Source organism: Periplaneta americana, chromosome 4 (genome assembly GCF_040183065.1).
Source record: "Periplaneta americana isolate PAMFEO1 chromosome 4, P.americana_PAMFEO1_priV1, whole genome shotgun sequence".
NCBI lineage: Eukaryota > Metazoa > Arthropoda > Insecta > Blattodea > Blattidae > Periplaneta > Periplaneta americana.
The window spans coordinates 38,472,426-38,544,514 of record NC_091120.1 but is presented as its reverse complement, the minus strand read 5'-3'; the positions used below and the strand labels follow the sequence as shown (position 1 = coordinate 38,544,514).

At 34.8% G+C, this 72,089-nt stretch overlaps 2 protein-coding genes across 2 annotated transcripts; one reads left to right on the top strand and one right to left on the bottom strand.

Annotated features, from left to right (window-relative positions):
* The first annotated feature begins 12,872 nt into the window (after positions 1-12,872).
* On the top strand, positions 12,873-36,075 carry LOC138697721 (uncharacterized). The gene is made up of 2 exons (XM_069823202.1): positions 12,873-13,394; positions 30,613-36,075. The coding sequence occupies exons 1-2, from the start codon at positions 12,941-12,943 to the stop codon at positions 30,933-30,935; spliced, it is 777 nt and encodes a 258-aa protein (XP_069679303.1). The 5' UTR covers positions 12,873-12,940; the 3' UTR covers positions 30,936-36,075.
* A 12,185-nt stretch (positions 36,076-48,260) lies between these two features.
* LOC138697720 (uncharacterized) lies at positions 48,261-60,469 on the bottom strand. Its single transcript, XM_069823201.1, has 2 exons — positions 59,804-60,469; positions 48,261-52,338 (listed from the first exon to the last, which is right to left on the bottom strand). Exons 1-2 carry the CDS (start codon positions 60,315-60,317, stop codon positions 51,959-51,961), a joined length of 894 nt encoding a protein of 297 aa, XP_069679302.1. The 5' UTR covers positions 60,318-60,469; the 3' UTR covers positions 48,261-51,958.
* Positions 60,470-72,089: the final 11,620 nt, after the last annotated feature.

The following is a 72,089-nucleotide window of genomic DNA, read 5'->3' as shown; positions in this document are numbered from 1 at the left end:
TTCGATCATTATTAATATTACATCAATAGTATTAAAGCACGATTATTAGCAGATTAATCACCGAAGTAGGTATAAATTACTTTTATTTACTATTGTTAATAAAATTAGTCATTGTTCCAAATATTTAAATTTCATACACATTACATTACAATTAATTATAAAATTGCAAATAAAAAAGAAATATTGCTTTAAAATGACTAAAAAAGACATTTATTAGAAAGGCAAAATAGGCAAAATAAAAATTGGCCCTATCACTTTGATTTACTCCAAATCACATTTAGGTCTATATCTATGCAAATAATGGTTTACTTCCACCCAGTAAAAAAGGCATTTTGTAAAAACATAAGGTTCACCCAATATGTCTGTATTTGGTCTTATTATACAAATTCTCTTTGTTCAGTACATGTCTCAGCGCTCGAACTCCGGTCACTTGTGATGAAAAACAGCCAAGTAAATGAGCTACGATTGGATTTTCATATACTCGGATTTACGTACAGTGGAAGCTCTTAAGTTCGACGGAAATCAAGTTTGACATCCTATAGTTCGACTGCTTTCGTAGGAGAATTAGACACGCCCCTGTATGGGCACTAAGAAATGAGTTTGCCATTTGAATGGGAATTGGTTCTGTGTCTTGTAGTGATACTTTTGTTAAAGGAAAACAGAATATTTTATTGATTAGGGCATCCGTATTGATCACTGATTTTAAATTAATGAAGTCTTCTTTTTCTATTTGAGAATTGTGCCGTTTGTGAGACGGAACTGTCGAAACCCACTGTGGTACTAGAAACGCATACACAAGTCTCGGGGCGGGCAGGAAAAGCAAGTACAGTACTGTATTCGTTGATGGATAACCAATAAGAATTTGTATTCATTTCACCTGCCACACCCACTACACTTATTGGACTGAACTTTCAATTCTGTTCTGTCGAGAGGCCACTGTATTACGATCAGCATGACGTCTAGCTTACAGCTCAGGCGTACCAAGACACAAATAAAATATTTACCCATCTTTGTCATAGGTGGAATTTGAACTAGGGTTATAGATTCTGTATTGTTTGACTACCGCACCTAGCACTGTGGGAGGTAGTTTACACTTCTTAAAACATTTATGTCCAGTAACCCAAATTCAGAAATGAGGTACCAGGAAGTCTTGATATGTGAAGGGTGGAAGCACTCCGTAATTGCTTCGTTAATTACTCATTGTGCGAGATTCCCTGCGTGTGTTGCATGCCCCATAATTTGAAGCTAGAAACCGATGCGCTTTCGAATGTAACAGCCTTAAAACTTGCTCATTGATTGCTACAGTAGTAAGTCAAGTAGGTTATAGAAGCACTGGTTTAAATTAATACATGAGAACCATCAATTTTGCCTTATGTTCAAATTATACTGTCAATTTTAAATATGTGTTATTCAGCCAAAGTGGACCAGAAGTACCGATAAACTGAAACTTGGCGAAAGTGATTTCTTTGGTAGCCTAAATAGTTTATGGGAATTGTTAGATACTGGCATTTGAGAAACACTTCTTCAGTTTTTAATCCTCTTTAACGACTCTGTATCAATTACGAAGTTATCTAGCGTCGATGGAATTTTATGATAGCGAGATGAGGCCGTGCTTTTTTTTTACCCGACATTCGCCTTACGCCTCAAAATTAGAAAAATCCTGGAGAAATATAGACTACAATCAGATAATCAGCCCAAACGAATTAGAACCAACGTTCGAGAACAGCCTCGGAACAGGAAACTATGATATGATATATGATATGATATGATATGATATGATATGATATGATATGATATGATATGATATGATATGATATGATATGATATGATATGATATGATATGATATGATATGATATGACATGATATGACATGACATGACATGATATATGATATGATATGACATGGCATGATAGGCCTATGACATGATTTTAAGTTTATTTTTCCACAGCATCTATATCTGTTATGGTATACCTTCACATTACTGCACTTAGGTTACACCACACAAGTTCATATGATATGATATGATATGATATGATATGATATGATATGATATGATATGATATGATATGATATGATATGATATATGATATGATATGACATGATATATGATATGATATGATATGACATGGCATGATAGGCCTATGACATGACTTTATTTTTCCACAGCATCTATATCAGTTATGGTATACCTTCACATTACTGCACTTAGGTTACACCACACAAGTTCATATGATATGATATGATATGATATGATATGATATGATATGATATGATATGATATGATATGATATGATATGATGTGACATGACATGATATGACATGATATGTGATATGACATGACATTAAATTTATTTTTCCACAGCATCTATATCTGTTATGGTATACCTTCACATTACTGCACTTAGGTTACACCACACAAGTTCATATGATATATGATATGATATGATATGATATGATATGATATGATATGATATGATATGATATGATATGATATGATATGATATGATATATGATATGATATGATATGATATGATATGATATGATATGATATGATATGATATGATATGATATGATATGATATGACATGGCATGATATGATATATGATATGATATGACATGACATTAAATTTATTTTTCCACAGCATCTATATCTGTTATGGTATACCTTGACATTACTGTACTTAGGTTACACCACACAAGTTCATATGATATGATATGATATGATATGATATGATATGATATGATATGATATGATATGATATGATATGATATGATATGATATGATATGATATGATATGACATGGCATGATATGATATGACATGACATTAAATTTATTTTTCCACAGCATCTATATCTGTTATGGTATACCTTGACATTACTGTACTTAGGTTACACCACACAAGTTCATATGATATGATATGATATGATATGATATGATATGATATGATATGATATGATATGATATGATATATCATTATTTTACACTTTGCGTCTTGTCAAGGATGGTAACCAGAATTAAACATTAGCAAATAGGCTCAATTTATGTCTATTTCATCAGAAATGCGTAATACTGACACTTAACACTGGCGGGACAAAATTCCGGCACACCGGCGACGCTGATATAATCTCTACAGTTGCGAGTGTCGTTAAATAAGCCATAATTTAATTTTCCTCCCAAATCGATCCGAATAATTCGGGATCCGGATGATTGGGGTCCGGATAATTGGACTTCTACTATACTTGTTTATAAGGAATAGAATCCTAATCATTAAATCTGTAGGTAGAAGTGCTACCACTTGAGTTATTCAGGCCATAGTTATTTTTAAAAGATTATAGTTTATTCCATAACCTAACCAAGTCTTACATGAGCGACATACTTTTGTAAATCTGAGGCAATCCATATTTTAAATAAACCACATAGAATCATGTTGAGTGAATGGATAGCGTAACGTGAACAGCCTTAGAACAGCGAATTTAACCGCTACGCATCACTAAATCCGACAATACTGTGAATCCCACAAACAATAGAACGCAACGTGTAGAAAATAGAACTTCCAATTCCGAGCTTCTAATAAAAAAAAAAATCTCCGTACTGAATTCTTCAGAACTGCTACAGTCGACGAAATCACTTTCAAGTGTTCCATACGCCTGTCGTTTATTCGATGTAGGTGACATATAATTCAGAAGAATCCATTTTATTTTCTCAAACGTGCCTATAATTATTCAAATAATTTAAATTATTAACAGCTTTAGAAGGCGATAAGATGACTATGAAGTTGGAATGGAGTAATTGTATAAAAAGCACTGGGTAGTACTGTTTACAGTAGTTTCACTTATAAATTAATATGAATATATAAATTTTTTTTTCGTCTGTTTCTTTCAAATACAGACTAATTTCCTTTGCTCCGTGTGATAAATATTAGTGAGTTGTGAACTAGCCATAGAAACAAATTTTATCATTCATTGTTTTCATAAAGGAATGACAGAAATAAAGACTATTGGAAAATAAGATAGTTTTTATTGTTCTAAATTCAGGAACCATTTACTTAGAAACTACTGAAGATAAAGAGCTGAATTTTTGTATGCTAATGTAAACTGTATCATTCCTATTTTAAAATATTTAATTCAAGTAGTACAAATGTGGACAGACATGCCATATTTTTATAGGACAAAAAGTATTGGGATTTGTCACATTGTTCCTGTGTAATTGAAAAATTGAAAAGTGTCGGATTAAAACTTTTTGTTATAAGTGTGCCTAATTGTTGACAATCGTAAATTATTTCTTTTTCAATAGACTTTTCCTTCTGCCTTGCCTATACTAAAACAATGAAAGATAATTTATTTCTATGGCCAGCTCACAATTCACCAAAATTTGTTTATCACACGGTGTAAAGGATATTAGTCTGTGTTTGATAGAAACATAGAAAAAATATTTTATATAGGCCTATTTATATTTATACGCGAAAATACTCTAAACAGAACTATCCAGTACCCTTAAGTAAACTAAGTAGATATTAAAGTGCTAGGAGTTGATTCTTAACAGAACAAATAAGTCTCCAAATCTTACAGATAAAACGCAAAGGTTCCTCTTTATTGCTTGAGGTCAAAGTTTAGTTGCAATTTTAAACTACAATAGGGTAAACTAGGGTCTGTTGGACAGTCGGGCATGTTGGACACTCTGTACTTTAAGGTGTTACCTCGCCACTTGTGGGCACCACATTCTGCTAGAAGTCAATGACGGAAGTAGCCACGAGTGGGGTTACTTCCGTCATTGACTTCTAGCAGAATGTGGTGCCCACAAGAGGTTAAGTAACACGTTAAAGTACAGAGTGTCCAACATGCCCGACTGTCCAACAGACCCTAGTTTACCCTATGTCTTATGAACAATAATATTTATGTGGCGAAGATAATATGAACACAATTCTGAAAACAATATTTCAATCAGTTATTAATAACGGTGTATTAAATTATAGGTCTTTAATATCGGTTAAATACTTTTCTAATTCCTTATTTGGTGACACTATATCAACTGTTAAGGAAGTGGGCAGTACACGTTATGAGATAGACCCAAACAGATGAACGATACAGCCAATGGCTTAGAATGAAGTTTAATATATTTCAGTATACAACATACAACTTCTAATGAATCCTGTTTAGCTACACATTCATCTCATGCGAACACACATTGCTAATAATATTGTATCTAATATAATATTATGTGTAAAATATATAACTAAGTTGCTGTACAGTGTAATCTAAGCAGCTTTATTAAAGGGCACTATAGGATGGTTAGAAACACATATCATAATGCCTGCACTGTCACAGTATTGTATTTACAATGAACTTTAAATTATTTAAAACACAGAATTTTAATCATCACTTGTTAAAACCAGTAAATGTTATACCTACATTTTAAATTTTAGAAATTCGGTTGAGATGAGGTTAGGTTTAGTTGGTTAGATCATTATTCCACTCAACTATTGTGCTATTCTTCTCATGGAACAAATACCCCTTTCAACTTTTATAAGGTTCCCCAACATTCTTCCGTATTTCAGCCTTATCTTTCATTCAGATATATTCATTTTCCTTCTGCTTAAAAAATCGGAAAGTTAGAATTTATAAAACAGTTATATTACCGGTTGTTCTGCATGGTTGTCAAGCTTGGACTCTTACTCTGAGAGAGGAACAGAGATTAAGGGTGTTCGAGAATAAGGTGCTTAAAATATTTGGGGCTAAGGGGGATGACGTTATAGGAGATGGAGAAAGTTACACTACGCAGAACTGCACGCATTGTATTCTTCATCTAACATAATTAAGAATAATAATCCAGAAGTTTTTGATGGTCAAGGCATGTAGTATGGGTGAATCCATAAATACGCATGTAGAGTGTTAGTTGGAAGACCCGATGGAAAAAGATCTTTGGGAAGGTCGAGACGTAGATGGGAGGATAATAATAAAATGGATTTGAGGGAGGTGGAATATGATGGTAGAGACTGGATTAATCTTGCACAGGTTAAGGACCGATGACGAGCTTTTGTGAGGGCGGTAATGAATCTCTGGGTTCTCTATAAATCATTTGTAAGTAAATAAGCAATTATAAATAAACATCACTAGTACTGGAGACTTTCCCATGTGTTAAAGAGTGTCGCTAACCAGGTGTCTTCGGCTGGCGTGGGTGCACGGTAGAGAGCATTTCTCAGATAAGCAGTAATCTGGTTGCGCATCTCCGCCATATTACCATGAATTTTGATGACATGAAATGATATTAAATAAGGAGAAAGGGAAGACGAAATGGAGAGTGTTGATAGAATGGAATTTGAACAGTTTAGAATTCGGAAAAAGTACTGACATCAGCATTCTGTTCATCAAAGCTATCCAGTCAACGTCAGCGATCGATTTCGAGTCTGTGGTATTACCACAGTCTAATATAGTACAGTCACGAAGCTTGAGTTTATGAGGGTACTAGAAACAATAGACTGTGCAGGTACTGCAGAGTGTAACAAAAGTTTCTGAACAGTATGTTAAAATTATTCTCTTGTTTAGTTTCCATTTTCTCAGGAACCATGACCAAATTTTATGGTGTAGAGTTGGTACTACTTGATTGTAGTGTGATGCAATCCTTTATTAATAATTTGGCTGAAAATGTGATATTTACCATCAAATATTTGAAAAAAAAATCTAACATTTTCACTGTATCAGAAACTTTTGTTATACTCTGTATTTCGTATTGTCTGTAATAAGGCGATAGTAGCGATCCTAGTGGTTAGCAACTATTTATAGATACATATTTACAACGTATTGAGTTTCATGACTGTATATGCTAGATCAGGGATGTCGAACAGCGCTCTCAAGCTGTGAAACGATTAATACTGTTTCCTACCGTAGCTGAGCTGAAACGACAGTCGGTCAGCTCGCTGTAGCAGTGTTCTGTACGCAGTGTGTTTATCAACTCTGGCGGCTGGTATGGATATGGAACGACGATTCAATAGTGAGTGGACAGATAAATATTTATTTATCTTAAAGGACGGAAAGGCACATTGCTTAATATGTACAAAAGAACTTGGATGCATTAGCCGTCATAATATTAAAAGGCATTTCAATTCTACACGTCATGCTGAAGCTTATGGACCAGAAAAGTTATCAGGTTTCACTCGTGAAAAGGCTGTAGAAGAGTTAAAATTAAGATTGAATTCAGAAAATCTTCCATCTTCATCGGGTGTTAATAGAATAAGCTTGGTTCGTTCTAGCTACAAAATTTGTGAAATTATTGCAACGGCTTCAAAGCTATTTACTAACGGAGAATTTGTGAAAGGCTGTCTCACAGCTGTTGCAAAAGGGATATATCCGGAATACGTCAATGATTTTAAATCTATATTTTTGTCTCGTAATATTTTTGCAGACCACGTATCATAAATGGGAGATAACTTGGAGGAACAACTGATAGCAAGAATGAAAACTTTCACTAATTATTACTCACTATAGCTCTTGATGAAAGTACCGACCGGAAAGATACGGCGCAGCTAGCTACAGTATATTCATAAGGAGTGTCGATTTAGGTTTCAATGTTCATGGGGATCTTGTAGATGTCATTTCACTAAAGGATCGAACTCGAGGAGGAGATATTTTTTAATATGTAACAAAAACTATGAACAAATTTCAAGTCACGCTAAAAGTAATTAATTTTATACATCAAAACAGTTTACGTTTCTGAACTTGAAGTTGCACTGCTACAACACATACACACAAAGCTGATATTTTAAACATGATATTGACAACATTATTATTATTATTATGATTTACCCTTTTACGTCACTAACGAACAACATTCATGGAATGACCCAGTAGATGAAACATTATTATTATTGTTATTATTATTATTATTATTATTATTATTATTATTATTATCATTATCATTATCATTATCATCATAATTCATCCTCATGTAGGCTACATTACTTGTTTATCAGAGTTCGTCAAGTGCAAATCTAAACTGAGTTCCTAATCAATTAGTAAGATGTATAAAAGTTATCCAAGTACCAGCTGCCGCAGTTTCGCTTTTGTTTACGATCATTCGGCCGGACTGCCTGCTACCTGTGTTCAACCGTTGCACGGTAAGGGAGGAGTGAAGGCTCTGCAGTTCACAGCTCGAGAGCGCTGTTCGACATCCCTGTACTAGACTGTGGTATTACCCCACGGTCAGTAGTGATCCAATGGAAGGATCAGAATTATCTGTGAGCCTCTTCTCTAACATACTGAGTTTTCAGGTTTTGGCAGAAGTAACACCCCATATAGTGGTATATCTCAAACAATAACCCCTTAAATTTAATTAATACTACTTACGATTCAACCCGTATGATTGTACAAGTTTATATCTTTAAGAAAAATGAGGATAACCATGCTGTTGTCTGTGGTCTTCTTACTTGTGCCAATGATGACGTGCTGATGGTTAATCTACAGTGGCATTCTTCACATATGGGAGGTTCTTGTTTCATGCAATTTTACTCGTTTTTGCTTCTTTTCCGAGATAATAATTGTTTTATAAGAAATATTTCATGGCGTGTTTCGGGAAGATCATTAATTTAGTTCTTAACATGCTCAGCCGGTTTAAAAGAGCAATGTATTATGATAATAAATGATTGAAACAATTTCAATTTTGTCCATTAAATGTGCAGAAATAATCCGAACAAATGTAACTTTTAGTTTTGTAAATGAATTTTACAATGTTACATTTGTTCGGATCAAATTTCTGCACACTTAAGGGGAGAGGATGGTATTTTTTATGAAAAATAACTAAATTTAAAAAAAAAATCTTTAAAATACCCTATGATACGTGTGGATCGCCATTTTTAAACTTCCTGCATTATGGATTTTTAAATCACTCGCCCACTTTCATTGTTGTTTCCGGTAAATTAAATTTTCAATTTTTTTTCTTTAAAATACCCTATGATATGTCTGAAATGCATTGCATAACATTTTGTGAGTATTTGTGCCCTTATCGGATATTGAGACGTCATTTTTAAACTTCCTGCGCTATGGATTTTTAAATCACACGCCCGCTTTTATCGGTTTCCAGTAACTTCATTGTTTTTGCTACATTGCCAGACAAAATGAATATAATTTTTGAACTATTAAAGATAGATGCATGAAATTTAGAACACACATTCTTTAGACTATTAGGAAACTTTTCTCTGTAACAGAATTGTTTTAATTGATTTCATTTTTAAAATATCTCCGTTTGTTTGCAAGAAAGGAAATCAGAAAATTGTTACTAAATTTTAATTGTTTATTTTACAAACGCAGGGACTAATATCAAAATTCTGTTACAGACAGTTTGTATAACATACTTTTGCAAATACATTGCAAAAACTGTTTGAATCTATCTTTAAAAACGGTTTAGATATATCGGTTTTAGTACAATCCTGCATTGGGTATATTTTTTTTTTCAAATTTGGGCCCCCAAATAATTTTTTTTTTTTATATTTTTATTTGGTTGAGTTGCCACAGCTATGAGCTCTCTACATAGAAAAAATTAATATTTTACACGAAATAGGAAAAAAGTTTAAAAAATACCATCCTCTTCCCTTAAGGATCAAAACTAAAATTATTTTAATCACATTTATTATCACAATGCACTGTTCTATTAAATTGACTGAGCATATTGAGAATTCAACCATTGGCTTTCCCAAAATACGCTATGTAATGTTTCATATATTAAAACAATTCTTATTTCAAAAAGATAACATAAACGAGCAAAAGTATGAAACATTTTTGTTTGAAATATCTGAAAGAAATTAATGGCATTGCTTACGGTTTAACCTGTGTAATGTATAATAATTTCTCTTATATGTAATAATATATAATTTGAGCCATTCTATTATATTCATAGCCACCTCTTGTAATGTTATTCAGTATAACGATCATGCACACTACATACTATTGTAATCTGTCAGTTGTAAAATATATATAAATTCTGATGTAGCGATAAAACGAAATGATTAAGAGACGGAAAATAACCTCATTAAATATTACAAATTTAACTAGTATCAATGCATCATAATAGTTTTTCCCCGCAAAATATTTACTGAAAATTATTTTAGGTATAAATTTATATGCATTTCTAGGAATTATCTTCATTATAACATGTGGCCCGCGACCGATCATCCCTGTAGTTACATGCCTTTCAAGAAAAAAAGTTTGGGTGCCTCTTGTTTAGCCTATATCACTAAGAAAATTTCATGATCTTACCGGAGATCGAACCGCGACTTACCGACTTGCAGCGCAACGCCATAACCGCGAAGCTACTATTCGTCACTGTTTTCTTCACTTGTTATTTAACGACGCTGTATCAACTACTGAGTTATTTAACGTCGATGGAATTGATGATAGCGTGGTGGTATTTGGCGAGATGAATAATAATATTAAAATAATAATAATAATAATAATAATAATAATAATAATAATAATAATAATGTATTTATTTAATCTGGCAGAGCTAAGGCCAGTAGGCCTTCTCTTCCGCCCAGCCAGACTCTAACTAATAGAATACAATTGGTTATATAGTTATTACATTAATATCTAGACCATAAGACAACATGAAAGTAAATAATGAAAGTTGGATAAGTAATGTTAGTGTGACAACACTAAACATTGGTAAGAAATAGTGATGATGATGATAATAATAATAATAATAATAATAATAATAATAATATTAATAATAATAATGAGATAATTTAAATATATATTCTGTGATATATATATATATATATATATATATATATATATATATATATATATATATATATATATATATATAAAACCATTAAACATTGAGAAAACTTGAAAGAGCTATTATTGTTAATAAGAATTATTAGGAAAATATTTTGTTAGTCTATTCTTAAATTGGTTTGATGTCAGACAGTCCCTGACATTACTCGGTAGGGAATTCCAAAGTCGAGGAACAGCCACAGTGAAAGAAGATGAATATGAGGATGTTCGGTGGGAGGGAATGGATAATATTGAGGAGTATTGTGATCATGTGTCTAGGTTATTATGGGTGGATACATTTTGAAAACGAGACGCAAGACAGGAGTGGAGAAACGCAATATGTGAAAGAGAAGGGAAAGACAGTGGATTTTTCTACGATCTACTAGACGGAGCCAGGACAACATTTCGAGGGATGGTGTTACGTGATCGGACCGGCGAATATTGCAGACGAAACGGACGCACATATTTTGAACACGAGGCTGAGGATTCGCCATATATTACCCGAAATTTGCCTTACCGTTGGGGAAAACCACTGAAAAATCCCAACCAGCCCAAGCGGGAATCGAACTCACGCCCGAATACAGCTCCGGATCAGAAGGCAAACGTGCTATCGCCTGAGCTACGCCGGTGGCTTCGCTTCTGTTATTGAAAGGTTTTAGGAAACTAAAAAAGTAGAATATAGGGGAGACTGTTGTACCTTTAACATAGTGTACCTTTGAACATTTTTTGTTTTTTTAATTTTTGCTGCTACCTAGAGGACTCAAAATGAAGTAGATTGTAGAGAAAGCCGCTAAGTAGCTCTGGTCGTAGTTTCAGTTTGCTTTACTGCAAAATGTGAGTTCCGTGGACAAAATAAGTTTTTTTTAGTGCCAAAAGTAAACATTCGTTCATTGATATATGTTTTCTAACACAAAACCAGATTGCATTTGTTAATATCTTTCAAGTACGGTGTGTTCCCTATCATCTGGTGAGTAATAACATATTTTAATTTCCATGATCTATTTGACTGTCTTAGTTTTCGGAGCCATATTTGTTTAAACGTGCACCCTCTTGCACCTTTGAACACAAAACATCTTGTACCATGGAACATGTTTCAAATTACACGATACTATCGGTTTTTGTTTTTTTTTATTTTAAGGTCATGTCAAGAAGTAAGTCTGGAATTAAAGAGGTCCCCAATTGATTCCGATGTCTTGAAGAAAGCTGTTGAAGCAGTTATTGCTCCTCCAGGAAATATAATCTCAATCAGAGAAGCCTGCTCTGGTTTATGATTGAAAATACATTTTAAATATGATTGTCAGTTTTTACAGCTATATTCCCACCAATATTCCATGTGTTACAACTTACAAGAGTGTATGTTCCAAGGTACATGATCCTATTGTGCCTTTGAACACATTACATATCCCTTCATTTTATTTTTTCCATCCTTAATAGATCTGCAAAACAGGAAAATACATACAGGAAGGTGTAAAGGAATCTTCAATAATTATTTCAAGCATTTTTTCATTTTAAAAATTTCATTTCCCAAAATTAAAAAAAATAAAATGTGAAAAGTGTTTAAAGGTACAACAGTCTCCCCTACTTTAGATAAAGAACGGAATGCCTATAAAGGTAATTTATCTTCTGTTAGGCGAAGAATGGTGATTCTACACTTTGTTAACAAGTAGAGTTTTGTTGTTGTTGACTCGTGAATTAAATTTTCCACCACAGCAGCATAATCATAATAACGAGAGGTGGAACTGCAATGTATGTAATTACCACCTTAGCGTTTATAGACTGAGAAATGCTGTTTCCAGTCTCGGACCGACAAACGCTTTAATCCCAACGGCTTAAACATTAAGAGATGCTCGTGTCCAATTAATGAGCCTCGCGGTTTCTCCAGCTGCTTTTAGTCCATCAAGACTGCGAGTATAATAGCAACACTTCATTTTTTTTTGTCACTAGCAAACGTAGGCTGCTTAATAAAATTACGACCCATACTGCTATGCTCTGGATACCAAAAGCTAGGCAAGCGTATCGGCGAGGTGTATAGAATTCTCTCCCCTCCACGTCTTCGTATATATACAAGATACAAAAGCTGTAGTCAATTATTTAATCCCACAACATTGCAAGGTGAGGACATCAGCTCTCATTACAGACACTTCAGACGTGTTGATAACAAGATTAACAACAAAATGGCGTTGTTGCATTTCTTTCTCGTGGCTTTATTCTGTGCAATTCTTGGACATTCTCGAGTTCTCGCTCAAGACCAGACGCAAAACGAAGTTGAAGATGAAGGAAACTGGAAAGTGCTTTATAGGTTGATTACGGACTGTGCTCAGAAATCGGACATGAGTGTTTGTTTGAAGATGAAAGCGGTGACGTTTCTGGACCGGGCGATAACCATGAAGAATCCACTGCTAGTAAACGATTACTTGTCCCTTGCGAGGGATCCGTCGTACAAGGACGAGACCGTAGGACCTCAGGGACGGTCCTTGAAGCCCTTATCGGAGGCTCAGCTTGAGCAGTCACTACCTGAGTCCTTGGAGGAGAGGAGCGAGCGACTTGACGACATGCTGCAGGACAAAGTGGATAAGTTCTTGCAGTCCAGGACCGTCCAGCTCAACTTTCCAGCTGATGTGTTTGAAGGTCAGTTATATTATAATTTTTACAGTGAATGATAATGATAATTGCAGTTATTATTATTATTATTATTATTATTATTATTATTATTACTACACATTAGTGAGATCGAAACTCGAATATGCAGCTGTAGTTTGGAACTCTATTACTAGTTCTGATTCGGCAAAACTGGAAAATATTCGAAGGAAATTTATTTCATTATGTTCGTACAGATTTCTGCCTAATAACTCTGGGTATAACTATGATAAAAATGCGAGCGCTTTAAATGTCGAAGCCTGTATGCCAGACGTCATGATCTCGATTACTTATTCTTATGTAAGGTCCTTAAAGGTGACATTAATTGTCAATCTTTGTTAAACAGTGTCAGCCTTCGTATTCCTATGAAGGACATGAGACCACAAACTCTTCTATATTAGAAATTCTAAATCTTCCTCGTCGGTCTCCAGATGTATTAAACATGCTAACTTACATGTAGGCGATTTCGATCCATTCAATGTATGCAATGTCTTTACTAATATTATTTGCATAATGCTTTTACAAAAATTGGTAGTATGAATCAACTCCTTTCCCTAATATTTTATAGTTTTAATTCTTGTAAATTAATTATTGTAATCGGTGTTATTCATTTTGTTGTTAACTCAAGTATTTAATTTGTACCATAGTTGTTCATTTTAATGTATTAATTGTATCACTGTGCTGGACTTTTATTGGCCAATGGCTGTTGTCCAGCACATAAATATCAATAAACAAATAAATAAATAAATAATAAATAAATAAACAAACAAATAAATAAATAAATAAATATTATTATTAGTCCACCGATTTGGACTAACGGTTAGCTTGTCTGACTGTGAAACGAGCGGGCCCGGGTTCACATCCTGGTTAAGACAAGTTACCTGGTTGAGATTTTTCCGGAGGTTTTCACTCGAGCCATTAAGATCAAATGCTGGGTAACTTTCGGCGCTGGAATCTGGACTCGCTTCGCCGATATTATCATCTTCACATCACTCAGATACTAGATAACCACAACAGTTGATAAAGCGTCGTAAAATAGCCCACAGAAATTATTATTATTATCATTATTATTATTATTATTATTATTATTATTATTATTATTATTATTGCTTTGGAGTAACGGTTAGCATAACTGACGGTGAAACGAGCGGGCTCGGGTTGAAATCCTGGTTAGGACAAGTTACCTGGTTGAGGTTTTTCCGGGGTTTTCCCTCAAACCAGTAAGATCAAATGCTGGATAACTCTCGGCGCTGGACCCTGGACTCACTTCGCCGGCATTATCACCTTCATATCATTCAGATGCTAGATAACCATAACATTTGATAAAACATTGTAAAATAATCTACAAAACTATTATCATTATTATTATCATTATTATTATTATTATTATTATTATTATTATTATTATTATTATTATTATTATTTGTTGTTGTTTAGTCAACTGTCCGAAGACAGGTTTGAACCTCATAAGTGATACCAATAAGACATCATTCATGAAGCAACTAGGCCAGGAGATAATGAGGTAGGGTGACTAGTTCCTTTCCCCCTCCATTGCATACAATTGCCGACTAACTACATATTACACTAGTCAGACTTCAGATGCATGCAAACAATTGAGGGGTTTGCCGGAAAAGGGCGTATACGTCAATATGACGAATTGAGATACACGCAGTCTAAGATTTTAAAACGCGTCTGAATAAAATGTTATACACGCACGCAGCTCTGTCCTGCAGGTATGTACAGTACAATCAAACAAAATTTCGCTGTTATAATTTAGTGAATTATTCACTACATTTTAAACCGTTTTTCCGAAGAAGGGCGGCGAATCCAGAAATGCATATAGAGTGTTAGTTGGGAGGCCGGAGGGAAAAAGACCTTTGGGGAGGCCGAGAAGTAGATGGGAAGATAATATTAAAATGGATTTGAGGGAGGTGGGATATGATGGTAGAGACTGGATTAATCTGGCTCAGGATAGGGACCAATGGCGGGCTTATGTGAGGGCGGCAATGAACCTACGGGTTCCTTAAAAGCCAGTAAGTAAGTAAGTTTCCGAAGAAGGGCGTATAGGTCTATCCGCCCTTCTTCCGGCAAAGCCCTCAATTGTTCTTCCTCTGACACATACGTCAAGTGAGATGTACTGCGTGATAATAGATGTAGGACTACATATCAGCGAGAACCTCAATCAGAGATTATTATTATTATTATTATTATTATTATTATTATTATTATTATTACTATTATTATTATTATTATTATTATTATTATTATTATTATTATTATTATTATTATTATTTTCTTTCTCAAAACTCAATGCTGCCTCTTGACAAAGCTTACAAATCAATTTGATTTACAAACGTTTCAATTCGCATTATGTCCAAGACACATTATTTTTTACCGGAGTCCACATCTGTGGAGTAACGGTCAGCGCGTCTGGCCGCGAAACCAAGTGGTTCGGGTTCGAATCCTGGTCGGGGCAAGTTACCTGGTTGAGATTTTTTCCGGGGTTTTCCCTCAACCCGATACGAGCAAATGCTGGGTAACTTTCGGTGTTGGACCCCGGACTCATTTCACTGCCATTACCACCTTAATATCATTCAGACGCTAAATAACCTCAGATGTTGATACAGCGTCGTAAAATAACCCAATAACTCACTTTTTACTGGAATGACGGAAAACTGAATTAACGTAAACCGGATAAGTTTCAGTAGGCCTACACTACACAGCCACTTTTAAGCACTTGTTTCAAGATTTGCAAATACGACAGCTTGAAAAGATCACACTTCACAAGAGGAAATCTGGCGACTTCTGATATGTACAGTGTCCAGAATATAGTCGGTGAGTTCTCTTATTCCTACGTCATTACGTTGTAATGCCATTATATCTACGAAGCATTCATCAATAACTTCGGGTTGCAGGAAAGAAAGCCCAAAAATAGCTTAATAAATTCACTCTTCTCTCCTTCTTCTCGATATACACATCTTAGCCTCAGAGTATTAATTTTTCGATAGAAACTCTGCTCTAAATGAACTCGACATACTTTTTTTTGTCTATTTCGGACCACACTGTTTTCGCAGATTTGTGAATTGCAACTTCGTCGCCTACGTATAGACGTTTTCTCAGGAAGAGTGTAAAATACTTTAGGATAATGTAGTTTGGATTAATCTACATCGATTTAACCCTTAAATCCGCAAAGTATCCTATAAGATACAACAGATTAATAGAATATATGCAATAATTATAATAGAACAATAGTAAAAAATTGGTAGGAAAATTAAAATTTCGCAATACTATAATAATAAAAATAATATTTAACTTGAGGGTAGCCCTTACGGACTCAGTATATACTGGAAAAAATAATATACATATGTAAACATAGATATTAAATTAAAAAAAAATGGAAACAAAGAAAAGGGCATGAAAAATTACAACTGCTGTTTTATGTATGTATGTATTTATTCACACTGCAGTGGCTATATACCCGGTGGCAGTGGTAACTAATTACACTCAATAATGACAATAATAAACTTATTAATTAAAATACAATTAATAATAATACTAATAATAATAATAATAATAATAATAAAAACAACAACAACAACAGGGAATATACTAAATTAAATGAAACGATCACTTAAAATAACATTTGAAATAAATCTAATTTGTATCTTAAAACTAAGATCGAACTAAAACCCACGAGTATGATATGTTCATATCTGCACAAGTACCTTTCAAATTACACTCATTTCGCTGTCAACTCACTCACTGCAATGGAACTACGACACATTTCACTGATTCTATCCTGATTTCACTAACACTAAAAAAACATTTCACTGTTCAAATACTATGCACTGCCACTATAAACTATAAAGCTTCACTGACAGGAACACGTTTCACTTACACAGCACACTTCACTGACACGACATACTTCTTCACTGATACAACAGACTTCGCTGACACAACATAATTCTTCACTGATGCAACACTTCAATAACAACATATCATTTACACCCTTTAAATACTGTGTATAATTACCGTCTATTAGTAAGGTCCTTAAGCCTATTTTTAAATACATTTTTGGTTGTTGGTAAAGCCTTTAATAAGTCTGCAGGTAAAGCATTCCAGTCCCTGATAGTACGATTGAGAAAAGAAAACTTTCCAGTGTCCGTCCTCTGTCCTCTTTCCCTCAATTTATATGAGTGGTCGTTCCTTGAAGAGTAATTTGGCGGCTGCAACCTATTTTTTATTTCTCTCCAGGCAGGCTCACCTCTGTATGTTTTGAACAGTGCGCACCTGTGATTAATTAGGATTTGGCAGGATTTTTTTAACACAATTATTACAATGTCTTCCCTCAGGGACGTTGGCAGAGCAAACTGCCGTCGAAATTCTTCAAAAAAAGCTGGTGTAGTCCCTAGGCTATATATGTACATCTTCTTCTTCGTATTGTAGGATTAAATCCTGTCTTTTCCAACGTTGCCTATTCTGATAATGGTGACCAGCTTTCTTTCCATCGTTTAGGAGGTAGTCCCAAAGGTCTTGGGGTGTCTAGTTTTCCTACCATCGCGATTTTTGGAAGTCGTTCATCTGTCATTCTTGAAACGTGATCTCTCCATCCTTTTCTTATCCGTTTAGGTCCGAGGCATCGTTGATTCTTCGAGCAATTCTTGTATGTCCACTCAAGTAGGTTGCTAGCCTCGCTCAAGTGTATTTTTCTGTAGGGGTCTGCTCCCTTAGTCGAATGTCCCGGTTTTAAGGCGTCGAGAACTCGCCTTCACCCTCTCCCGTCTGCTACAACTAGGTTGCATTGCCCAGGGATCACGAGGCCTTAGCCTTCTTGGACGTGGGAGTAGGATTTGCTGGCAGAGCTGACAGATGTTGTGTCAGTAGGCTTTTCACAAGATTGTCGAATACCACCTAATATATGTATATAAACATATAAAATATGGACATTGCGATAGTTGTTTTCTTTACAGTCCGACACGGTTTAATAAACTAGTGCGAGAAATGAAGTTTTTCCAATTTAAGGGTTAACGTTTTCTGTTCAGATTCCTTTTGTGCAGGAGTCTTTAGTTCGATGGGGTGAGGTTTCCAATAACTCTGATCCTCCGTCTTTTCCAGCAGCGGTTCAAAAGAATTGGGATGAAATACTAATCTCTCTTGTTAAGGAGTCCCTTAAGTCATCTTTTTCTTTAGATACAGATCGTGCTCGTTGTTTGGCTCTCCAACAAAATGTTTCAGGATCTTGGCTTCATGAAATTCCTTCCCCTAACATTGGTACACTTATGGATCCCAAATCCTTTAAAGTTTCCGTGGCTTTACGCCTCGGTTGCAAAATCTGTCACATTCATAAATGTATCTGTGGCAATATTATAGATTTTTATGGCCACCATGCCTTAAGTTGTGTCATGAGTAAGGGGCGTCTCTCTCGTCATTCATCGCTCAATGACATCATTAAAAGAGCGTTAACATCCTCAGGGGTTCCATCCATCTTAGAACCTTCCGGGATAAGCCGTTCAGATGGCAAGAGACCCGATGGTCTGACTCTAGTCCCGTGGCGTGTAGGCAAATCCTTAGTTTGGGATTCCACATGTGTGGATACACTGGCCCCTTCTCATCTGTCTTCAACCTCTAAGACACCAGAATCTGCAGCTGAAAGTGCCGCTGTCAGAAAACACCATAAATATAAACATCTTGCGGATAATTATATTTTTGTCCCTTTCGCGGTTGAAACGTTTGGATCATAGTGTAGTGAAGCCAAAGCTCTCATCTCCACCATAGGCAGAAGTTTAGTGCAGCTTTCTGGGGACCCTCGAAGCAGTCAATATCTACGTCAGCGCATTGGCATCGCCATTCAGCGCGGTAATGCTATAAGTATTCTTGCATCCTTCCCCGAGTCCTCTTATTTAGATGAAATTTTCTTCCTTTAATTATTCAATTTATTTGTATTTTATTATAGTATACATATCAATGTGAATACAACTTCTTAACGTGTCTTTCTTATTATTATTATCTACGTCAGAGATGTAATGGTTCTGAAGTTACGGATGAGCGAACTTTTAAATGGAGCGAGGGAGTATAGACTTATTTCTACGTTTCATAACATTGTGATATGATAGGCTACATTGTTGAAAATACTGCATTTAAAATAATTACACAAGACAGATTACTAAGGTTGTCCTTCTTAGAAATTCCATGAACTATAAGTTCATATCAGGTACCGACCTCAATGAAACACTACTGGGTGTTCAGTTCAAAGTGTGTCATGGCTCGCTGTATGCCGTCATGTGGCTAGCCGATGAGCCTAGAGAATTCAATCTTCCTACACTTCCGCAGAGGCGTATTACCTAAATGCGAGAGAAGTTGCCTAGCAAGTACGGCGTTCATTCTGAAGAGTACGTGCCGATACGTACGATAACGCCGGTAGTGGCAGGAATGTGAACTGTTTAGAAATACGTACTGTCGGGATATGTGGAGAGTGTTAAGACTATTACTTACGTATTTGTTGACATTAACTTCGACGGTCAACATGGACACGGAGCATTTGATTTGCGTTGTGAAATGTTGTGGTACGCAACCGATGATAACAAATACCCTGCGTACGACTTGCCGGCGCAAAACACAGTTCGAAAGAGGTTATGGTAGCACACAGGCCGTACAGACCGCCATCTGTTGCTACGACGTTCAAGTTATACCGTACACGTTCTCAAGTTCAGATTGAAGAACGCCTTAAATAATAGGCAACTTCTCTAACATATAAGCTGAAACTCGCTTGAAATCGGTGACCCAACAACAGTGACGTCATGACACACTTTGAAATGAATACCCAGTAGTAGCTTGCCAGTTTCAGATAACATCCGATTCACAAGGGAAAACATACAGCTTAATGGAACCCTTCGATTGGGAAAACATCTGTATTCCTCAACAGCAGCCAATACATTGCCATAAAAATACACAAACAGAAAGTATATTAGGTTAAATCGATGTACAGGGACATCATTTTATTTTTACTAACATTTTTAATATTAACCTGTCTATATCTTTGGATTAAAGGTCTAGAACCGGAAACACCGCTTGCTCTCCCTTCCAAGACTGGAGTTCGATGATACTGGTGTAAAATACAAACAAATCACTTTACTAGGTATAGGCGGGAAGAAAAGTAGTTCATCCATTTATGTAAACTAGGAAATATCGCAATTTTGAGTTTGATAATTTTCATTAGGATTTTGTTTAATCAATATATAGTACTGCATTAACACTTAGTGTATTTACTCACTAATTGAGCTATCCATTCAGACGTATTCATTATGCAGTGTATATTGTAGTGTTACAGCACATTAGCGTACAATATAGAGAATGAAGTTAAATTGAAAAATAATCATAATATGGATATTTAAACACATTTTTGAAAATGATGGCCGTTCATTTCGATACAGGGTTCAGTTCTTTTGTGCATATTATCGCACTATAGACTACTGTACCTAATTCAAATTACCAGTTTCGTCCTTCGTACAAGTAACTCATGGTGAAATAATTCTATATCTACTCTATAAAAGAGTACCTTACGTAATGTAAGTTCAATCTTCACTTCTGCCCGACCCGAAAAGATAAAATTGCTTAGAAATGCTATCTACTGTCCGTTCAAATGGCTATGTCGCAGGGTCGTAGAAAGGGGGAGGGGAAATCACGTGACAGTTAATTACTTAACGAGGCCCTTCTATTTAAGTTATTTTAAACAGTTGTAGGCCTATAATATTACGTAGACGTCCAATTCCTAATAGAAATTAATGTTTTCAGAAAAGAGCTAAGACAGCCCAGCTACTAGACTTTACAGAGGGGCGAACAGAAGCAGGTGGGGGAAACCGGGATGCGACGTAGGCAAACGTACGACAGTACCTGTGCGAAAATATGATTCAATATTGAAAGCTCTTTCGTCACTGGAAAACACGAACATATTTCTGGAACGTACTATACTCACTAACTCAGTACTGCATACGCGGCCTTGGTTCTGTGTGTAGAAGGGTTGGCAGTTTACTAGTAGAGGGGGTGGGAGTGAAGTACATTCAAAAACTCAGGTACAATAAAAATTGAAGTACGGTAAAAATAAAATGATGTCCCTGTAGATTAATCCAAACTACATTATTCTTCAGTATTTTACACTGCTCTTGAGACACCCAGTACAGACATCCCTTGATCCGTTTGACTCCCTATATATGTGAGCATTGTTTCAAGTCCGACGGATGCCAATGATAGCATTCGTCAATCCTATACTGAGAGGCGAGTCATTCTGCTTCATCCCGGACAGAGCCAGCTCTCATTTCCAGATGAAAGACTTTACCCCTCTCCATTTTAACTATTGCAAGCATTAGATGAAGTAAGGAAGAGTTGGAGATAATCACATAGCACACTGTTCTTCGTTTTCCTAGATGCCATTATGTCATCGTACTCAGTATTAAAAGATATCATATGCATTTTCTTGCATTAGTTTCTGATTTCCAAGGTAATTGAGTATAAATTGCTTTTATCTTATGCAGCTGCTAAATCTGTTTAGGAATCGCTATGGATGCAAGTATTGTTTCTATAGTCATTACACCATTTGATTGCTTTCCTTAGTGCAAGCAGTTCAGCATGGAATTAATATTAAGCAGTATAGGGAAAGTTTGAACAAGACTGAAGCTATTTCAGACGAGCCTCTATGCGCTACAAGTGGACATATCACTTCAGGAAAGTTCTTCCGAGCGTGAACCATTTGTAAACACGGAGATCTGACCCATATTTGAACCTTAATTCCAACTAAATCGTATTCCGGGTTAACGTAACACTTATTCTATTCGACTGCTTTGTCTTCACTTTAATATCGCCCCAAATATTGATATTAGCTTGATTATCATTTTAAATATCATCATTATGCGCCCTCTATGATGGCTTAAAGCTAGCGAGCTGATTTTCCATTCAGGCGATCTTGATCCGATAATCTATCTTGTCGTGAAGGAATATGTGGTCGAAAAAGAAGATGATGTAGAGCAGCGGTCATTAGCACACTGCACCCTTGGGCTAGCGTCTCTTACCCGCGGAGAAGACACTGCACTATGGTGCATTCGTAGCTGCTGGCGGGCATGCTCTCTACCTCTTCCTGCTGTACGACGGGGCAAAACACGTTGCTCCGCTTACCCTTTACCCATTTCAGCGAGTACTGACGACCACTGATGTAGAGAGTTTTGAGGTAGAACTACGACTTTCGCTTCACTAGATATGGGATTGTAACTTAGGAATTTGAAGGAGTTCCCTACAAAAGGGGAGTGGTTTCACTTTTTTATGAAATTAATGTTTTGCTTGTTTCATACGTTAGAAATATGCCCGACCTTTTAGTGCAAGAACTCGAACGATGTGATTCCGAGCCTTTGGTAGTAAGTTACAGTGGAATGAGCTCCCAATCGTTTCATTTGCAAAAATAAGGCAGCTCCTGGAGCTATACAAAGTATACCGTAACTAGTGTCATTCATTTCAGGGGATTATTCTTTGAGATATTTCAAACAAAAATGTCTAATGCACTTTTGCTCGTTTGTGATTTATCCTTTAAATGTGCAGAAATTTTATCCGAACAAATGTAACTTTTCGCTCTGCAATGGAATATTACAATGTTATATTTGTTCGGATCAGATTTCTGCACATTTAAAGGAAAAAAAAAGTTGAAATTATGTCAATGATTTATTATCATAATACACTGCTCTCTTAAAACGAGGATACTGGCGATTAAGTCAATGGCTTTCCCAAAACACACTATGAAATGTTTCATATAAAACTATTTCTATCTCGAAAAGGAAGCAAAACCGAACAAAATCGTACTAAATTTTTCTTGTTTGAAATATCTCAAAGAATAACTCCCTGAAATTAATTGCATTACTTATGGATATATATACAGGGTGTTCCTACGTGGTGTTACAAACTTTCAGGGATGATGGCGAGGAGCACATGTATCAATTTGAGATATGGAACCCTGGTCCGAAAATTACCGAGTCGAAATTTGCAAGCAAAAATAGTTCTATGGAAATAAAATAATTTTATTCCTCTATACACCTTATTTATGTCTATTTATCTGTGCATCTTACACATACTGTATTCATCTGACGTTGTTTACGTTGTCTACTTACAGTATTCCATTCAGTGGGCTGTCTGAGGGGTGGAGACAGGAAACTACACTAAAGCAATGCAGATAGCGTAATATGTAACGGACATTGTCGGTCCTGATATGCACGTCTGTAGACAGCAGTGTATGTGTACAAGTTGCAGTGTCCAGTCGATCAGTCTTAGTGAAATGGAGGAGTACACGACAGCGGAATAAGCAGACCTGATTTTCGAATACGGATGAGCCAAAGGGAACAGTAGACAAGCTCACAGATTGTATCGTCACAAGTACCCACGTAGGAGACATCCGGCCCATGCCATTTTTCCACAACTGTTCCAAAAGTTAAGGGAAGGAGGGCACGTGGTGCGAAATTACAATTCCATTTCCACACAACTATTTTTGCTTATAACTTTCGACTCAGTCATTTCCGGACCAGGGTTCCGTATCACAAATTGATACATGTGCCCTTCGCCATCATCCCTGAAAGTTTGTAACACCACCTCGGAAACACCCTGTATATATATATAACCTGCTATGTCTTGTGTTGTTGTTTATGATATTCACACAGTAATTCTGTGTTCAGTTCAAACTGTAGCAAATTACCCTATATCCTATTTTTATTGCAGAAAGAAGGTAGCTCCATTATTTTGCCCCCCCCCCTTAAATTGCTGATTACAATAAATGATTGAATGATAAAATGAAACTCCCAGGTCTCTAGGACATAGTTGAACAAAGGAAAGAAGCTCAGAATTTTATATTTTTATAATGCTTTTTGTAGTTTTCCACAACTATATAGCCTACCTCCTTAAATACGTTTTTAAATTGCCTGACTTCAAATCTGAGTTTCTAGTGTGGAAAGTATATGTTCTAGCTGTTACGACTGATGACACGGCCTATGCCATAATATAAAGAAGATAACAATAATGCACTTAAAATATACAAAAATAAGAAGAAGGAGTTTTTATGCAGTACATCTCGTGGACAAAACTCTTCGTGCCTCTTCACCGTGAAGAAGTGAAGAAAGGCTCTGTGGTCAGGCTGTTAGGTTGGCCAGCCATCTGCATAGAGTTCTGCATCCATGCCTTCATTTGACCACCTGGTGATGTGCAGACACCGAATAAAGCCTCATTATTTCGCTCCTACATCCACGAGTGTACATGCTCGCATCTAATATATTTACATGTTTTCAAACTACTTCAATCTTTGTGACGAACAACTGGAAATTTTAAACAGCTGTTGATATTTTATATCTGCAGTCAGTTGTTTGAGTTAGCCAGACGTTACACTTTCAGGTCTAAGATGATACAATCCTGATAAAGTGAACTATAAGTAGTCCCGAAATGTAAGATATATTTAATTTCAATTGACATTTGAAAATTTAAATTTCTTTTTATAATGAAATCATCGTAAAAGCCTAACTTCTCAAGCTTATTACACAGGCTTCGGTCCTGGGCACAGAAACGTATGAAGTTCAGAACGCACGGCCAATAGTGTTGTTGGTCGAATGAAGTAGGAGATGGAGAGCGCCGTTACTTTGTGTGTCAATATGTAAACAGTCCGTCACAGTACGCACAAAATATATTTCACCCTGTACAGATGCAGTATATACAGTACATTCCTAGTGTAGACAATAAATGTCTATCATTAAAGTATTAACGTGAGTTGTAACCTTCAATCAGGTGTCTCTACGCCGAAGCCTGTTACACGTACCGCAGCCAAGCAGCAATACACACAACGGTAATGCACATTACGGACCCACCTGTGCTGTTGCAGTCACCCGTCAACACGGGCCATGACGTCATTTATACTCCGTGTACTCTAAACCTCATACTGGTTACTCTGTGTCCCTAGGTCGAAGCCTACTTATTACATTTCCAATATTGTGCCAGCTGTAAATTTTCTTCCAATTATTTAATTCACCATTGCTGCATTTAATTAAATAATAATCTCTTCCTCTCTATATAGTCTCTGCAGTTGATGAAAAAGGCTATTTTTATCTAATGCACCTAATACTGAATTGCTTATTTTCCGGAGGATCTTTCAAAATATCTTCTAATTTTTGGTTTCAATATTAAAATTTATTTATGTGTTCTTACCGGTTATTCTGTATGGTTGTGAGACTTGGACTCTCACTTTGAGAGAGGAACAGAGATTAAGTGTGTTTGAGAATAAGGTTCTTAGGAAAATATCTGGGGCTAAGAGGGATGAAGTTACAGGAGAAAGGAGAAAGTTACACGACGCAGAACTGCACGCATTGTAAGTTATTCTTCACCTGGCACAATTAGGAACATTAAATCCAGACGTTTGAGATGGGCAGGGCATGTAGCACGTCCAGAGACCGGAGTTGGGAGACCAGAAAGGAAAAGACCTTTGGGGAGGCCGAGACGTAGGTGGGAGGATAAAATTAAAATGGATTTGAGGGAGGTGGGATATGATGGTAGAGACTGGATTGAACTTGCACAGGATAGGGGCCGATAGAGGGCTTATGTGAGGGCGGCAATGAACCTGCGGGTTCCTTAAAAGCCATTTGTAAGTTGTAAGTTCTTGAACTTCTCCAGCTTTCCACATGTTATTTCCCATTTTCTCTCTTGTAACGTAATTTCTGTTTCACATTGATAACATTAGCTAGAGTTCCTTTGTTTTCATTTACTGTTTTAATTGTTATATTTGTATACCCCTTTTTAGAAAGTCCATTTTGCTTGTTTTAAGCCTTCTTTTGTTACTTGTACTATCAAATTTTCAGAGACATGCACTGTGACTTTCTTGGAAATACTCAAGTTGCTATGTGACAGTTAATTCCCAAATTACTATCACCCAAATCTAGTTAGGAGAAAAAAGTAGCTCTACGTCAAAACCCTCACAAACTTCGCTTTGTCCGTCATAAGTACAACGTCGAGATTTCAACTCGGGCTCTCAGTCGTTATAAGTCAGAGCTCTGCCAACTGAGGCTTTCCTAAACTGTGAGACAGTCACTAATCTCATAGAGAACTTGCGGAATTTCTCGCCATCACCAATCCCTTAGACGCTAGATAATCCCGTGGATTACAGAGCGTAGTTAATAACCTATTAAAAGGAATTAACAGCTAAAACTCATCGCTACTTGTCATACCTGATAGTTCCAAGTTATAAAACAAAGAAGGAAACTGCAGATTAATTAAGTTCCGAAAGATTGAACACATCTGCGGGTTTGGTTATTAAACTAAGTGTTGTCAGCTATGACTAGCAATCAATATAGATGGAATTAGTACATGATTGAACTCTGTGAGGCCCGTCACAATACCGATTTCTCCACCATAAATCACTCATTTATCTTCCGTGTTTTATACTTGTACCGATTCCTGATGTCTACAACTACAACACTTTTGAAAAGACTACAAATTTTGTCTTCATCCATATGCTAACTGAAGACTACAATCGTGAGAAAATTATGAAACTAAGCGTTTATCCTAACACCACCTTTTCTATGTATAAGAAAGACATGCTGTAGATGTAGACTACACGTAAAACAGACAGTTTCAGCTCACAAGTAGGGGAGAGGTGGGTAGTATCGGACTCGGGTAATACCGGACAGTGCTTTTCTTTCATCTACCAGAGATGGTAGTACTTGAATGATGTGGTTACGTAACTGTATGCGACATCACAGAAACGTAACCATGTCATTCAGGTATTATCATCTGGTTGTAGATGAAAGAAACTCACTGTCCGATATTAACCGATGTCCGATACTACCCAACTCTCCCCTAAATATTTTCATGGAGGCAAATAAAAAGTTTTTTTTTTCCTTGCATATGTTAATAATGTAAAAACAAGTGCTTATACAAATGTTGGCCACTCTAGCGCTTTTACAAAGGCCGTCTAAAAAGTAAGCTTCCCTGGGGCAGTTTACAAAAAGAAAACACAATTTCGTGGAAAGATTTATTGGAACAGGTATAGAAATTAAGCTATTTTTCAACATATTCCTCACTGGTTGTTTTGTATGGTTGTGAAACTTGGACTCTCACTTTGAGAGAGGAACAGAGGCTAAGGTTGTTTGAGAATAAGGTGCTTAGGAAATATTTGGGGCTAAGAGGAATGAAGTTACAGGAGAATGGAGAAAGTTACACAACGCAGACGCGCGCTTTTTATTCTTCACTGACAATTAGGAACATTAAATCCAGAAGTTTGAGATGGACAGGGCATGTAGCACGCATGGGCTATGCATATAGAGTGTTAGTTGGGCGGCAGGAGGGAAAAAGACCTTCGGGCGATCGAAACGTAGATGAGAGGATAATATAAAAAAGGATTTGATGGAGGTAGAAAATGATGGTACATACTGAATTAATCTTGCTCAGGATAGGGACCGATGCACAGTGTACAAAAACGCAAATCTAGATGGACAAAATTAATAACTTCCCTGGATTTCAACGGATTCTTATGAAACTTCGTACAGATCTTACAGGTAGCACATTTGTTTTGTGTACAAAGTCTGATTACATTTGAGTAAGAGGAACTACCCCTTTATAGGGGGTGATTTTAGACAAAATTAATAACTTCTCTCCAAACAGATTTTTATGAAACATAATAATAATAATAATAATAATAATAATAATAATAATAATAATAATAATAATGATAACGGCTTTATTTAACCTGGCAGAGTTAAGGCCATAAGGCCTTCTCTTACACTCAACCAGGATTAAAACTTGCTTACACAGTTGAACATAAAACTGGATCGGAATTAAGTAATTACATGCTGATACAATTTAGGTACATAATGAGATTAAAAGAGGTAGTTACATAACATTTACCTCATAAAATAAAAATAAACATAGTGAAATACAGTACATGTTAATGTTGTTAGAATCAAATACTAATCACATAAAAACAGAAGCCGGTAATTCAATAAAAAAATATACATGGTAAAAATAAATATAAGCACATTAGTATACATATTAGTATTAGATACAATTAAGTAGGATTTACATAATTAAACCAGAAACCGACAATTGAATAAAATGTACACAAAAAATAGATTAATAAAAAAAACAACTACACAGTGGGATTCATATTGGCGTTAAGTGATAAATAAACACGATTTAGATAATAAAAATAAGAAAAAAATATAGATAAATACAGTGGAACACATTCCATTAAATATTTGCAACGCGTTAGATCTGGCAACTCATCATAAGATATTTTTCTAATTTACATTTAAAGGAAATTAAAGTTCGGCAGTCCTTGACTTCAGGCGGCAGAGAATTCCAGTGACGAGAAGTAGCAACAGTGAAAGATGAAGAATAAAGAGATGATGTGTGCAGTAGTATTTCTAGTGTGTTACAATATTGTTGTTGTTGTTGTTGTTGTTTTCTAATGCCAGGCGTTTGACAATAAAGTCATTTGACCTCTTGCACTCCAATATTTTTCAAAGATATTATCATGGCCAGCCACTGAAGCACAGATTTTGAGGTGTTCCGAATCCATTTCTTGGTTTGAGTTGCACAATGGGCAGTTAGGGGACTGATATATTCCAATTCTATGCAGGTGTTTGGCCAAACAGTCATGTTACCATATTGTGACCGAGTATTTAAGTTGTGATACCGAGAAAGACTGTGGAATCGGACAGATAAGTAAGAGGGAGTAGAGGTGTGCAAAATTCGGTATAAGAGAGAAAGGGAATGTAACTTTCTCCTTTCATTTAACCTGAGCCACGTACGAGGCGTGTTCTTAAAGTAAGTTCCAAAAGGGTGTAGTAAGTAAACGGGAAGATATTTACAAACTATTTTTGTTGCATTGTATTCCCAACACTTCAATTACTTTTCAACATAATCTCCACCATTATTGAGGCATTTCGTGGCACTAGTCTTTCTATCCCCTCATTGTAGAATTCGCCCGCCTGCAATGCGAACCACTCCCGCACTGCTGTTTTCACTTCGTCGCCATCAAAACGTTGACCACAGAGGAACTTCTTGAGGTACAGGAAGAGATGAAAGTCACTCGGAGCCAAATCCGGGCTGTAGGGGGGATGGTCAATTTGTTCCCAGCCAAATTTCGAGATGAGATTTTGGGTGTCGTCGTCATCAAAACGTTGACCACCGAGGAACTTCTTGAGGTGCAGGAAGAGATGAAAGTCACTCGGAGCCAAATGCGGGCTGTAGGAGGGATGGTCAATTTGTTCCGAGCCAAATTTCGAGATGATATTTTGGGTGTCGTCGCCATCAAAACGTTGACCACCGAGGAATTCTTGAGGTGCTGGAAGAGATGAAAGTCACTCGGAGCCAAATCCGGGCTGTAGGGGGGATGGTCAATTTGTTCCCAGCCAAATTTCGAGATGAGATTTTGGGTGTCGTCACCATCAAAACGTTGACCACCGAGGAACTTCTTGAGGTGCTGGAAGAGATGAAAGTCACTCGGAACCAAATCCGGGCTGTAGGAGGGATGGTCAATTTGTTCCTGTCCTCATGATTTTTTTCATCGACAGCACGCACCAAATTGTCATTGACCAAAGATGGCCGACCGGTATGCTGCTCGTCATGCACAGAGACGCGGCCCTCTTTGAACTTCCTAACCCATCTCCTGACCATTCCATCACTAATGGCATCATCACCATACACCTCACAAAGTTGACCATGAATGTCAGCTGGTTTGATGTTTCTCGCATTCAAGAAATGGATAACAGAGCGCGTCTCACAGTCGGCGGGGTGCTCGATCACTTTAAACATTTCAACTGATCATAACTAACCCCACACACGGACTGAAGCTCTGAAACTGCATGCACAGCTTGTCTGAAGATTGAAGAAGAAAATATGCATGCGCAAAATAACGATTGCAGCGATGTGACGGCTATAATTGAAAACGGAACTTACTTTAAGAATACGCCTCGTACATGGTACGGAAGTTACAGATAACGTATATTTTTGTGTACAAACTATATCTACGGTTTCATAAGACGAATTATCCCTTTATATGGGGTGCATTTACTCAAAATTAACTTCTCTTCTAGAAACTCTGCTTAAATCTGTATGCTACCAAAATGCCATAAGTAAGTAAGTAATATTATTACAAGCAGTCTGAAGTGATATTGGCGAATACAATTTTCACTTTTGTTTTCAGGAAGAAGAAGAAAGAAGGGACACGGCCTCCTGATGGCTGGTGGACTGGCCGCAGCAGGAATGATGGCTCAGCTTTTCATGGGCAAGATCGCACTCATTGCTGGTAAAGCCCTGCTCGTCGCAAAGATCGCTCTGGTCCTCTCAGCTATCGTCGGACTGAAGAAACTCCTCGGTGGAGGAGGCGGCGGCGGCGGCGGTGAGTCCCACCAAGTGGTGTACGCCTCAGGGGGACACGAGCACGGCGGCTGGCAGCGACGCAGTCTGTCATCCGATCCCTTGCAGGCCCACGACATGGCTTACAGGGCGCACAAGAATGAAGACTGACGACCCTGAACTACTCGACCACGACGACGCTATGTACCTGCGACTGAAATGGATGTTTGCGTGTAAATGCGGATTTGTATGACTCAATATTGCGATTTGATGACGAAAACGAAGATTTATATGCGTCATCGAACTGTAATTTATTTAAAGAATGCACTTATTTATATTTTTTCTTAAAATACAATAAAATATATTTATATCTCACATATCTCTTTCTTGAAACCGAGGCGCTTGCATTTATTTTATGGCAACATAAGATTTCATTGTATCTGTATGCGTTTCTATTAAATGTACAGACGTGGACAAATTATTAAACTAAATTAATTATATGTGCAACGAAGCTGTATTTATCGGTAGAAATAATGAACGAAAATGTATTTCGCACAGATATAAGGAACAGAAAATTGAGTCTTGAGATTAGTAATATTTTGTGAACATTTCCTTATTCTTTATTAACACGTTGATTTTGTCAGGGATGCTGGAAACCAAAGTTTGACACTTTCTTTGAGTAGCAATATAATTTAGCCAGATACCAGACAATGCTTAAATCAGTCCATGTTTTGTTGTAAGCCTCTTTTTGTTCACTTTCTTCTTCAGTATAGATCACAGATTTTCAATTTCTTTCATGTCCGGTCTTCTTGCAGGCCAAGGGAGAATATCTTCTGCAGTAAATAATTAAAACACCAGTAGTACCAACACAGCCAGACAAAATATACTTGACCATTGGAAAAATATACCGGAAGATGTAAACAATCATATTTACAACAATAGAAACTCTGTGAATTACACTAATAGTTGATATGACGAATTATATTATGTTTCCAGGAAAATGTTTTAGTCTAATAATTTGTCCACGTCTGTATATATATCGCGTAGAGGAGACTAAATAGGATCCTTTTGGCATAAGAATCAGTAACAATGAGTTAAACATGAAAGTCTAAGTACCGTAAGCAGTGGCGGCTTGTGATGAAATATTGCGTGTGTTCACAATTTTGTGTTCCAAAATCGAAGAGAGTTAGAAATCGTACGTTTAGCCTAATATGAAATGTCATGATTCCAATATTTCACTACCGAAAAAACCGTATATAAATTCAAAACAATATGTAATAATAATAATAATAATAATAATAATAATAATAATAATAATAATAATAATAATAATAATAATGAAACCCAGACTTTTTATTTCCAACTTTTCCTGGTAAGCCAGTTTACCCAGTTCTTTCCTGTTCAAAATTGCTTGAACGGAGTTTCATTGTTTACGTTTGTTAAAAATTAATACATATTACAGTGCCGTTATTTACAAAAGCGTGTGTTCAGTAATATATTTTGATTCACAACACACTGATACACTATAGCCTATAGCAGTACTGTAATCCCATTCGCATATATTGATTACTGTGAATACATGCCAGTAAATATTATTCTTAAATAATATACACCACCATACAGATATTTAAATTCATACCACCATGACATTCAGCCAGCACGTGTTTGAAACACAAACTATGCTATAGTGTAGTAATTCACAAACTACACTCTCGTAGCAGCACTGTACACACACCCATATAAAGTAAACGTTCTGACAGTAAAATGCTGACACCTATATGCTATTAAATTTCCTCCTCGAGATATAGCACGTGAACGATAGGCATCGATGCACCTGACACCTGTAGGATAGATTCACTGTTCACTTAACGCTTTGTGCTCTTGACGAGTCATAAACGGCCAGCGAAAGACAATTTTCTCCCGCGCATGCGTGAAATTCCTATAACCTTCTTGAAAAGAGCACGGCTTGTACGTGAACGGATGTTGCCAAATTTACATAAGAAGTTTATGCAAGATGCCGGAAGTTTAAAATACTCGATTCTGATATTATACTTCCCCACTACGTCAATACGGTGTTAAATAATAAAACTAGTCTGCATTAATGGAAATAAGGTGTTCACGTGCTCTTGTGCTCTTATTGACGCACCGCCACTACCCGTAAGATATTCATAGTCGGTGACTTATTTATGTAATAAAACGTACTTTGTTAAGTTTAATTTAGTAAGTCTTACTTATATGACTCTCTACAATAAAGCCGAACTTCACTATATGAAAAACTGCAAGGCCATTCAATAATATAAATCAGTTAGTCGTTTTTCTTTTGTTCCTAAATTTGTATGCAAAGCTTCTGTACGATAAAATTATTGAAATAGAAGCAAAGAAGAAAAACAAGCTTAGTTTTCCATTACTTTTATTAATGCTTAATATTTTTGGGTATTCTTTATACTATTTCCCACTACTGCAGTTATGCCGTTTTTGCACATAATTGTATACAATCAATGTAGCCAACATAAGAAACAACTCGTCAAAAGTAATGCTAATTATGTAATAATCCTCTAAATACTAAATTCGGTAGGAAACGTTTGTTAATATGACGAAGGTTAGATTTGGTTTGTTAAGGTTTTTAGAGCGTGTTCTCATTTAAATAATCTGGTGACCTTGGAGGCCATAAATCTTTAGATATATCATGATCCTCGAAGAAACTGCTGATGTATGCCATAAATTCATTAGAAATGTGGCACGATGACGTAGAAAATAGCTATCCCTGCGCAATTTCGATGTCGTCTAGCTGCTCCATGTGTCTTATACACATCAGTATTTACTGTTATTCCAAAGGAAATTAATCCAATGATCCTGTGATTGGATATTGAACATCACATTCGACATTTTTCTGGAGGAAGTGGTGTGTCATGATAGACATGAGGATTTTCTGATATCCATAATCATATGTTTTGAGAATTTATATAACCTGAATGGTGATGTGAAAACAATGAACATCACAACGATGTATCGAAGGCAGTCGACCATCTGACAGTTTCACTGAAACTAATTATTTCGTGCATCATTTCAATGTATTTACAATTGAAAAGTCACCTATGAACACAGAGTTATAGATAACTAAAATGTGCGATATACCACTGAAACACACTGTATAATATGAATATGTTACCAAATAAAATTTTGTGCTCTGTGTACTGTAATGAGTAATATTGTTAATTTTTGTAAAATTTTTGTGTGCATAACCTATATTGATATATTTTTATTTAAATGTGCATTTGAAACAAGCTATGCATGTTTAATTATTTATTAGTCTACAGTTAACTAATTTTCAGTCTTTCCCATGTCTCAATATTGGTTAAAACATAAACAAGATGTATGCATATTATCATCAATACGACTACACGACAAAAGAAAACATGACTATGAATGCTATCAATCGTACATAATGACGTGACTTCAATATGATAAAATGCTGCAATGTAAGACAAATGAAAAACGACTTTCTTTGGCGACGAAATTAGGATGTAGACGAGCGAATAAACTAAAATAATATAACAATAAATTATCTCACTCACAGAATTCAAATTCACCTGGACTTACAATACTTTCATCACGTGTTAGAAAATAAAACATTTAATTGTAAAAATGTGTTATACAAATTGCTAATATTTATTTAACAAAATGTTAAGTTAAAGTTATTGTATTTTTGTAAACTGACAGAGTATCTTAAAAAGAAAAAGTAAGACATGTATTAAATGTTCATGACAGTGAGCTTCTATAATAATAATAATAATAATAATAATAATAATAATAATAATAATAATAATAATAATAATAATAATAATAATAATAATAATAATAATAATAATTTTATTTATTCTGGCGAAGTTAAGACCATCAGGTCTTCTCTTCCACTTAGTCAAAAACAAAAGAAGCCGATACAATTTGGAATGATACAAGTTTATAATTACAGACTAATATCTAAAGAACACTCAACGAATGATGTTGTTATACAAGCACAAGTTGAATAAAATAATGCAAACATACTAAATAATAATTACAATAATAATATGCGTTACAAGAGCGGTATGTAGAAGTTTTCATGTTCGAGGAAAAGTTTGAAAAAGCGAAACGTAGTTGAGCTTTTTTAATTTCCGAGAATTGAAAGAAAACATACCGCTCGTGTATCGTACATTATTTGGTGCGAAGATCGTTTATTACATACCTGAAAGAGGAATTTCTAACTAGTTGCAATGAAATCTCCATCTTGGTTTCTGTTCAATGACGGCAAATTTGCAAAACAAAAATATCTATCTTCAACATTGTTGCTTTAAAATGTTTTCTGTATTTACTATACTCCAGCAGGCCGTGATATACGTCTGTCTTTTTTTCCCCCCAGTCTATGATGAGTCTGGAATCTTGCTGATTTTTTCACGGCTTCCTTAATGTTACTTCCATCACGAATGCAGTAACTTTAGTGGAGTTGTAGAGTTTACTTAATTTTTTCCAATATTTAAAAACAATAATTAACAGTGCAATTTAGGTGAAATTTCAGTGGTAAGTTTCCAATTTATAATTATTACTATATTGAACGTCTCTAAAAATAATATGTTAAAAGCCTAAAGCAGTAAAATCAATGTCACTTAAGCGGTGAGAAGAGAGAAATTGTTATGTGTGTTAGGTTGGGAATACTGAATGTGGAATTTTAGACTTACCGCGGATTGGTTTTGTGCGGAAACCAAGCAAATACGCACGATCTCGCACAAAATAATATAACGCATAGAAGTTTCACTCAATGAATATGTAAGTGGTAAGTGAACCAATATTATAAATTACGAGAATTACAGATTCGGACAAAAATTATAACTATACAACACTGAGGAATATTACAGATACACAGACATACACTCAAGCGAGAATTAAACATGAAAGAGGAAGAAAGAGAACATATTTTCAGAAAAAATACCGCGTCGTTAATCATGAATAATGACATATCTATATTGTAACAGAAACTGTTTACGCATACTTCACTGTAAATTGAAAGTAAGTTGTATGCATCAGTATTTGAAAACTCAGAATGTATGTAAATATTAATCACATTTCAAGATCAGCTTCAGTTGCAATACTGTATGCATTTTAGTATTTCACACAATTTCAACTCATAATTGTTTACAATAACCAAAGATTTTAGAAAAGCTTTTCACAGCTTCATGCTAAATATGTGTAATATAACTGTTAACTGACACTAATTTATTTGTAAACTGTTTTACTCAGTAGCAGCTTGCTTAAATTATTTTTTTATATTATATTGTTGTCAGATAAACATTAATGTATTTAATTTTTTATCTATTATTTATATTAAAATAGAAAAGAATAATAAAAAAAATATTTCATGTCATACCCATTCCTACCTTTCCTCACCAACTGTGTAAATTCTCTTTATTTTAAGAAATCTATAATTATAGCTTGCAAATAATTAAATGATTCAGGGTGTTTCCGGGCTGGTGTTACTAACTTTCAGGGATGATGTGGTAGGGCACATGTATTTATTTGAGATAAGGAACCCTGGTCCGGAAATGACTGAGTCGAAAGTTATAAGCAAAAATGGTTCTGTGGAAATGAAATAATTTTACTCCTCTGTACACCTTATTTATGTGTATTTATCTGTACATCTTACACATACTGTATTCATCTGACGTTGTTTACGTTGTCTACTTACAGTATTCCGTTTAGTGCGCTGTATGAAGGGTGGGGGTAGGAAACTACACTAAAGCAATACAGATGGCGTAATGTGTAACGGACATGGTCGGTCCTAATATGCACGTCTGTAGACAGCAGTGTATGTGTACAAGTTGCAATGTCCAGTCGATCAGTCCTAGTGAAATGGAGGAGTATACGAGAGCGAAATATGCAGACATGATTCGAATACGGATGAGTCATTGGGAACAGTAGAGAAGCTCATAGATTCTATCGTAACAAGTACCCACGTAGGAGACATCCGGCACATACAATCTTTGCACGACTGTGCCAAAGGTTAAGGGAAGGAGGGCAAGTGGTGCCAAATTACAATTTCATTTCCACACAAATATTTTTGCTTATAACTTTCGACTCAGTCATTTCCGGACCAGGGTTCCTTATCTCAAATTGATACATGTGCCCTTCCCCATCATCCCTGAAAGTTTGTAACATCAGCCCGGAAACAACCTGTATATGCGTGTGCATTAAATTCATGTATTCAAATAATAATTTCAATGGAATATACTTATTGTAGCTAGGTAGATGTATCATTCGAGCAAATACTATTTTATTGCTATGCTTTTAGTACTATTAGAGATGACAAAGAAAAAAAAAACGTATATGGATTAATTTGTTTTCCAATGGCAGGAGTTTTAACTTGCCGTTATTTGTCTCAATTCTATAAGAGTGCTCATAGATGTCGCTAGTATCGAGAAACGTAGTCCATTTAGTTCGTCAGAGACTGTCCAGATTGTACCACAAGCAGTGGCTCTACATTGAACTTGTAATGAATGGTGATAATGGAGAATTGTTGGCAGTCACAGGGGAACCGTAGTATCCGGAGAAAACCCTTTTGTTGCCTGGACTACGGACTCAAATTATAAATTCAGGGATTTGAACCTGTGTCCCCTGGCTTATATGCCCAGCACTCTACACTGAGCTCTGTGAAAAACTGTGAGTGAAACACTAAATGATTGAAGAAACTGCCCTCTATCAGAAGACAAAAGAGGTAACTGTGAAGACAAATCGCAGAACATCTGGGGAAAAAATTGCTTCTCTCTATATAATTTAATAAACTACTCAATGGCTCACCGTCAGTCGAATGGCTAGTCCTTCGGCTTTCCACGTCTGAGACCCGGGTTAAAATCTCGATGAGACATAGTGGAATTTGAGGTGGACAAAGACGGTGTTAGGCCTATTGAAAATATTCTGAGAATTCTCTCGATTCTCATAATGTCATTCCACCACCGCTTCATAATTCAGAGCGATCTGTACTGAGATGTAGGGAATAAAAAAATAAAAAAGCAAATGAAAATATTATGTCCAAGAAAAACAAATTCATTCTTGAGACGAAATACCCAATAGGGCAAGTAACCCCAAGAAGTCACTGTAGTTGGCGCCAACATCTATTTACCATTTATGGAACTCCATGCATAGAAGTGTATAGAAAGTTAAATATCTGGTTTGTAAAATAATAGATTATTAATAAGTATTCCTTCAGAAAATAATCGCTCTTATAAATCAGCTAATATTAGAAAGTGTAGGAAACTCTGAGAGAATGAAGTTCCGGCTGTGTAGAATGCTAATGGTGTTTAAAGTTCCTACCACTAGCAGCGCTACTGTATAGCTACTCTTCAATCTCAAAATAACACAATATCAAACTATTTGTTGCATTAGTGTCACAACTATTAAAGTTAAAATATAATTTAGTGTTATTTTGACTGTTACACTTTTACTACGTCATACTACTTTTGACCAATAAAACGGTACGAAAGGACGTCTTTCAACCAATCATGGCTGCTTATCGCACAATTTTATCGCGTCCCTAACATTTGTTTGTTTTTATCACTTCCCCATCATTTGTTTCTTTGTTTGCCAACATTTCAAACTGAAAATTATTTACCGTACTATAAAACATTCTTTGCGATCGTCATTTGTTTCCCGCATATATAGTCGACTGAAAATGGCGGCTCCATTCAAACGTTTTGGTGAAGGTAACATTAGTGAAATAGAATTTTAGTAAGTCAATTAATATCGATTTTATTGTATTAGAATACTTTATTTCTTCTAATCTCTATAATATACATTCTTCTAATCGTGTAATAGCCAATTAAATCCCACTCGAGTTTTGCACGGCTGTCACAATTATTGAAGTGAAAATAGGATTTAATGTCAATTAAACAAATACACTCTATTTAATTTCTTCTTCTTCAACCGCAGGGATTAGGCGCCTATTGGCCAGTTCCGTCTTCAAAGTTTGTGTCGTCTACCTATCTTGTTCTTGGTTTACCTACATTTCTATGTCCTCTTGGTTCATAGCTATTATGATAGCAATTCTCAGCCTTTGACGGGATTCGATTCGACGACCATGCATCACTGAAGCGTGCACAGCTGTTCTTTTATTCTTGTCGTACATCAAGATCAGCGGTAGACCTACAATAAGGTGTTACTGTACAATTACGTAATTATACACAAGAATGAGAAGAAGTACGCTAATTACATTGAAGTCCTGTCCTGCGAGACTTGGAGAGTAAACAGCAGCTAGTTTATGGGGTGTGCGCGCGCAGATCGTATCGGAAGTGCCTGAGACAGTGGTGTATACAAGTTCCGCCACACAAGCACGGTTCTGTTATTATTCTTTCGTTCTTTTCAGTCATGCAAACAACTATGAGATACGCATAGGTCCACTAAATTTTGATTGCTGATTAGATTTGAAGTGTGATATTAGTTTCGTATAATAAAATAAAACGCATTGTGGCACCCAAACTAACGATGAAGAGACACAAAACATAAATGTACTGTTACTTTTAATTAAATGAGTATTACCATTCCGTTTATGTACGTATATCACGGATTTGTATACTTTTTCTTTTGTTTTATTCTGCTGTATTAAACTTGCTGCTTTCTTCTGATCCTGAAACTCGAAGATCAACGATCTGTTCGTTTGTATTTGGGATAAGTATGCCACTGATTTATTAGCTCCTATTGAAATCTCCTGTAATAATAAAACAGTAGCTTTTTATAATTTTATTCAAATTTCCTTGTAACGTTCTGAAAATGTTGTTGGTTTATCTAGTCATCTATTCTTCCTTTTTCAGGAGCATAGATTCCAAGAAAAGTCATATCTCTCCATTTGGTTCTGGTTCGTAATCTTAATCTTAACCTTAATTGGCAAAACTTCACTTCTCACACGAGAGAGAGAGAGAGAGAGAGAGAGAGAGAGAGAAATCGTCCGGCCTTAATTAAGGATGACCACGAGGATCCGGAAATTAATGGCAAATAAAAAACCGTGTCGGACTGTAAAGAAAACAACTATCGCAATGTCCACATTTTATATGTCGCACAATATTATAGTATTGTGAAGTTTTAATTTTCCTACAAATGTTTTTTCTATTGTTATAATAGAAGTGTAGCATATAGCCTAGTAACCTGTTGTATTCTATAGGATACTTTGTGAATTTAAGGTCTAAAAGAATAGGAATCAATTCTGTACTTCCATTTTTTATTCAACATTGTAGCTATGACTGCTGCAGCTGTGGTGTTCAGATCCACTCTACTTTTCATTGTGTGTCTGAAGATGATTCTCATAGAAGAGTCGATATAATTGCCATCAATAGAAGAACCCAGAAAGCGATGGTCTTAGACCCTACGATTTGCTTTGAACGAGACACGAATCAAGCACTGCAGATAAATGATGACAAGCGAGCTAAATAAGTACCTTGTCTTCCATACCTCAGTGAAAAATATGGCATTTCGCGTTACAACTGGGATGTTGCAGGCTAACTATTTGGAGCGAGGGATTGTTTACCAAAATGTACATATAATATCCTTAAATCCTTTAAAATTCCCTTTTATGAGGTTCAGAAGATTGTAATGCAAATTCTGAATGCCTCTCTTCAAATTCTGCACTATCATCTACATGTTAACACGTAAATTTTTGTTTTAATGTACAAATCGAATCAGTATTTTGCTCGTTTCATTTCCCTTTATCTTTTATGTTTGTTAATGCCGGATCCCAGTGGTCAACCTCACTTCAAGACGGATGATTTGAAATCTTAGTAGTATTACTTAATTCTGTAATTCAGTTGATCTCTTTTAGTTTCTTATTAGTTCCTTGCACAATTATGCCAACTGTTGCTTTACTTAGTTCCTTGTCTTGCTCCCTCTTCTTAAAATTCAATCCCAACACATTCCGATATATTCAAGGTTTCATATTACGTAATTCCTTTTTCGTTGCTGATGTCATCCTAGTTTATCCATCCGGCTATCTCTGTGATACTTTTGAGTAATATACTGTAATGATTCCTAGGAGAAGTTACCAGAGTCTTGCATGTCAGATTTGTCTTACAGGTTTCCTTTCTCTTGGTAGGTTGCCTTCTTTAAGACTTTGGAGGTCTACCAACCACCCGTGGACGGGACCCTTACCAGGTACTTCCCACCGGAGCCAGTGGGACTGGAGCTCACAAATGGGCAGGGACGACTACTCCCGGGGGAGGGCTAACTCTCAAGTGTCCCACCCTGTTACCCAAATCTGGAATTTCCTATTCTCAATTCTGTTCATATTTCCTAAAATTGTAATTGGTTAACGTGCCTCGACACAATAACAACTAATTTTGTCACATTTTGATTTTACGCTTCAAGTATTTATGAGTCGAATAAATTTCGGCGAAAACAACTTAAGGCTGTACTCAGGTGAAATTTTGTTAATCTTAATGAAAATTTTCACTTTTTAGTCTTAACATTAAAAAAATTGTATAGCTACGGTTCAGATCACCTCTCAACAAATTTTCATACAGATAGGCCCCTTCAATCACCTGTTCGACTGCCATATGTGAAAAAGTGGTTGCATACTCTGGGTGGCACTTTAAACTTTTTAACTCAGTGTTCTACATTTGCATTCTTCTTAATATTGCTTTATCAAAAATATTGCTCTTCTCCTTTCCTTCCAAATTTTGCTCTTTCTGCATGATTTTTGTAGGTATTCTTAAAGGTGTACTTAATAGTACTTGCTATAGAATTTTCCTTAAACAAGGTTTTTAAGGGAAATATTATTTTTATGCTAGACTTTACAATTTGTTTCTTGTTTTTATATTTCACTATTCAATGATTTTTCTTAGCTCTTGAAGAATAATTTAAAAAAAGTAAATTGCAAACTATGTTTCACGGAGCTTGAAAGGTATATCCTCTTGAGCCCTGAAACATTTTTTGTTTTATTTTTGAAGTTCAATATAATTCTACACTTCAAACAAGTCACTGAAATGAGATAAAATGCTGAAAAAAATTTGCAGGTTAAGTTACAATTAGGGCACAAATGCAAGTATACTATACTATACTTAGGGTATCTGCATATATATATCTTACATCAAACGGGTGTGCGCCACATCAGTAATATGTATTTGTTTTGTATTGTATGTAGCAATAAATACTAAAATACTTACATCTTTTTGCTTTAAAACAAAATTAAAAGCTTCAAAAGTAATATCGGTCTTACTTATAGTTTTTTTATACGAGACTTACGCAGAGTTGAGGCAGAAAACGTTACTAATAAACCATGCATAAGCGATGGATGTATAAACAGCCTGTAACTAAACAATGGGAATTGCTTTGCAGTAGTTATATACACGAAACCTCTTGTTTAAGCGTTGTATATAGAGAAAAATGGCCGCCCCTCTAACAGCTGTTTGTATCGACTGTCATTTTATGATGATGGTTGCCTTGTAACCACAGAACAACAAACCATAGAGCACAGAATAATTAGAGTAATATTGCTGTAGCTTGCAATCTTTGACCAAAATATATTGTGGTAATCGATCAGAGCCAGTTGTACTATCGATAGTTAACACGACACACTAGAGCGCTCTACCGGATGCAATAGAGAACCTCAGATATTCTATTACCTTTCGTAATGAAGTAATGGCGAAATTTTGACGTAGCTGTGTAACAGTTATAGGCCTACTATTATACACGACGTATGTAGTGATTATTATTAGTAAGGAATTTACACACGACTTATAAACGAGCTACTCATTGCCTAAGTATAAGACAGTTAAACGTCTGTATATAGAGTTTTTATTAGTAAGACAGTATGAATAGAAACGCTGCAATCTTAAAATCATTGTGATTGCTAATTAGTGATATTAAAATGTTTGTAATTTGACCTACTTGAATTACATATGAATGTGCTTAACAAATTTAAATTTAATTTACTGCTCTAAAGAATATGGTGGTGCAATGAACACATGGTTTGGAGTACTAAATTACCAGTGCTTCCATTGAGATACATATTAAATAACATGAAAAAGTATACACTTGAGGCTTGTGTAATCATGTTGCCAAATTGGTGTAGAGCCATCGTAACCCATGATTACTTTTTTATTACCCCGTGAGTTGAAAGCAGCTATATCTCGGAGGCAGTTCACATCTGCTGTTCGGCTTCTTTGAATCTCGGACGCCATCTCGTGAGGATGGTGTTTTTCTGGCGTTGATAGAGCAATGCCGGCTAGAGTCAATGAAACAGGAGCACCTCGAGGGTGTCTATTAAACCCAGTCTTCCTCTTTACACTCGTTCATGAGAATTGATCGTGTCTAAGAAGTCTGTGCAAAGGAGAATGGTTTGAATTTCCAAACCCGGCAGTCTCGTACTACATTATCAAGGCAAATACTACCGCAAAAAAGTGCCTAAATTATCTTCCAGAATATCGAAATCAATTTAATGCTTGTTGCTTGCTCTTGGTCGGTAATATAAAACATGTTCATCAGATTGAATTATTTTTTTCTATAGTTCAATGATGAAATCCAGAACGTCCTATGGTCATCACCACAACAGTAGTCCCAAGTGAATATTTCTCAGAAAATAGTAATTACTCTCTAAATGTTTTACTCGACAAGTACTATCATTACGATTATGATTTTTATTCTTATCATTAGAGAAACTGATAAGAAATGATTTATCTCTTTGTAGTTTTTAATTAAATTGAGGGTTTTTTTGCGAATTAAATAATATTAACACAAGTGCAGCTCTTAAACATGGTGCTAGTTTCGGCCCAAGACTTTATAATAAAATTACAAACCATTTTCCAAATTTGAAATATTTTAAAATTGAAGCTTTTAAAAAAGAAATTAATAAAATTATTCATGATATATAATATTAACAAATGTATTTCTTTACCTTTTATTTCTGTTGACTGTATTCATGTTTTTATTGAATATCACTGGCTTCTGTCTGATTGTAAATTTATTAATTTTTTTTTCTTTTTTCTCTTTCTTCTTCTTCTTCTTCTTCTTCTTCTTCTTCTTTTTTTTTGCCCTTGTGTGTTACTTACTGGTTTGAATTAAGTTACTTACTGTATTTAGTAAACTGTCCTTGTAAATTTTATGCTATATTATTGGCTAGAGACGTAGATGGGAAGATAATATTAAAATGGATTTGAGGGAGGTGGGATATGATGATAGAGAATAGATTAATCTTGCTCAGGATAGGGATCAATGGCAGGCTTATGTAAGGGCGGCAAAGAACCTCCGGGTTCCTTAAAAGCAAGTAAGTAAGTAAGTAATTAAGTAAGTAAGTAAGTATTATTGGCTAAGACCACACCGTATACGAGCCTGGCTTTTACGGTAATGGCTAGAAAAATTTTTGTTTTATAAATTTAATTTGTACTCACTGGCTAGTTAAATAAATAAATAAATAAATAAATAAATAAATAAACAAATAAATAAATGAATGAATGAATGAATGAATAAATAAATAAATCGAAATAAGTATATAAATAAAATAAATAAATAATTAAATAAATAAATAAGTAAATAAATAAATAGGTATATAAATAAATAAACAAATAAATAAATGAATGAATGAATAAATAAATAAATAAAACACGTACCGTTATTTCCTGCCATTAGAAAGGTCTAGCAGCCCTACTGCACTGACTAAGGGATGGAATGCTGCCATTGAGACCTGAGTTTGTGTGTGTATTCACATGTGAACCGGCGATGCGCTGTTGCCAAACTACGTAGATTTTAAAAGTATTTTTCTGATTAACCATGCACTTAATTACAGCACCCAAATCCTTTTTTTTTTTAATTTATTTTAATGTGTTTTATTGTTCCTGCAATCTACACAGTTATATCACTTCCACTCTATATACAGGGCTATAGCCTATTCTAGGTGACGAATTTAGGTTCACTTAAATTTTAACCAGACTTCCATATGATTGATATTTCTGCTAAATTAATAACTTATTTAAATGAAGCTGTGAGAATATAACGGTTCTTAGAACACAGTTTTCTCATGAAAACTTGACGACTAGATTTACTGTATGTGAGACAACCACGCATGTTGTGGATAGAGGCGAGCACGCAAAGCGTGGAGAATTTGCCGACGACCTGTGCTACACTGAAGATGCGAATGTTCCGTTACCTGGGCTCCATAAACAACGCAGGGAACACCTTCCCTTACTCGTAATTGCATAGTCTGGCCTGGCGCTGTGATTGTTCTCTTTACATTAGAAAGGATGGAGAAAGCACGTTGATCCTGAAAGACCATTCCGATAGATATTAATTTAATACTGCATATTTTCACGTAAACATTAAAACCGGATGTTTTGTATATGGGTTCGGCTTGGCTTTGCCTAGGAAATCCGGACCGGGGCTGGTCCATGCAGTTAGGCTCACAGCGGCAGTTGTGGGCCTATACAGAGTGAACCATAAGTAATGCCATTAATTTCCGGGTGTTATTCTTAGAGATATTTCAAACAAAAAGGTTTAATACAATTTTGTTCGTTTATATTCATTCATTCATTCATTCATTCATTCATTCATTCATTCATTCATTCATTCATTCATTCATTCATTCATTCATTCATTCATTCATTTATTTATTTATTTATTTACTTTCTTACTTATTTATTTATGTATTTATTTATTTACTTATTTATTTACTTACTAGCCATACCCGTGCGCTCCGCTGCACCCGTTAGAAATAAATATAAAGTAATTACATAATTAAAATAGGACATTTGATACAGGGAACATTCGTGTTTGATAGAAAGATAAATCGTTTAATATGTTACTTGATTTAAATTGCATCTAAATAATTAAAATGCGATCATTTTGGTCCAGAGACCACTCATTGGTGCAATGACAATTCCTTTAACATGTTTCTAATTTGTATTACATGCAACCATAGTTTAATGAACATTGACATCATTTAGATTTAATGTGTATACTTTATTTTACTTGCTATAGGTTTCCATTGAATTATGGTAATAACTTAATTTTAACCCTTGTTTTCTACGTATTCAGTAAATGGCGTTTGGCCCACTATGGTTCTGAACCCTTCAAATAACTTAAATTATATTATATAATATAATATATTATATTATATTATATTATATTATATTATATTATATTATATTATATTATATTATATTATATTATATTATATCAGAAGTTACTGTAATAACATTATAGCATTATGTCCATCTAGAGAAACTACAGTTTCCAATGGTGAAATAATAATTAATTATACAAATCGGTTAATTTATCTTCCGATATTACTTCATACAAACACAGAAACATTCTCTGTAGGCTATCTTTCATAGCTTTCGATTGTTGCTGTCCAAGGCCCCTTATAGACGAAGTCATTTGTTTTTTATTTCATTATACGGCCTTAGATGGCAGTTATTTTAATTTTAAAACTCATTTATCTCATTAAATATCAGTACTATCAAATTTTTTCAAAGAATAAAACTTATCGCAAATTATTTTTAAAGAAGCTTTTGTTATGTAACATTTTTCACAAAAATCAATAATAAGCGAGATATTTCGATTTATTTAATTCAGGCCCCCTTATAACCCACCATTTAAATAATGTATTTTGAATACCATAAAGCCTAAAATCTAAGTTACAACGAACATAATTTATATTCCAATTTTCATCGAAATCCGTTCAGCCATTATCGCGTGAAAAGGTAACAAACATACAGAGAGACAGACATACAAACAAAAATTTAAAAAAAGCGATTTTAGGTTTCACGGTGGTTAATTATATATGTTAGGACCAATTATTTTTGGAAAATCGAAAATTACCACAAAAATTTCGGCTACAGATTTATTATTAGTATAGATTTATTTATTTATTTATTTATTTATTTATTTATTTATTTATTTATTTATTTATTTATTTATTTATTTATTTATTTATTTATTTATTTATTTATTTATTTATTCTGGTGTAGTTAAGGCCATCTCCTTTTCGAGATATAAATAGTTTTATATGAAATATTTCGTCCCGAACCGTTGCGTTGTGGTCTAAGGCATCGTGCCTACGACTCGCGTTACGGTATGCGCGCTGGCTCGAGTCCTCATGGGGGAAGAAATTTTCTCAAGAAATTTCGGCCAGTGTATGGGACCGGTACCCACCCAGCATCGTGATGCACTTGGGGAGCTACGATAGGTAGCGAAATCCGGTTACGCAAACCAGCTATAACGGCTGGGGGTCTCTTCGTGCTAAACACACGGTACCTCCATTCTTGTTGGATGATCGTCCACCTCTTCTTCGGCACGTGGCCATGAGGCCAGCAGCCGGCTGGTCGGTTTTGGCCCTTCTTGGACTGTAGCGCCACGTATTATTATTTTTTATGAAATATTTCATAGCGTGTTTGTGAAAGCCATTGATTTAATTCCCGATACGCTCAGTCAATTTAAGAGAGCAATGTTTATGATAATAAATGGTTTTAAAATTTCAGTTTTGATCTTTAAATGTACAGATTTTGATCCGAATAAATGTAACGTTTCGTTCTCCAAAGGAATTTTATAATGTTGAATTTTGTTATTAGAGGAGAAAAATTTGCTCCGGCGACGGGGAACGAACCCGGGTCCTTGGTTCTACATACTAAGCGCTCTAACCACTGAGCTACGCCGAAGTTCAATCCACGGATTAAACCAAGAACCCGGGTTCGATTTCCGACGCTGGAGCGAATTTTTCTTCTCTAAAAACAATTGTCACCATAACAGATAAATTCTGTAGGACTAAAATTTAATATTCACGTAAATGTTGAATTTGTTCGGATAAAATTTATGCACGTTTAAAAACAAAACTAAAATTTTTCAATCATTTAATATCATAATACTCTCTTAAACTGACTGAGCATATTGGGAATTAAATCAATGGCTTTGCCAAAACACGCTATCAAAGATTTGATATAAAACAATAAAATTTTTATCTCGAAAAGGAAGCAAAAACGAGAAAAATTGTATTAAACTCTTTTGTTTGAAATATCTAACAGAATAATCCTCTGAAATTAATGTTATTACTTACGGTTTTTTTAAATATGTGTACTGTTAATATGAAGATTTAAGAATATTTTTCACATAGTATTTAATAGTGACTGAAGTGAAAACTATGCGCCTAAATATTATGTCTCACGCCTTAAAATGTTCCTAAGTGATGCATTCTTTATAATGTTCTAAAATTACATCAAATTATGAATGCACTTTTTGTTCATTTCTAGTTCTTATATTATTGGAAAACGTATCATGATTTTTTTCCATGTTTTCACGTGCAAATCCCCATAAAATATGGATCAGCAAGTGTTGAAGAGGTTTAATAACGCTGATTTCACCCCAAGATAGTTCCGTAATATGTTAGCCAGCATTACATCAAGAAATTTAAAAAAATAGCTTAGGTTAAAATTCAGGCAAGGATACGAAGAATTAAGGTACAGACAAAGATGTAATAATTGAAAAAAATTAAAACACAGATTTATAAGCATTTGTATAAAAAGATTTATTTTGATTATACTGCAACAAATATAACAAATTCCGATATTAAAATAAATAACAATAAATCTTAAAGTAAGTAACAAAATTAAGTTAGTTCAATATATATTATTAGTGTAGAAGATCAATGGTACAACTGACTTAGAAGTATTACATTATTCACGTATCACTTTATAAGGTATAATAAAAAGTTTATTCAGTGTTGATTCAAACAACTCACAAATTGGAAAACTATGTCAGCAGGTCATTAAGATTGGTACGATCATGTCTGTACATTAAAGTTTTTATTTGGTTTCTATTTCAGTCTTTCTTCCTGGGCGTTTTCAATTATATGCGCATAATTTATTACTAACGGTTCACTACTCGTAAAGTCTGTGTGAATTCGCTTCGAAGTCCTTTGATTTTATTTTGATTTCAAGTTGATATTACATCCTTAAAGTTATATTTGCAAACATTGTAATTTGTTAATAACGTGCCATTTCCGTTGCAAGTAATTTCGCCAAACAATAAAGGCGATTGCTTTTAAGTATAAGAGTAAATTGAACTGTCACATTCGTTAGTACAATATATTGCCTCTAACCTTCTTCTTAATTACTTCTGTCGTAAAATACTTTGGTGTGAAGTCTATTAAAAGCATCAGTCTCGTTGTCTGAGGGTTGCGATAATGTAAACTGTCTCAGTCAATTACAGTCTTCAAAGTCTTGTACTGTTATGTAATTTTATTAGTGATACAATTTTTAAGTTTAATTCAGCATAGTATTTAAAGCAGGTAACGGAATTAACATCAAATGCGTATATACAAACCGAGTTTCAAAATGTATATACTTTGAAAGGCGTCAAAAGCAAATAAAATTTGGAAATGTGAAAAAACAAACAAATTACTTTTTATATACAAGTGTTATTCTAAAACTAAGATTTTATTTACATTGAAAAATTATGAATTAATTAATTAATTGAAATTAATTTAGTTTTATATTAATTTAAATAAATATTACTATATTCAGATACAAATAAATTTAAAGAAAACAATTCCATAGCCTCAGTTGCAATAGTATGTAGGATAAACTCTATCCAAATGTGCAAATATAGCTTTTTAAATAAATAATTTACACACAAAAATTTAAATGAATTTAAGAGACATTTTAAAACGGATTTGAACATAAGTTATATCCATCAGCTCGAAGTGCAAGTAGTCTTCGTCATCATCGTCTCTATCTGCAATGAACTATGTCTTAGCAGTATTATTAGTGGTGTGGTAGATTTTCCTTTTCGCCTGAACATTTTATTTTTAGTCCATTATTGTCTTAATAATTTTGTGTCCGCTATTATTTCGTATAATGTCTCCAACTGCGTCAAATCTCAGTTACTCTGAAATATATAATTATCCTGGTTGCAAAAGTTTGTTCACTATTTATTTTGCAAAAAAAAAAATGTCATATGAATTTCTTTTAGTCTGTTCTTATCCTCTTCTCTGAGAGTCAAAATGTAAGTTGCTGTCAGATATCGTGCGATGCAGCACTTTGCATATGTCTAGGAAAGAGTCAAAAGTAAAATTCTTTCTCCGTTTACTTATTGAATGAAAACATTATCTTAAAGTTTAGAGTAGAATATCTAAAACTTCATTATTTTGTAAACTGATGAAAGTGAGAACGATATTTAATTACAACATGCAGAGTGTTATTCTATAAGATTTTATTTGCAATAAAAATATGTGCTCCTGAATAATTTAAATTCCTTAAGTTTTATAGCATTTTAAATAATAAATATTATGATATTCAGATATAGTTTGAAGAAAAATAATTTCATAGTCTCAGTTGCAATGTTATGTATATATAATCTATTTACGGGTGCGAACACAGTCTATTAAATAAATAATTTACATACAAAATTCAAACAAATTTAAGAGACATTTTCCGATAGATTTGAATATGTAATCGTCAGTTCAAATGAAAGTTAATATTGTAATGATCATGTCGCGAATTACGACTTAGTAGTAGTAGTAGTAGTAGTAATAGTAGTAGTAGTTTTAGTAGTAGTAGTAGTAGTAGTAGTAGTAGCTGTAGTACTATTTCCATCGTATTAATTAATATTAGTTTACTTGGATGTCTTCCTTTTCGTCAGAATATTTTCATTTGTATTCTACTATTATCCTGGTAATAAGTTACTATGTCTATGTTTTATCAATATGTGTCGAATTCAATATACCTAAAATTGTAATTATGTATCGAACTACCATGACTGTCGGTTCTAAAATATAGGCCTATGATTCTTCTGGTACCACAATGTGTAGGCCTACAGTATTCCTACCTTTGAAAATTGTCGTTTGAAATTGTTTCAGTCTATTCTTTCTTGTATTCTTGTCTGAGAGCAAAAAAAATAAAAATATCGTGCACATCAGGTCTAATATAGGAATTATATACATATTTTCACTGATTAATTTTGTATATTTCTCTAAAAAAATCAAAATAAGATTCTTTCTCGCATTTTCTTTTAAGTGAAAACATGCTAAATTTAAGAACGTCTAAAATTTAAAATAAAATATATTTTGTAATGGCGAAAATGATGATGATTTCTGACTGTGATATACAGTGTAGACAAAAATATTCGTCGAGTTTTGTGTTTCTTCAGTGATAAATTTTTCGAGTGGCTTTCAAAGATTTTACAGACGAATTGTCCTCTGTGGTTTTGCTATTGGCTAGATCTTCGTTATATTTTAGAATTACTGATAACTGATTTTTTAATCACAGTCATGACTTGATTTGAATCTGCACGTTTTAGTGACGAAAAATTGAAACTCAAGTCTTACAGTTATAAGTCGGTCATATTTGTGGATTAATAGTGACTAGCACGTCGTTCTGCTTTGGAAAGTCTGCTAACTAGCTAAGTCTCTTTTTGTCTTTTGGCACTGAATAAATCTAAGTTGCTCAACTGTTAAAATCACTATTGAACTACGGTACATTCTGTTTTAGCAAAGTCGAGTCTTGATTTCACTCTGTCAACTTCACGAGAAAAGAGATATTCAACATATACAGGGAGTACATTTACAAGTTCATCAAATATTGTAATTAGTTATTTATGATTAGGCCTAAAATGTCGATCCGATTCTCTAGAAACATCAAAAAATGTATTTTCATTTTCATTATGTCTATGGGCAAAATTTCCTTTTTGTCGTTTTCACATTGGATAAACGTAAGATTTTCGAAATCACTGTTCAAGTACCCTTCATTTGGTGAGGTTTTTACTTGATTCATAACTGATTTGGGGGATGGCAATGAAATATATTCCATTTATAACTACAGTGTGTCCAATTGGATGTCGGCCAAATTTTGCGGGTAGTTAGCAATGAATTTATGATATGGTGTAAATTTAAAAAAAAAATATCATTTCTACTTAGCATTCGTCTTCTTTTGTTTCGGTATTGAATAAAACTGATTTGTCTCTATGCTTTGATTTCAGGTATTAAAAACTAAGGTATTCAAATAAAATATACAGGGTGCATACTTACACGTCAGTTAAATTTTGTAGCTGATGATTAATTTACCTAATTTTAATATTTAACAAAAACATAATAATAATTTAAGTAGAGTATTAGCGTAAGTTCTTTGTTCCTTTTGGCTTGGGTAAACCTGAGTTGCCTGCAACTTCAAAATTATTCCCTAAACACTGCCTTTGTAGCTAAATCACGCTTTGACTTCAGGTTGCTGTGCCCTGTAAGCGAGCATGTGAGGGTACAGGGATGGGTCCAGGCTTCTTCTGTAGTGGTCATGGCCGCTGGGCTCATAGTGGCCGTGTCCGCCATCCACGTAGCTGCTGGAGTAGGTGTGGGCGTGCGACACGTGTGGGTGCTTGACGATCTCGTACGTTGTCTTCTCTTCAGCGTGTCCGCCTCCGCCCAGCAACTTGCTCAACCCTACGAGAGCAGAGACAACCAGCGCGATCTTGGCTAGAATAAGAGCCTTTCCTGCCAAAAGGGCCAGACCCTTCAGACCCAAGGCGAACATGCCTCCCTTCATGAGACCTCCGAGCATCAACAGACCGCCAAACTTGTTCTTCTTGCGGCCTGAAATGTAAAATATTATTGTGAATTAAAGATTATTTACACTAAAGACATGTTGGTGTAATAATAATAATAATAATAATAATAATAATAATAATAATAATAATAATAATAATAATCCCAAACCAATAGCTTTATGAAAAGTTTGAGAAAATTTTGAACACAATGAAAAAAAGACAATTAGCTTTTTATGAACACCTTAGAAGAAAGCAATCAGAAAGAATATCAAACACGCTCTTACTCTTTATTAATAAGTCCTAGGTTAATAGCGAATCTATATATATATAATTTGAATTGGTAATGGAAATTACGGGAAAACGGCTGAACGGATTTTAATAAATGACCCCTCATTTTGAAGGTGGGAACCCAAAGTTTTTCACAAAAATAGTAGTTTTCAGTGAAATGTCAATTTTTCAACATAATTTTCCTATTTTCCAAAATCCATCTGTCGTCAGTTTTGAGAACTAGCTAATTCCATTTCAGAATGAAACAAAACACATACTACAGTAAACAATAGGCCTATTACACGAAGGCCATGATCTGCAAGAATGCTGACATATTTAGAGCTCAAATTAAATTGGTTATTAAAAACTTAACTTACTAAAAATAACTTACGGGTTCGATTCTGTGGTGTGTAATTTTCTGGGTACAGCTGTGTATTGGATATTAAAAACTTCAAAACTTGAGGTGGTTTGATGATATTATTACCATTAGAAATGAAATATTATTGTAGTTAATGCCATGATGTGACTATTTTTTTATTAATTATACATATTAATGCTATATTGATGATATGAAAGTGAAACGTTTTGGGGTTATATAAGTAGATGTAGAGAATAACTTAAATTAGATTTTGATTTTATATATTTTACTGAGTGGCGGCTATAGAGTATATATAGTATATGTTACTGAAAGCTACAAAACTTACGTAAGATAATCATATTATTAAAAATGAAATATTTTTATAGTTATTAATCAAGTGGGGTTGGGCCTTTTTCATATATTTAATGGCGGTGTGGTGTAGATATTTATATGCGTGGTTCTCTTCAGTATTGGCTCGAGAGAGAGTATCTTTCATTATTATGGAAGCAAATAACTTTCAGAATGTCTGGTATTCTTCATTGAAAATAAATCTGAAAAATGTTTATTTGAACGTCTAATGAACTTAGTTTGCAGCATTTGCTGCACAAGCCACTAGTATTTATTTAAAGTTCGACTTAATTTCACTATGTTATTTTATTATAATGTTATTTTATATCATATTGGGTATATTCAATTACAGTGCTAATAAATAGATACAATAGTATATTACGATACAAGATTGGGAAGTGGTTTTCACAAAATCGAGGAAAAGTTTGAAAAACAAGCAGAGTATTATTTGCAGGATCATATATTTAAAACTGCAAATACAATATGTTTTGCATTGAAAATTTAGAGCAATATTATTTCAAAGCCTTCGCAAAACTGCACTGTAATGGTAACTAAGCAACAATAAGTGCACTGTAATAGGTCTATTTCAGTATAGTTTTAAGTTATAAAGAATGGTTTCCCTAGGAACAAATTTGTGTGGGAATTATAACTTTCAAGGCCTAACAGAAAAAAAAATCGTGCAGAAAACAAAGACACAAATCTCAAGGATGAAGGAAGGCTATCAAAATGTACAACAATATGTAATCACGAGTGAAGATGTAGGAAGTTGAAAAGTGTTCAGAAAGAAAGTTGAGGACGTGAAGGATATGAGAAGTTCCCCAGACGCCTTCATAGTGTATAAAGGGAATACCTTTCCATAATACTTCAGCCTAAATTACTCAAGGTTCGTAATCTTCTCTGAACTATTTTATTAAAATAATGACGAAACATTCACAAAGGAAAGACGAGTGGAACAGCGAAACTAATTGATTCGCCGCTCCGTCAAGTGTAACAATAGGAAAAAAGAGATGACAGATAAATTAAAATATCTGTGGCTAGTTATGTTTTTTTATTTAACGACGCTCGCAACTACCGAAGTTATATCAGCATCGCCGGTGTGCCGGAATTTTGTTCCGCATGAGCCTGTCGCATTCAAGCACACTTAAATGTCACCGGCTGGCCGAGGATCGAACCCTCAAACTCGGGCATAGAAGCCCAGCGCTATACCAACTGAGCTAACCAGGCCGACTCCGTAGCTAGAGAAATTAATGTTTAGCACAATTTCTTTGTTCCTAATAATGGTATTTTCAAGTTCAAAATTTTATTTCTTCATTCATTCTTTCACAGTTTTCTTTGCCCAAAGGTTAGGTCCTTCACTGTAAACTCAGTATTTTCCAATATTCCATATTTTCTCTCTTCCTTTTAGTCTCCGCATACGATCTCTATATCTTGCTGTCTACAATCTGATACCCTCTTTCGCCCAGAACTTTTCTCTCGTTCACCGTTACTTCCAGTGCATCCTTTAGTAGACAGTTTCTTCTTAGCCAGCGACCCTACCAATTTTTTTTCCTGCTCAGTTTCAGCATTATTCTTTCTTAACCCACTCTTTCTAGAGCAGCTTCATTTCTTATTCTGTCAGTCCATTATGCACGCTACATTCGTCTCCATATTCACATTTCATATGTTTCTATTTGTTTTTCTTTACCTTGGCGTAATGTCCATGTTTCTGCTCCTTATAATGCCACATTAAACACAAAGCACTTTGCTAGTCTCACTTCACTAGGATCGGACACATAAGAAAGTAAGTAAAGATGTGGATTCGGGATCGTAGATTTATATCAAGTATAGGAAACCTGTGCCTGATAGACAACGAAAATTTGTCGTCCATTTTTCTACAGCTTAGAAAATTGGAGACAGCACAATAAATCCAGTCATACCTGTGGCTTAAGTGAGCGTAAGCTTGACTCATCCTTCGCTTCCTAATCAATGCATCGGCTCCCTTTCTTATTTAGTCACCCAAACTTTTCTATCAATGGGAATGTAAGTGTGATCTAGTCTCACTATTCATTGGTATTTTAAGATAAAAGAATTATGCGTTTTATCAGAGATACACTGCCACGTAGAATACGTCACTCAATTTTGGGAATGAAATTACAGTTGTGTGGTTTGAATGTTTTACTTCTTAATTCGGTATACAAATGGAGAACATGGGTCTATGATAAAAAAAAAGTAATGAATGAAGGCCATGCAATATAATTTCTCTTCATATGAAGCCTCATTTTGAGACTAGTCTCAGCTCACAACAATTGTTTCACAATTTTCCACTCAGTGTGTATAGTAACGTCTTTTATCACATTAACATTACATAACTAGTAATTAAAAATGAAACGAGACATCATACAGGTCTGTAACTGATCTCGATGCCGAGATATTACTGAATGAGGCTAATTTTATACGTAAATTCGGCGTCCTCTTGCCCGTAACAAGGGGAGATGACGTCATTTGGACTTATTTACACAAGTTGTATGACCTAATTCCTAATAATATTAGAATTCGTCTGTCACTCATCGTGATGTTATAGCAAGCATTTCATATTCAGCTATTTTTTGTTTCACCACGGATCCCGAATCGAGTGTCCATAATCGGTGTGGAGATAGACGCATTCTACGTCAAAATTTCTTGAAATAAATTATTATTGCTTTAGTAGTTATCGTTATTAGTGATGGTTGCCATGGTGCTTGAAGCAGAGGTAATAGTAATGTCAGCATTTTCACCACTGTTGTTCTGAATGACTTGCACAACTCAAGGGTCACTTAACATCGATTCTCCTATCGGTGAAGTCCTCGGATCCCAACCAGCGGAACAGTGACCTACATTGCATTGTTCAGAACGCCCACAAACATAATTATGTATGCGTAGGAGAAAATAATCGTATCTGAAAGTTGTCTATTTCGGGAACAAAATAATATGCAGATATTCAGAGAAATAGTCTAACATCCAGGTACCATATGCTGGACAAATAATAATTATTATTCAGTAGTTCAAGCATAAAATAGGTTACTTAATTTTTTTCTTCACATTTATTTCTCAAACTGTTTGATGCTACTTCTTGAAACGTGGTGAAGCACAATAAAATACATTTACATAATGCTGTCCCGTACAATACCACACTACACACAAAGCACTTCAATAATTTCTCCCTTAATTCTTTTTAAAGAGGTCCGCAGAAAAAGAAGCATCTTCTGCGGAACTCTGGAAAAAGAACTAAGGAAGAGACTAGTGAAGTGCTTTGTGTGGAGTGCAGCATTATATGGGAGTACAAACATAGACATTACGAAGACGTTAAGAGAAGCGACTAGAATTATTTGAAATGTATATATGGAGAAGAATGAAGTGTGTGAAATGGATAGACAGAATAAGCAATGAAGCTGTGGTAGAAAGAGTGCGTGAAGAAAGAATAATGCTATATCTGATTAGGAAGAGCAAAAGGAATTGCTTGGGTCACTGGTTGACCAAAAACTGCATACTGAAGGATGTTCTGGAAGAAATGGTAAACGGGAGAAGAGTTCGGGACAGAAGAATATATAAGATAATAGACGACATTAAGATGATATTATTATTATTATTATTATTATTATTATTATTATTATTATTATTATTATTATTATTATTATTATTATTATTATAGATTTAAAATTAATTTAAGACTTTACATATTCAGACATATAACAGAAAACTAGAAAATTTGGTCTAATGATCTGAACAATATAATTAATAACACAAGTATAGACAATTCTCAAATTATCGTAGGCCTACATGTCTTAACTGGTTTAAAACAAAAAGAAAATATATGTCTCTTAAAGGATTTGCTTTAAATTCGAAACTCGATAGTCAAAAGATGACAATGTAACAACGTTATAAACTTAATATATTTATGTAAGTAGGCTAAAGAACTGTATACTTAATATAGGAAATATGAAATAATTTTCAGCCCCTTTTTAATAAAAAAAAAATTGTCTCATAGGAAAAAAAAAAGTTAGTATTTCTCTGAGACGGACATCTAAATTTCAATATTTAAGAAGTTACTAAGCTGTTAACAAAGTAAATTAATTGTATTATTTAGTCACAATCTATTAACATAAGTAATAAAATTAATATGTAGTTAAAGGAATATTAAATGATTACAAACTTCTATATCTCATGGGATTAAGCTAAATGAAAGTAGACATATCTTGTAACATTTCATTACATTTAGTCAGTGATTTGATGTGTAAAAAATATTAAGAAATATTGATATTTAATAACTTATTAACATGAGTAAATACAACAATAATATTCAAAATCAATAATAATAATAATAATAATAATAATAATAATAATAATAATAATAATAATAGCAGTAAAAATATCTTGAAATTTATAAGAGTAAATCACGTGATCTAACTTAAATAATATTATTGTGATTATGATGGCTGTCGTTATTATCATCACCACTATCGTCATTATCATCATTAACACCATAAGCTAATCTTTACATCTTATTTGTTTCAAGGAATAGAAAAGAAAAGTTTCTTTCCTTAGAAAATATTTTCAATATTAATAAAATAACTTATAATGGATAATATAAAAATGTATTAATAGTTGTAATTTATTAATATTAACAGTCTATTTGTGGAATGAGGACATCTGTTTAATTCTACGGCTGACGACTGACAGTGAAAAGTGAGCTATGAACATACGGCAAAAAAGTTCTTGAATTACGGTGAAGAAACCGCTTATTCTCAGCAAACCAACATGTCCAGTAATCTTCCGTTAGAAAGGGAAGTACGACTTTCGCTAGAAACCACATTACTGGAGGAAGTCAGTACATTTACTCAGTCACAAAATTAGCTGCAACGAATATAAAAGTTGAATGTCGAAATATTTGTGTAACTGAATACCTCGCTGTTGAATGTAACGTTTGTCTATACATCAATTGAGTTGTATTTAAATCGATTATTTACAAATCAGGAGCCCACATTTCGAAAGCAAGAGCGAGATCGTCTTTACAGATAGGCCTATATAGAAATATTTTACACAGATTTAAATTATTAACAAAACAAAATTAGTATAACTCAAAACTTTTTTTAGTAGGTTATTTTACGACGCTTTACCAACATCTTAGGTTACTTAGCGTCTGAATGAGATGATGGTGATAATGCCGGTGAAATGAGTCCGGGTTCCAGCACTGAATGTTACCCAGCATTTGTTCATATTGGGTTGAGGGAAAACTCCGGAAAAAACCTCAACCAAGTAATTTGCCCCAAACGCGAATCGAACCCGGGCCACCTGGTTTCGCGGCCAGACGCGCTAACCGTTACTCCACAGGTGTGGACTTAAAATATACAAAATACTGTAGGTATGATAGATATAAATATCTTAAAAAAATTTTTAACAAAGCTACTTCAGCAAAGAAATACACGTTCATGAAATCTTTAAATATTAACATAGGCTATTAATGTGTATATAAAACATATTACCTCATACACGGTTTTATTTTCAGAATCAACTTTTTTCATTTAGTTTTGACATCTGATGACACTAGTATAGGGGAGAGTTGGGTAGTATCGGACATCGGGTAATATCGGACAGTTATGTTTCTTTCATCCACCACCAGACGGTAGTACTTAAGTGACATGGTTACGTTTCTGTATGCGACATCTGAACATTGCTACAACCATTTGGTGGTAGATGAAAGAAGCATCACTGTACTACCGTCTGATTGTAGATGAGAGAAATATCACTGTCCGATATTACCCGATGTCCTATACTACCCTACTCTCCCCTAAATTATATAACTTCATAATAAATCATCTTGTTTCTAATGTACTGAAAAACCACTATTAAAAACGTATGTAATTTTTTCTGAGAAAAATGTAGGCCTACATATTGTATAGAAGGATTTTAGTTTATAGAAAAAAATCAATACGTAATACTTATTGTAGTGTCTTAAGGTGACGAAAGTTTTGAAGTCAAAGTGATTCTTCAGAAATGATAATGTGTGCACAATCTGCAACTCTATTGTTTTCTAATCGAATACTTAACATTTGTATAAATTTAAAAGAACAAATATTATATTTAACTTCCTGGTTCTCTTAAATCACAATAAAATTTCTGCAAATCAAGCTTTCAGGTATAACTCCCTGTAAAGTTGATTTGAACAATTTCGAGGGAAAAATTGTTCCGGGGCCGGGTATCGAACCCGGGACCTTTGGTTTAACGTACCAACGCTCTACCATCTGAGCTACCCGGGAACTCTACTAGACACCAATCCAATTTTTCCCTCTATAACCACAGACCTCAAAGTGGATATAGAGGGAAAAATTGGATCGGTGTCTGGTAGAGTTCCCTGGTAGCTCAGTTGGTAGAGCGTTGGTACGTTAAACCAAAGGTCCCGAGTTCGATACCCGGCCCCGGAACAATTTTTCCCTCGAAATTATTCAATAAAATTTATGTTTCTATTTATCAAACATAGGATAATGCTCACTTTTAGTAATTAAATTGTTAACTGAATTCTTACCTTCTTCAGTTGCAGTGTCGTCGTAATCGTCTAAAAGCTGTCTCGATTCCTCGATGAACCGCGGCATGTCGAACTGGACAGAATGGGTCTGAAAGAATCTGGCGATGCGCTCAACCAGCAAATCATTCGATTTATTCTGCTTCTCTTCTGGATCTGCCGGCAAATTTACTTCATTCACTTCCGTCAGCGGCTCAAAATTGATCTTCCTGCTGTTCCTGTCTCCAGACATCGGGAAGGACTTCACGATGCTGACGCCGTCGATCACGTGAATTGAATCTGATTTCAGCACCCGATCGGCGAATTTGATAGCCCTTAATTTCAGGCACGTGAAGAGATCTCCAAACTTAACTCTCTCACATTGTTGATAAGCACGGTACACCACTTTCAGTCCAGATGTAAGATTGTCCGTAATATCATTATTTACGTCGGTCGTGTCTAGGTTCGAAGCCGCACTTATTTGTAAGCATACTGTACAGATCACCAAAATAAAAAAATTGACTGTTAGGAGCTGCATCTCGAAGTTGAAGCTGCAGTGGGAACACCCTCAGATTATTGCCGAAGAGGTTGACAACTGCTCTGGAGTTTTGTTTTGACTCTCTGAATGAAGTCGGCTGAATGATATCTCGAATCGGAAGCAACTAGGTTTTATCATGGTCAGCCATTGGCGAGTTAGTGAAGGGATGGTGAAGCGAAGCAAAGAAGCAAAAGAAAATGAGGTTTCAGAGCGTTGCAAAAGGTGGAGAGAAAAAAAGAAAGGGGGGAAACCACACCGAACAGCATCGCCACATATTGAGAGCGTTCCAGATAGAAAAGTAAAGAGGATGCTTTGCTGCCTTGTACATATCTTCAATTACAACGAATGTGATTCCATATCTCCGGTGAGAAGAATCTGCCGTGGATGGAGAAGTTAATTATTGTGGTTACCCGTGACTTAGTGGAATAGTGGCATAGAGAAAGTTTACAATTCAGTTTCTCTTTTTAATCTCTTTCTGCTTCCAATGGAACGAGAGTATACGTGCCTTAGATATACGATTAAGTTGTTTTTATAGTTGATGCTATATATGAATTGAAACTAGAATCAGTTTATTGAAGTCATTGAATATTATAATAATATATACGCGCTGAATTGGAATATGCAGCAGTAATTTAGTCTCCCACTTGTAAATCACATAATAATCAAATTGAAAAAGAATCAATCAAATATATTTATGAGGATAAAATGATGATAATAATAATAATAATAATAATAATAATAATAATAATAATAATTGTATTATAATAATAATAATGATATTGATTATAAAATTGCCAAATTTAATAATAGGGTAAATTAGGAACTGTTGGACAGTCGGGCATGTTGGACAATTTGTACTTTAACGTGTTACCTCCCCACTCGTGGCTACTTCCGTCACTGATTTCTAGCAGAATGTGGTGCCCACAAGTGGCGAGGTAACACGTTAAAGTACAAAGTGTCCAACATGCCCGTCTGTCCAACAGACCCTAATTTACCCTATATGTGGGACCATTAGAAGAACACTCCGAAATAAAACTAGAGAAGATACACAGATTAAACTAAGTATATAAAGTTATGGCAATACCAACGGGCTTATATGCGAGTGAAACTTGGACCTTAAAAGAGAAAGAAAGAAGACGACTACAGGCAGCTGAAATGCGATTTCTTCGAAGTGTAGTAGGAGTAACTCGACTGGATCACATCAGAAATGAAGAAATAAGAAACGATCTAAAAGTTAACAGTCTGTTAGAAACTGTAGATGAGTATGAACAGAAATGGTGGGAACACGTACAGCGCATGAGCCAAGATAGAACCCCGAAAATAATCGCTATGTACCCACTGGAAAAAGAAGTATCGGCCGACCAGAAAAAAGGTGGATACAAGAAATAAGGGAGCCGCAACGGGCTTAAAACCTACAGGTTGAAGCAGAATAATAATAATAATAATAATTATTATTATTATTATTATTATTATTATTATTATTATTATAATGATCATATTATTGTTATTAATATTAATAATAATAATATTATTATTATTTTATTTATTTTATTGGGTTATTTTACGACGCTGTATCAACATCTAGGTTATTTAGCGTCTGAATGAAATGAAGGTGATAATGCCGGTGAAATGAGTCCGGGGTCCAGCACCGAAAGTTACCTAGCATTTGCTCGTATTGGGTTGAGGGAAAACCCCGGAAAAAACCTCAACCAGGTAACTTGCCCCGACCGGGATTCGATCCCGAGCCACCTAGTTTCGCGGCCAGACGCGCTGACCATTACTCCACAGGTGTGGACTATTATTATTATTATTATTATTATTATTATTATTATTATTATTATTATTATTATACATAACTGATATAGTACTAGAAAATAAATCTTCATTAATCCCATAACAGAGAGCAGTTCTCGGTTATTCCAATCGGGAAGAGTAGGTCTTGATTGATCTAGTCCCGAAGAATTGCTCAATGTTGATCGTTTCTTAGTTTGCTCGGTTATGGAAAGGAGCTCTTGATTAATCCAGTTTTGGGAAATCGCTCTTGATTGATTAAGATATAGAAGGAAAACGTTTGGTTGGTCCAGTCCTGGAGTACAGCTCTTATGAAGAAGAGGTCTTGGTGGATCCGTTCTAGAGAATAACACTTATTTAATGCAGTGTAAGTAGGCAAATAATGAAACGTACTGAATAATTACTAATTTTACGTCAAGCATAGAAAAGAAATATACGCAAAATTTTCAAGCTCTGTTCATTTTCTGGGTATATTGAATACGAAAGCGTTATACTTAAACCCATAACGGAACTACATTAACATAGTTTCAGGCAAACGGTTAAGATCTTCCTTTACAAGTTTACATTATAGAAATTGGTAATGACTTCGAAGTTCCAATATGTGTTTGCACATAAGAACATTAATGTGGGAGTAAAAGCACACAGAGGGAAATGAATATAAAGACTGCTGAGTGTTCTAAATGCCTCAAGTCAATACTCGGACAGAAAGTGCAAACAACGGCACTCTCAATCATTCTTCGGTAGAGTTCATATAGGCAGCTTGCTTAAAGCATTAACTAAAATTATTATACTCAAAGTTGATCATTACCTGAAGATTAAAATAAACTAAAAATATTCATTACATTAAACATGATGTGAAGAAATAGGGAAAAAATTTTGAGACACATATTCTGTCAAAAAAAAAAAGAGACAAATTAGAAAAGAAAATAATACTTTTCATTCGTCCTAGATAGACCTTTTAGTCTATGTAAAGATTAATTTTCTTTGGTCCTACAGAATACGTCTGTTACGGTAACAATTAATATTAGAGAAAGTCGGGATCGAACTCGGGTCCTTGGTTTTACGTACCAAGCTCTCTAACCATTGAGCTACGCCGAGGTTAAGTCCACAGTATCGGATTGAATCCCTCTCCTACAGTGTTTTTCCCTCCGGTGCTGTGGATTGAACTTCGGCGTAGCTCAATGATTAAAGCGCTTGGTACGTATAACCAAGGGTCCCAGTTCGATTCCCGACGCTGGAGCAAATTTTTCTCTTTAATATTAATAGTCCTTTTAGGCTATTCATTTTTTAAGTCCCTAAAGGTCAATTCTATTATGCAATTACTTGTTCATAGCCTATTTATTTATTTAGTTACTTACGCATTTATTTATTTACTTACTTACTGACTTATTATTTATTTATTTGTTTTGTTTGTTTGTTTGTTTGATTGTTTGTTCGTTTGTTCGTTCGTTCGTTGGTCCATTTATTTATTTATTCATTCATTCATTCATTCATTCATTTATTGTTGAAATGTAGACTTCTTGGAAATAATCACTCCTGAAGTCTCATCAATTTTCATATCCTTTAACTAAGAAAAGAGAATATGGCCCGAAAATGTCTATAGATATTCCGTTGCTCAGTAAAGGAAAATCTTGAAATAATGGGTTTGAAAGTTGCACATACTTCATATGCAAATAATTTCAGCGTTGTTGAAAATATACTGAATGGTTGATATGAACTTGTCATATAATCAAGAGTGTTTTCGTATACATGAATGCAGGGATTGAAACACAATGTTAAGGGGTTTTCTTGGCAAAATAGGCTATTTGCAAAACCGTAGAACACTGTAGGTATACTTAAGAAATATTTTAATTTATATATTCTCTTTCGAAAACCTCATTTCTTTTGCAAATACTAAAAATTGGAAGTTCATCATCATCATCATCATCATCATCATCACACTCTCTCGTATAAAGAAGTGTCTATATTTTCCTAATTCCCTAGGTAGTCCCAGTCCTCTGACTCATATTCCCTTTTTGTTTAAAGCAATTTTCATAGCTCACGCTATAATTCGGGTAAAAATTGTAATCAGCAAGATATCAAGCATAATAAGTAGGTAAATAGTCTGTAATTTAGCTGGCTTTCAAAGATAAGAAACAGATAAAATAGCGTGACTTTTAGAGTGCGAAAGACATAAAACAGCAAGTCTTCACGTATTCCGGTTAAAAACGTAATGCACAGTCGACCTTGCGACTTATTTATACAACGTAGTCTAGTTTCTGATCTTAGAGATAATCATTTCAGTGAGAGCAACTCTCCACAATTAAGTGTAACGAGAGCACTTGTTTTCTATAAACAGGAATGTTAGAAATTGTAAGCTTGCTTTCTTGGGGAAATGTCCTCCACGTGTTTCTGCGTCCTCAAGACGTATCAAAGTTGCTTAGTTCAACAGGTTAGCAGACCAGGAAACCAATTACAAGGAATAGCTACATCTGTCACGCTTGAATAGAATATAGATGAATTCTCTGAGACGGCAACAATCAATGGAGGTGTAAACTTCAGATTCCATCATCATCTTTATCGTTTTCTTCTTCTCCTTCTCCTTTTTTACGGATTAGTTCAAAATTAATTAAGAGGTAGTAAAGTTTATTTGTGCGAGATCGTGCGTATTTGCTTGGTTTCCGCACAAAACCAATCCGCTGAAGGTCTAAAATTCCACATTCAGTATTCCCAACCTAACACTCATAACAATTTCCCTCTTCTTACCGCTTAAATGACATATTGATTTTACGCTTTAGGCTTTTAACATATTATTTTTAGAGACGATCAATATAGTAATAATAATAAATTGGAAACTTACCACTGCAATTTCACCTAAATTGCACTGTTAATTATTGTTTTTTTAAATATTTGCAAAAATTAAGTAAACTCTACAACTCCACTAAAGTTACTGCATTCGTGATGCAAGTAACATTAAGGAAGCCATGAAAAATCAACAAGATTCCAGACTCATCATAGAGTGGGGGAAAAAAAAGATAGACGTATATCACGGCCTGCTGAAGTATAGTAAACACAGAAAACATTTTAAAGCAACAAGGTTGAAGGTATATATATATATATATATATATATATATATATATATATATATACATTTTTTTTTGCTAATTTGCCGTCATTGAACAGAAACCAAGATGGAGATTTCATTGCAACTAATTAGAAATTCCTCTTTCAGATATCTAATAAACGATCTTCGCACAAAATAATGTACGCTACACGAGCGGTATGTTTTCTTTCAATTCTCGGAAATTAAAAAAGCTCAACTACGTTTCGCTTTTTCAAACTTTTCCTCGAACATGAAAACTTCAACATACCGCTCTTGTAACGCATATTATTATTAAACTGTGTACATGTAACCTATGGGAACTGTCCAAAAAGCTGAAATAAAAAAAGAGATCCTAATAAGAACGGTAAAGTATAAAAATATCGGCCAAAATAATGAGGAACGTGCATCTTACAGCCTTTTTTTCGAAATCTTTGGGGTACAAATGTTTGACAGGGTGATTCTTATTGTTATAGCAGTGGATCATGAATAAGACCCTCCGTTATTACGTCTGTGCTAAAGTATCGGCTTATCATTATAAAAATTGGTGTTCGATATGCGGTATTGAGTTTGTAACAGACGAGGATTTTCTCGAGGTTATTTCATTTTCCTCAACAAACAAATTTCCAAATTTCGGAAATTTTATGATTATGAAATTGTTAAAGAAAAATCTAATATCTTGGTTAAACAGAATATTTATAGATTAAGAAATTATTACGTCATTTACTCATAATTTAATTGGAACAACTAATTATCTGTATTATTTAGGCTATGTAAATGTTCATAAAATATATTGTATACATAATTTTGCCCAAATTCACGATCATATATAAGAAGCAAACTTTCAAAACCTGTCTTGCACATTTTCAGAAAGTACACTTCAGGTGCAGAAAACTTACAAGCAAACATTCTGATGGGGGCAGATAAAAAAGTTAATTTTATTCCTTCCACCATGTTAATAATGTCAAAACAAGTGGTTATACAAATTTTTGCCACTTGACCGCAATTACGAGGCCGTCCAGAAAGTGATTTTCCCTGGGGCCTTCACAGAAAAGAGCATAGTTGCATGGAAAGAGTTATTGAAACAGATACAGCAATTGTTGTGCTATTTGTCAACATATCCCCCACTGAAAATGAGACATTTGTCATACCATGGGATCAATTTTTGTATCCTTAAGTCGTAGAAGTCAGCCGCCTGGAATCGAAACCAGCGTTTGACAGCTGTCTGCATCTCTCTGTCCATCCCATGATAGTATGACAAATGTCTCAATTCCGGTGGGAAATATGTTGAAAAATAGCTCAACAATTGCTGTGTCTGTTCCAATAAATTTTTCCAATGAAATTGTGTTTTCTTTCTGCTAACGGCCCTCGGCGAACTTATTTTTACGGCCCTCGTAATTGCGGTCGAGTGACCAAAATTTGTATAAGCACTTCTTCTGACATTATTAATATAGTGAAATAAAAATTTTAACTGTTTTATCTGCCCCCATCAGAATGTTTGCTTGTTAGCCTACATCTCTGTAATAAATAAAATATTTTCTGTGGTGAAAGATTGAAGATTATTTTTTTGCTATAGATTCTAATGAAATTTCACCATAGAAAAAAATAATTTATTACAGAGATACATACTTGTAGCATTTTCTGAAAAGTGACATCAGATTTTGAAAGTTTGCTCCTCATATATTCTTATGTAAAATTTGTTGTTGTAAAATTAATTGTACTACATTGATATCTGCTGTCAATCCATGCTTAGGAGAATTATAAATTTGTTATTCAATAAATTTACTTGAAAAAAAAAATCATATCACTCTCCATTTACAATAGAAATTGTGGTTTCAGGGTAAGACGTACGATCTTTGGAGATCGAAGTATTCATTCAATATAACACTTCTTTATTTTCCTTCCTTTGACCATTGTATTCGTCTTATTTGCATTTATCTTCATCCCATACTGCTCACAGCTGTCATTTAGCTCCAGCAGCATATCCCTCCAATCACATTCCACTGTGCAACGGGACGAGCCGCATCGGAAGCAGGTGACTGCTGTAGTTTTGTTGTTGTCAGTTTGTGGTTAAACTACAGACTTATCAACTTTCATGCGTAATGCCCGAGTCACCAACAATTAGCCCACGACTTCATATCTCCGTAATGACACGATAATCTCTGGAATTTATAGGTGATCGCATAATTTTAGTGTTTAACATTGTATTTTGATCCCATTATTATTATTATTATTATTATTATTATTATTATTATTACGTCAATTTTAATGTAACAAGGAAATATGCAAGTAAACGAAAGTCAAATTCTTACAGCGCAACAACTGAAATAGTCATTGCGTGATACGTTGGAGGTAAGTGAAATTATATTGGTTATGCAGTTGAACAGTAGCCTACACGCAATTTTATAATTCGTTGTCTTTAACTGAGATTAATAGGGCATGAAAACTTTCAAATTTTCGTCGTTTTTCAGATTACATGATTGTGATTAAAGTGAAACACTTAATATTCAACTGCCATAATTTTAAGTAAAACCACCACCACCACCACCACCACCACCACCACCACCATCTGTTTCCAATGTTCTGGAGGTCTGATCCAGTGTAGGTCACTTCAATCACTACTCCTGTATAAGAATCGTGATAGCAAACTTCATTGATTATGTGATCAGAGTACAGTAATTTACAGTACTTGTAAAGAATTATTATTATTATTATTATTATTATTATTATTATTATTATTGTTGCTGTTATTGTTATTTTATTGATACATATACTGTATAGACCTAACATGCCATGTTTGCAGTTTTTCTTGGAAAAGATAAATGCGGTAGCTTTCCATTGCTTTCTCCACACCACTATATCTTTCGAAACTTAAAAAATCCCAGGGGACCCCAGCATGGAGATAAGGAGAGTGGATTTGACTAATTAGGCCCTCCGGATATTACCTAAATTAACCGTAAGGGTTAAATATCACTTCTATCAGGGTTTTTGACCCGATTAGAGACCGGGAAATTCCAATTAACCTTTGAAGAATAAAGAAGTGTATGTAGTATTTGTGGTCCTACAAAATGCTTTTGACATTGTGGACTGGAATAAACTTATGGGGCTCATAAAGAAAATAGGTGTGGATTGGAGAGATAGAAGACTTGTCAGTGATCTTTATATGAAACAACGAGTCACAGTCAGGATAGGAGAAGAAATGTCAAAGGAAAGTGAAATAGTAGTAGTAGTAGTAGTAGTAGGTATATTTTGCCTGGCAGAGTTAAGGCCATGAGGCCTTCTATTCCACTCAACCAGGTTTCAGTAACATACATGAAATACAAAATTAGATTACAAAAAACACAAAAGAAAATATCTTAGAAATTACATAAAAATAGTAGAAAATTACAATAGTCAAGCTCAGTTACATAATATAAAATTACAAATAGTCAACATCGGTTACATAATATATAAAATAAAGTAGAAAATTACACATAATCAAAATCAGTTACATAGCGTAAGGGGAATATACACGGGAGAGGAGTACGTGAAGGATGCCCTTTATCACCTAATCTGTTCAACTTCTACTTGGAAGATTTAGTGAAAACTGTTTTCAGAACATGGAAGGCTTGATAGTAGGAGGAAGAATAAAGTGCATAAGATTTGCTGATGACATGGCGTTGTTAGCAGAAGAGGAGCTGATACTAAGGGATATGCTACTGGAGCTGAATGACATCTGTGAGCAGTGTAGTATGAAGATAAATGCAAATAAGACGAAGACAATGGTCATAGGAAGGAAAATAAACAAGGTAAACTTGCGAATTCTAAATGAGGCATTAGAACAAGTGGATAGCTTCAAATACTTGGGGTGTACTATAAGCAGTAATATAGTTGCTACCAGGAAGTCAAAAATAGATAGCAATAGCCAAGGAAGTTTTTAATATAAAAATAAACATCTTGTGCGGACCTTTGAAAAAAGAACTAAGGAAGAGACTAGTGAAGTGCTTGGTATGTAGTGTGACACTGTATGGAGCAGAAACATGGACATAAGGCGACGTGAAGAGAAACGAATAGAAGCATTTGAAATGTGGATCTGGAGAAGAAATCACAGCAATAACATCGTGTGATGTCGGTAGAACATTTTCTTGTTTGAGTGACAATGGGAAAAGGTTTATATTTGACAATTTACGAATGTACATAGTTGTAGAATGCAACAAAATTAGTAACAAAATTATGCCATTTTTATTTTAAATGTATCACCATTTTCTACAAATTGTGAATTATGTTTTATTTTACAATGCTCGTACCTGTTGAGGTTATATGAGCAACGCCGGTGTGCCGGAATTTTGTTGTGCAGGAGTTTTTTGCATACCAGTAAATTTACTGACATAAGCCTGTCGCATTTAAGACACTTAAACACCATCGACCTGCACCGGGATCGAACCCGCAACCTCGGGCACAGAAGGCCAGCACTCTACCGACTGAGTCGCTCAGGCCGACAAAAAAGAATGAGGTAAGTCGTTTTCGTAAATGCGTGTTATACTCTATTTGTTTTAGTCACCTGATTATACCTAACAAAGTTTTGATTCAAGCATAGCAGTGTTATGTATAAGTCCCTGTACTACCCTGAGTTGATGTAGACAACACGACTTGTATAATATGCGATATAGTTAACTTCATAGGTTTGGTGTTCGAATTTCCACCCCTAATGATGCCAAATTATATTGAATTTTATCCAAATGATCAAGAATTAGGCTATAATAATTAAGACATAAAGTTTGGTCTACTTTTTTTTTTAATTACAGTAACTTCTCTCTCATCCGGACAGTAGGGTAGATAATTATTATTGGCTACTCACAGTACAGTACGTGCCTTCTTCCTCCCCGCCATGTACTTTTTTCCTCCCCCTATTTGCAACCCCGTCAGTAAATCACAGGTTGTGTGTGGAAGAAGTTCACTATGCTTTCTAAGACATTTACTGATAAACGCTCGAAGTTTAGTTATATTTTAAAAGACAAAATGGATATTTTGAAGCGGCTGGATGAAGGGGAAACTATTTCTGGTATCCCAAGAAGTACAATTTATGACTGGAAGCGTAATCGACCTGCATTGGAAGAATATTGTGCATCCACGAGCTCTAATGACAAGCGCCGTACATTGAAGCAGCCTAGTGTTTTCAAATACGATAAGGAACTCTTTCTGAACAAAGAAGGAAAGGTACTCCAATATCTGGTCTGATTCTGAAAGAGAAAGCGCTTGATATGCGTAAGAAACATGGAGGCGATAATTTCTCTACTAGTGATGGGTGGTTGTCAATGTGGAGGGAAAAGTATGGTGTTCGTCCACTTGCAATTTGTGGCGATAGGATGTCAGCTGATACCGTTGCAGCTGAAGAATATAAAACTACATTCCGAAATTTGGTGAGTAAACTAGAATTATCTCTCCAGCAGATATACAATTGTGACGAAACCGGTTTAAATATCAAATGTTTACCGAAAAGAACTTTAGAATCTACATCATACAAAACTGCGCCTGGTTTCAAAATCCAAAAAGAACGTGTGACTGTATTAGCTTGCTACAATGTATCAGGGGCAAATAAGCTTCCCTTGGTGTTAATTGCAATAAATTTAAAAATATACTGATTGTAACTATTGTAATCGGTGATTTAATTACTGTATTATTCAAATGTTCATAAATATTTTCTTATCGTATTTACTCATATCAATTATGCAGACGATGGAGGGATAGTTAACTAATTTCCGTACCGTCTTGCAGTAAGGCGTGGCCTATGAAATAACGTGAATGCCGGACGACGAAGCTGACAGACGACATAGCAACGGATCACAGAGAATTTGCTGTACTACAAAATGCTCAGTTCAAGCCCGATAGTAATAAACTACAGTATGTAACAATCTTGTTCGTACAGTAATATTGTTATTAAAAATATATAATTTCGTTGACGAAAATATAATTTATTTTAATGGGTTAAATTAAAATATGAAAAAACAATATCTTCTTTTCAGGATATAAATAAGCTTCATCAATTTTTTCAAATCAGTATAAATAAATATACAAAATCAAAGAAAATGTGCACATTTTATGCAACCTTTCTCTTCGTACATGTAATCATTTTGTACTTTTCAAAGTCTTAATTGCCAACTATTACACAAAATTAACATCTTGTAACATATTCTTTGCTTTAATAATCTCCTCACATCTTCTTTTCATTGAAGAGACAAGTTTCTTACAAACCTCTGGGGTGATATTCTGCCATTCTTCTGCCACTATTCTTTTGAGCTCCGGAATGGATGTTACGTTGCTATTTTGTACCCTCCTTTTCAAAATTGGCCACACATGTTTGATAGAATTTAAATCCCCTGATTGAAGTGGCATTTTGAGTTGATGGGGAACGTTCCAAATGAGCCAGGTCTTGACGATTTCAGCGATGTGTTTAGGGTCGTTATCATGTTGAAATATATAATTACCCTGGAAGCGATTTTTTTAGCGCTTTCTTTCAAATTTGTCACAAGAATACTCTTGTACGTCATTTTATCCATAATTCCCATCAATGAAGTGTACGTTTCCGACTCCAGAGGAAGACATACAGGCCAATATCATGATGGAACCAGCTCTGTGTTTTACAATAGGAATAGTATTTTCTTTCCTAAAGGCAGAGCTTGCCTTCTTCCACACTCTTTTGCAACCATCTGAGCCCAAAATATGTATCTTCGTCTCGTCGGACCATATTACACGATCCCAATAGTCCTCCTCTTTAGAAACGTGTTCGTTTTCAAATAGAAGGCTTTTAATTCTATTTTACTCACTAATAAAAGGTTTCTTACATAGAACCCTGTCATGATGTCCGTGTTTTCACAATACACTACGAATGATCTGGTTAGACATTTCTTTTCCTATAGTGTCTT

Bases quoted from the DNA above. Each gene is read 5' to 3' on its own strand.
- LOC138697721 (XM_069823202.1), top strand. From the start codon at position 12,941: ATGGCGTTGTTGCATTTCTTTCTCGTGGCTTTATTCTGTGCAATTCTT. The intron at 13,395-30,612 runs GTCAGTTATATT...TTTTGTTTTCAG, and splicing joins TCCAGCTGATGTGTTTGAAG to GAAGAAGAAGAAAGAAGGGA.
- LOC138697720 (XM_069823201.1), bottom strand. From the start codon at position 60,317: ATGCAGCTCCTAACAGTCAATTTTTTTATTTTGGTGATCTGTACAGTA. The intron at 52,339-59,803 runs GTAAGAATTCAG...TTTACATTTCAG, and splicing joins CGACACTGCAACTGAAGAAG to GCCGCAAGAAGAACAAGTTT.